This window comes from Humulus lupulus, chromosome 7 (genome assembly GCF_963169125.1).
Source record: "Humulus lupulus chromosome 7, drHumLupu1.1, whole genome shotgun sequence".
In the NCBI taxonomy this organism is placed as follows: Eukaryota; Viridiplantae; Streptophyta; class Magnoliopsida; order Rosales; family Cannabaceae; genus Humulus; species Humulus lupulus.
Window position 1 is genome coordinate 170646181 of NC_084799.1, and position 72089 is coordinate 170718269.

The 72089-nt window shown below is 37.0% G+C and overlaps 2 protein-coding genes and 1 non-coding gene across 3 annotated transcripts; 2 read left to right on the plus strand and 1 right to left on the minus strand.

Annotated features, from left to right (window-relative positions):
* Positions 1-12782: 12782 nt before the first annotated feature.
* LOC133788808 (probable E3 ubiquitin-protein ligase RHC1A) lies at positions 12783-15508 on the plus strand. The gene is made up of 2 exons (XM_062226408.1): positions 12783-12995; positions 13866-15508. The coding sequence occupies exon 2, from the start codon at positions 13928-13930 to the stop codon at positions 15011-15013; it is 1086 nt and encodes a 361-aa protein (XP_062082392.1). The 5' UTR covers positions 12783-12995; positions 13866-13927; the 3' UTR covers positions 15014-15508.
* A 2337-nt stretch (positions 15509-17845) lies between these two features.
* LOC133792361 (uncharacterized) lies at positions 17846-31045 on the plus strand (the record flags this gene model as incomplete). Its single annotated transcript, XM_062230262.1, has 2 exons — positions 17846-17962; positions 30587-31045. Coding segments are annotated over exons 1-2 (576 nt in total), but the record flags the coding sequence as incomplete, so codon positions are not given.
* Positions 31046-40721: 9676 nt separating this feature from the next.
* LOC133793133 (small nucleolar RNA R71) lies at positions 40722-40828 on the minus strand. The gene has a single exon (XR_009874593.1). It is a non-coding gene; the product is annotated as a small nucleolar RNA R71 (small nucleolar RNA).
* Positions 40829-72089: the final 31261 nt, after the last annotated feature.

Below are 72089 nucleotides of genomic sequence, written 5' to 3' on the forward strand. Positions count from 1 at the left end.
TTTTATAGTAATAGTCACCCAGCTTTTCTCAAATATATTTATGTAGAGTAGACACCATGCCAAATTGAAGATTTTGAATCGATTATTCCCTGATATAAAAATTCATTTTCAACTCTGAAGGAGCTGAATTTGTTAAGTACAGTTTCTGGGAAATTGTTTAGGGCCCTTCTAATTTTGGCGTATAAGTAAATCTATGGTATATTCTAGAGAGTACTAGAGAAGAGAAGAGAATTGTGATAGGTGGTCTTTATTCATATATAGATATTGTGGTGAGACTAATGAAAAAAAAAATAGTAGTAACAATTAGTTGTGTGTAATAAACTACTACCTTTGCATTTTATATTATCATTTTTCTAGAAGAGATTTTAGAATAGCATTTTCTCATAATGCTGTAATAACTTAGTTTATCTTTTAAGATCACTTATTATAAATATTTTTTCTTACCAGCCCAAAAAAAAAAGTTGACAATTATATTGAAGAATCAGTTGACAATTGTATTGAAGAATTTGTTGACAATTGTATTGGAGGTATGTTTTTTATAGCTTTAATTTTTTATTGTTGATATTGTAAAAAATTTAGAAGAGTTTGAATATCTTATATATTTATCCATAGTAAAGTATGTTATGAGATTTTTGTGTGATGCGGTGACATAAGGATGAAAACTTGTGTGTTGTATGATTGTTTTAATTGATATTGACAATCGGTTAGCTGGGCTAATAAAATAGAAGAAATGTTGTCCGATTTTCTTTAGATTTGGTTATAATTTTTAAAAGGTTTTGCATGCATAATTATTTTTATGTTGATTTATTTATTATGTGAATATAATGTAGGTTAGATCAAACTCTAAACATGTCTACCCAAGATGTTACCGAATCTAATTTTGTCGATGCTGTTGATTATGTTCATTCAACACATACTCAAGAGGAACAATCTCTTGGTAATACAAGAGATGAAAATGAGAATAGAAGTACAAAAAGAAAGAGAACATCTCCTGCATGGGATCATTTTACATTGCAAAAAATTGATGGTGAGATGAAGGCAGTTTGTAACTATTGTGGGAGGAAATTAAGGGGAGAGAGTAGTAATGAGACTAAACATTTTACTTGATCATGTGAAAAGATGGCCAATAATAAATGAACAACTTGCCACGAATCCTAATCCTATTGCAAGTCTTTCAGTCACAACTTACAATTTTGATCATGAATTAGGGAGAAAAAAGTTAGCTCAAATGATCATTCTACATGAATACCTTTTATTGATGGTTGAGCATAGTGGTTTTATAGACTATTCAAATACTCTTTGCTCTATGTTTAAAATGGTGTCAAGGAATACAATTAGGTCTGACATTCTGAAAATGTACAAGTCTGAGAAGGAAAAATGTAGCCAAATTTTGGAGAAAAATAGAAGTAGAATAGCTATAACAACTGATATGTGCATTGCCAATCATCAAAAGAAGGGATATATGACTGTGACAGCTCATTTGGATTATGAGTTTCAAGTATGTACCATGCCCACATGATGTTGTAACACTTACTGATACATTGAGTTCGTATCTGTCTGAATGGAATATTGAAGAAAAATTAGTATAATGACTGTGGATAATTGTACTATTAACGATGCAATGATTCCACTTTTGAAGGAAAAACTTAATTCTAGTTGTTTCATTTTAAAAGGAAAGCTACTTCACATGTGTTGTTATGCACATATTTTGAATCTTATTGTCAAGGATGGCTTGTCTGTTATTGTTGATAACATTGGCAGGATTCGGGACAGTGCTACTTATTGGTCAGGCACACCAAAGAGGTATGAAAAAATTGAGGACACTGCTCGTTATCTTGAAGTGACATGTACTAAAAAGTTATCACTTGATTGTCAGACAAGGTGGAATTCAACGTACTTGATGCTCAACATAGCTTTATTTTATAGTAGAGTATTTGAATGATTAAAGCTAAGTGATTCAAGGTATGTTATATATGCACCATCAGAAGATGATTGGATTAGAGCTCAAAAATTGTGTGACAAGCCTTTATGTTTCATGAGGTGACCGAGTTGTTTTCTGGAACTAAGTATCCTACAGCTAATCTTTTTTTCCCAAAGATGTGTCAAATTAAGATGAGATTTAAAACATGGATGACATCATATGAGCCCTTTATTAGGGACATGGAAACTCAAATGATGTCTAAGTTTCAAAAGCACTGGGAAGAGATTCATGGGCTTATGACTGTGGTAGTTGTATTGGATATGAGCTACTGGAAGAGTACAGTTCTATGTTTCCTAATCTCAGAGAAGGAAGTTAGTAAATGGATAGTGTATTAGCATCTTCTTCAACACAAATAGATGATCTATCTAACTTTGACACATATGTTAGAGTTTCATATGGTGTAGAGAATGTGAAGTCAGAGTTAGAACTCTATTTGGAAGAGAAATTGATACCTAATGTTGATGCTCATAATCTCATCAAGAGAAAATATGAGGCCGAGGCAAGGCCCTTGGGCCACCGTCGTCTCGGGAAGCCATCGTACCATCACGACACGAGTCTGGGTTCGTTTCTCATGAAGTCGATGCCAGGTGGCCCACATTGGCAAGGCATAGGTGCCAAGGCTCAGTAGCCTCGCGAGGCCCCTCTCGCCCACGCACCTCACCTCAGCCATACGCGAGGCCCATCTCACGAGGCCCTCGTCTCGCGAGGCCTCCATCCGCACCTCACCTCGGCCATTCGCGAGGCCCATCTCGGGAGGCCCTCGTCTCGCGAGGCCTCCATCAGCACCTCACCTCGGCCATACGCGAGGCCCATCTCGGGAGGCCCTCGTCTCGCGAGGCCTCCATCAGCACCTCACCTCGGCCATACGCGAGGCCCATCTCGCGAGGCTCTTGTCTCGCGAGGCCTCCATCCGCGCACACCAACCCATGGGCGGGGCCATCCATCTCGCGAGGCCTTCGTCTCGCGAGGCCACCCATCCGCGCGCATCAGACTAGGGGCGAGGCCACCATCTCGCGAGGCCTTCATCCGCGCGCATCAGACCAGGGGCGAAGCCACCATCTCCCGAGGCCGACACTCGGGCGAGAGGCCATGCGAGGGGTGGGCTCCTCCGAGGACGCGACATATTGAGAGCCTCATATAACAAGGCAGAGCACTATATTGAAAGCATGCTTTGTGAGAGCTTCCGAGGAGGCTTGCGCACACCATCACATGGCCACTCGAGAGGAGGAGGGCCTCCTGAACAGCTAGGGAACCACGCCATCAAGGGGGTCGCAAGGAGGGCGTCTCGTCACGCATCCTTAGAAGTCTGGCAGGGCCACATGCCTATCACCCAAACTCGTGAGTGACCTCGGGAGGCTTCAGGCATCTCATGCCAAGGACCCAAGATCTTCACCTCACACCAAGGGTCCCATTCCTTACACCTTGAGACCCCTATGCTTAGGGGCTCCAGTATGAGTCGAATGGGACATACTTGTACGACCTAGTACTGAGTACGGATACCAGTGCCAGTGAGACTGTTGGGGTAAGAGTCATGGTCTGTACGTCTACGGCCATAGGTCAGAGCCGACACCACTACCTCCTGCGCCACTACGCCTGCCACCACTCATCAGACATGGGTACAGACAAGTAGTGGAGGCATTCTCCTGACACCTACTCCTGTGCTGGATGTACGACCACAACCTCTGAAGCCACTCTCCTGACATAGTACTTATGTACCCTATGGTCTCCTGGACCACGATGTACCTAAGGCCATTAGAGCCTACTATAAAATGAACTCTAAGACCACCTGAAAGGGGGTTGGAAATTTTACTATAGCAGAGGCTTGAGTGTGAATGAAAGACTGAATTCTCCATTACTGTTCTACCATTGTTCTTGAGTTATTGTTCAAGTTTTTACAGCTTTCCGATTAGTGATCTTGATTTGATAATTTTTCCAACTCAACTTAGTTGACGAGTTCTCACCGTCAACACCTAAGATTGATGAGTTCTTTGACATATGCAATTAGAAAGTAACAAGACTTAAATATCCTTTGTTGAATATGATTGCCAAAGATATATTTGTTGTACGTATTAGCACTGTTGCTTCGGAATCTACATTCAGTACTGGTGGTAGACATGTGGGTTCACACCGAGCGAGACTTCATCCTTCTACATTGGAAGCATTGATATGCACTCAAAATTGGTTGGTAAATGACAAAAAATGTAAATATACTTGCCTTTATATATATATATATATATATATTCATATTTAATTTTATTTTATTGATTGGTTCGATATTAATTTTTTTTTCTTTACAAAAGTGACTCCACAAGTCACCATGAATGATGAAGATAATGATGTAGACCCAACTATGGTAATTAGTTAAGTTTTTATAAGTCATCAAATAAATTATTAACTTCCATTATTAATACATATATATTCTTTGTAGGAGTCATACATAGTTGATCTTGATGATTAAGGTAGCAGGTCAATGAAGAAGAAAACAATCATTTGTTCTTTTGAAGCACCGAAAGTGGAGCGCTATGTCGTATATGATAGTTTTATTATATTTTGTTCTCTTGAGAAACTCTTATTATACTTGGCGAATTATTGATTTAAATGATGATATAATGATATGATTTAATCTAAATCTCTCATGCTACTTATATACATACAAAGTACATAAAATTGACATTTTATATGTGGTTTAGAATATCCTTAATTCTAAATAAACTTTAGGTGTAAGATTTATATAATTTTTTATTCCACTACTACTCTATGAAAGAATTGTAAATATTAAAAAATATGTTCTATATAATTCATCCTTATTCTTGTATTTATTTTTGTAAATTTTAAAATAAAAAACAAATTATAATTATAATTTAAAATAAATAATTTAAGCTTAGGGAGAATTCTAAAATTATAATGTAATGTTTCTTTTTTAAAAAATAAAATAAAATGGGGCAAACGGGGTGGGGCAAACTCGCCTCGATTAAGCAGGGGTGGGGCGACCCGATCGACTCCAAGAAACTAATCAAGGCGGGGCAGAGTGTTCGCGGGCAGGGGCTAGGCGGAAGCAGGGCGGGGCAGACCCGCCCCATTTACATGCCTACTTAGTGGAGGTACTTTGTATAAAGTGACTCTACATGAACATGACCTGATATGTTATTAATACTTAATAATATCATTTACTTTATAAGTAATAATTAAACATGTCAATAAGATGATCATATACAAATTGATCTTAATCCTGAAGTTATCATGAACTCCTATTTATGTCATATGAGTTCTTTGATTCACTCATTATGGCTTGTCAAAATGATCAGGCTAAAAATCTTTGTTTTGAGAACTCATTGATGTAAATGGTTGGAGACATAATATACAGATATGAAGGAATTGAATAATGGTTCCTTTAAGGGTTAGCTTTTGAAACTGAAAGGTTATTGAGCTCAAATTCATAAATCAGTTTATGAATTAACATTCACTAGTAAAGTTAATGGTACTTATGGAAATATTATATAATTAAAGAGGTTAAAAGGTAATTAATTCCTACTTTAATTATGAACCATTAATAGATGATTGAATTATATGTAGTGATTAAATTGATTGACACTTTTTATACTTAAAAGTACTCAATTAATAAAGTCTATAATTACACGAGTGCAGTCTCATATTTTTAGTAGAATAATATTGATATTAATAAATTAATATTTTTATATTAAAGAAATTTAATTAATAATCTAAATTTATTGGAGCTTGAAATTATAGATCCATATGTAACGACCCAAAATCACTAATAAGGCTTAAGGGGCTTGATTAGTGTATCGGGAGGGCATAATTGGTTTATGCGTGAATTTATTGATTTAATGCATGATTATATGATAAGTATGCTAATATGGTTATATGAATATACATGTGATTATATGCTTTAATTGTGAGAACCACATTATTATGTGGGTAAATCTGCAGCGTGCGACTTGAGGCGATTCTAGAGAGCTAGTTAGCGGGAAAGTCACAACGGGGCTTAATACTTGACTTTGGGCAAGTCAAGGGGTATTTTAAGTACTGGAAGGTTATTTAGATTAGCGGGTTATGGAAATAAATAATTAGGGATATATTTGAGGTTAGGAAGCTTAGGCGGGAATACTGGGGAATTTTACCATTTTGCCCTTGGGGACGTTTCCGGCACCCCGAGCCTTGGGATTAACTTAATCACCTAAGGATAGACTAAGTAAAATCTCAGAACATAGTAGAACACAAGGAACCGACCCTTCCTCTTTCTCCCTTTCTCTCTCAAGGAAAAACCACATAAAACTTAAGGAATTCAGCTGGGAATTCAGTGGTTTGGGCTGGAGTCTTGAAGGATTAGTCCAGTGTTTAGCTAAGGAGTTCAATCAAGAACTGAGGTAAGATATAAGCTTTGTGCATGGTGATTAATTCTGTGTTTTGGCTGGGTTTTAAAGTGTTTATGTTTTTGAAATTTAAGGACTGAATTGAAGCTAGAAAGCTTGGGTTTTAGCTCAGAAATGTTAAGGGAGTTGGTTCATCAAAGAAGGTAAGCTCTAATTCGTGATTTAGTGTTTGAATTCTGAGTTTTTATGGCTGGTTTTAGTGTTCTTGAGTAAGTGAGTTTTAGAGATTGAAGGGGGGTTTCGGTAAGTTTCTAGGCTAAGTTTCAGCTAGGTTGTGTTGCTGGAATCATGTGAAAAGTTTTGGGATAATTGAGCTGTTGAATTGGGATTGTTTTGGATGGTTTTGAGTGAGGTTTGAGAGTCAAAAATAGTGGTTTGAGAGTGATGTAATATTATATTATATTATAATATAATTTTTTAGATTAAATAAATGTGACAAAGAGTGTCATATATTGTAACATATAATAGAGAGTTACAATATTTAGATATATGAGATATATCCAAATATTGTAACATATTTGGTGTTACAAATTTGTAACTTCCAAATATTACCCTTTATTGTGTAAATTTGGTGTTACACAATATTGAGATGAATTTCATAAAGCCATATGTGAAATGGTTGTTAGAGATATGATTTTAACCCCAATAATGTATTTTGGGAGTTACAAAATCATTTGGAAGGGTTTGGAACCGTTTGGAAAAACAGCACATTTTCAAGTGCTAAAATTGGGCTGTGGCCGCGGCCATTGAATGATGGTGGCCGCGGCCTGGGGGACAGGGAGTAGTGGCGGCCACTAATGTGCCTGGCCGCGGCCACAGGTGCATTTCAGGCTAATTTTTCAGTTTTTTCCAAATGTGTTGAATGGTTCCAAAAACCCAAATAACTCCCAAATCTCAATTTTAATTCTATATTAATCCAATTAAACATTGGTAACAGCCATGGGGGTTGGTGGAATTTGAAATTCAAAGGGTGTCTCTAAACTCTATAAATAGGAGCCTATAGCTCACTTGAAAGACACAACATTTTCTATCTATCAGAGCACTTGGCTAGAAATACCTTGAGGCTTGATAATTCCATAAAGCATTTCGTATAATCTGTGAGAGATCCCTTAGTGCTTGAGTTAGGGAGAAATAAGCTTTTGGACAAAGGTTTCAAACCTTGTTCAAGTTGGTGATCCCCAACACTCTTCACTTTGGTACTGTGAGTGAGAGTTGTTTCTATTTAGTTTGTTTGTTATTTCTTTCCATTCTATTTCTCTTCATCTTCATATTCTTCTCTTGTGTTTATTTGTATTTCTTGTTTTGAGCTGTAATCTTCTTGTCTTGATTTCAAACACTTTTACTTTATTTGTAATATTTTGCTTTGAGTTGTATTTTTCACTATTCTATTCTTCTTCTCTTCTTCTTGTTCTTTAGTTTATTTGTATTTTCAGTTATAGAGTTGTAACCTTATTCAATCAATCAATATTTATTTGTAATATTATTGCATAGAGTTGTATTATCTTACTATTTCCATTGAGGCAAAAACATATTTTCCTAACATATATTTGAGCTGTTGAGTGGTGATGTTGGGGCATGCTTATTAGCAATTCCAGTGCATGTGGATAAAGATCATCTAATTTACTAGATTTAGTCCATAGTGATCTTTGTGAATTAAATGGTGGTTTAACTAGAGGTGGTAAAAGGTATTTTCTTACTTGTATAGATGATTTTAGTAGATATACCTATGTGTTTCTTTTAAAGCATAAAGATGAAACTTTTGATGCTTTTAAATTGTATAAATTAGAAGTTGAAAATCAACTAAATAAAAAGAATAAGGTGCTAAGAAGTGATAGAGGAGGAGAGTACTTCTCTAATGAATTCAATACATTTTGTGAAGAAAATGGTATAATTCATGAGTGCTAGAATCATGTGAAAAGTTTTGGGATAATTGAGCTGTGGAATTGGGATGGTTTTGGATGGTTTCGAGTGAGGTTTGAGAGTAAAAAATGGTGGTTTTTTTGGGTTCGAAGGGGTCGGATCGTGGCCCTCTGAAGCTGAAATGTGCTGAGGAAGGAGGACGGGCCGCGACATAGGGTTTGTAGGGCCGCGACCCGTGTCTAGTTCTGAGCCCAGATGGGCTCTGTTTGGGGGCTATGTTGCGGCATGGGTGGCTTGAGCCGCGGCCCTTAAGGGATTTTGGGATTTTAAGCATGGGAATGTTACCTAGGGTGCTCGGGATTGAATCTACTACCGTGTTTGGTGGAATTCAATGTTCCGGAGACTAGAACTTTATCTAGAAGCCCTTTTACGATCATTAATGGTATCCTTTATCTTGGTTGTGACTAGGTATAAGCTAGGGGCTCGGGAAATGAATCGTGCTCAAGAGGCATCTTGCACAATTAGTACACTTGGAAACTAAAGGTAAGAAAACTGCACCCGGTTGTGGATTTATAATGGGACTAAGGGTTCCCTATTTTGTATTGCTTTGTGAAGGATGGTATTATGCCATGTAAATAGTAAACAAACGGCCTAAGAGTGCCAAAGTTTACACTAGCGCACAGGGCGCGACTCGGCCACTGGTAGCTGAGGACAGCTTATTATGTATTGAGCTCGGTTTAAGCGGGCCGGAGTCAATGGATTAAATAGAGGGTGCGACCTAAGGTGTCAACCCTGATTACCGTGTGACTTGATTGTTTTTATTGATTGGTAGATTGTTATGCTGTATAATTGTGTGTTGATTAGCTAAATCTATGATTGAGTCTTCGTGCTTTGTGACCATTGTGGTGTGCTAAGTATATAAACATGCTTAAAGGGTTATTCAACTGTTATCATTGCTTGTTACATAATGTTATGTTTTCTTGCTGGGCCTTGGCTCATGGGTGCTTCAGCCAGTTCACATTAAATTAGGGATATTTATTTTGCTGAAATTAATTATAAAGTCCTTCTCACTGGCGCCAATTCGAACCCCACCTCCGGCCATTGTCGGTGTCCACCTCCCAAAGTCATCATCGACATTCACAATAAGTTCAGTCAGAGAAAAGGAGGCTCTCATGCAATGATCCCAAAGTGAGGAATAGGAAGAATGTCAAGAAAAATGACATTATTGAGTTTTCAATGACCTAAAAATAATGTATAGATATTTTTTTTAATGAAATGTGCTTCTTAATAAGCAATGAATATTGTATAATATATGTTTGCTTATTTTTTTATTAAAGTTAAATAATTTATTTGATTAATAATGTTAAATATTTTTCAAATTAATTACTTTCATTTATTATTTATATTAAATAAAATTTATATATAATTAAAATTACCTACATAGAAATATTATATTTACTCACAAATAAATAAGTGTAGGTAAAAATAAGTATCCTACAACATGTCACGTGGACCAATCATTTAGTGCCACATAACCGATAAAAAGGGGATAAGTAACACAATCATTCGAATTTCTCGTAGCACGTGGAAAAATTATTGTCTGACACGTGGAGCAACCACAAGATGCCAAGTGTCAGTTTTTATGTATGCCACGTAGGATGCCACGTCATCAGACACATAAACTATGGACACCATGTCAGCAGACATGTAGGATGCCACATCATCAAACATGTCATCTGCTGACTCATCAATTGATTTATATCTTAGTGGGGTCCACTGATTCTTTTACCTACTAGTATTAATAAGTGTAGATAAAGACTATTTCCCCACTAACCTTTACCTACCAATCTCTACCAATTCAATATTGGTAGGTAAACCATATTACCCACCATTAGACTAGTTTTACCTACACTTACAATTGATAGGTAAAGACCCCATTTTCTTGTAGTGGTAAAGGCAAGGGCAAGATTGATCAGCCCTGATTTGGAGAGCTCTGATAGCAGAATGTACATGATTAGCTACTCAGCTGCCACAGTTGAGAGGGAGACAGGAATAGGAGAACCAGAAACGTATGTTTTGCCCTTAGAGTGGCTAATGGTTGTTTGAACTCTGGAAATTTTGTAAACTGGTTTTTGAACGCTGTTCCTTTTTGGGATCCCATGTGTAATAATGTTTAGTTATATGAAATGTACCCTTTTCAGACCAAAACATTTTAACCCTAGTTCTTTAGTGGTTTCTGTATCACGTTTTTCACTAAATGACTTGATTAGCAAGTCCTGCACCTTTATAAGTACACAGTGTAGCTGTCTTGGCTATCCAGGGCGTTACACCATAGGTCCCTAAGATGACTCTATCAATACTACTCAAGGTAAGAGTTGAAATTAAGAAAATCTAGGAAAGTGACATATTTGGAATAAATTTAGTCTTCATGGTCAAATATGTAATTGAGACAAATTAATTAATTAATATATTAATTTTCGAAATTAATAAATTAATTAATATAAATTTCGAAAATTATTATTATTTTTAATAAAATAGGGATTTTCGAAAATGACATTTAAATAATTAAGATAATTAATTAGTTTTATTTATTTAATTAATGTGAAAAGATAAGTTATCAAATTTAGATATTTTTTAATACATAATTAAATAGTAATTAAAACAAAGTTGTTGGAACACATCCCTGAAATCAGGGATGTGTTACACGCCAACTACCATGCATGCACGGTAGTTGACGTGTAACATGGTCCAAGAATGAGTCTTGAATAATTATTTTATTTATTTAATAATTAGTTTATAATTTAAATTTTGAATTTAATTATTTTTTTATAAATCTCTCAGATGGAAGTAGTTTCATAATACACTTAAGATTCTAAAGAATTCTAAGTCTTTCACATAGAGGGAAAAATATATCGTATTATTTTTCTCTATCCTTGAAAACTGTCTCAGACCTAGTATTCCAAGATCTCATGAGTTAAATACATCTTGTGAAATAGAAATTTTTCCACCATTACTCTATGTACCCACACACGTCTTGAGGTGTAGAGATATCTCTTGAAAGATCTTGGTCTAAATATTTAAGAGGGTGCTTTGGATTTGATATTCATTGGAGGTACTAAAAGATTGCGATGATTCTTGATTGTTCTACAACTGGTAAATCCTCATATTTTTCTTTCTCTATTAATTTTTTTTTTTTTGCATATTAATGGATCCATTATTTAAAAATTGTTTAAATATTTTTTTTTAATCTTTGGGGCCACCATCCCATGCTTTCCGATGCACATATGGTAAATCAGTTATCAACAAAATATGGATATTTAATGTAATTTTATAAAAGATTTTGTTTAATTTATTTTAATTAGAATTATTTAATTTTATATTCTTTTTTAATTTTTTAAAAGTTTTAAATTGATTTTAAATATTTTATTAGGTTTAAATTAATTTTTATTCTATTTTTTGTTTTGTTTATTGCCACAAACATATAAATATGCATAAATAAATTAAACCAGGTCAGAAAATTTGATGACATATATCAACATTTGCACCAAAATAGTAATAGAAATTACTTTTATCATTAATTTTTTTTATATATATTTTAGTGTAATATTTAGCACAACTTAAATATTTTCTATGCAAATATTCTTATATTTTATTATACTAAAAAATTGAAATTCCTTTACCTTCTTGGAGAAATAATTTTTTTTTTAATTTTTATAATTCTAAACACATAATAAGAATGAATAAATAAAATAATAATGAAATTAAAACATATATATTTGAAGTTATAATTGTTGGTAAAATCAAATTATTCAACTTTAATATATACAAAATTTAAAGTATAATTTTATTTCTTAAAATTAATAATAAATATATTGAGAAGGGTATGCCAAAATGTGTAAATATATATAATTTTACTGGCTAAAATTTAATGTGGACATTGATGTTATATTACAAATATATTTTAAAATAATTGATTAATAAAAAAGATGCTGGAAGAAAAAACAAAAAGGGTCTTAAGAGAACATACCTTCAATATTAAGGTACTTTTTTTCTTCTATTTTTCGCTATATTCTACAAAAATTGTAATTATAGGATTGACTCCAACTTTAATAGAATATACTCCTCAACGACTCCCCAACTAAAAATAATTTAACATAATAGAATCTATATAAGGAGAACACTGATATTTATGCTAAATTTACTATTGTCGATAAAAACATTTTATGTTATTATTATATCTTATTATTGGACCATCCAATCACTCATTATAAAAACTAAATTTATTTACAATTATTCAATATTTCTATCATACTTAAAAAATAGTCAAAAAAATTTATATCATCAATATTATAATAATAATAATAATAATAACATATTTTATATTTAAAATAGTGGGAACAATATTAGATTCTGACATGTACTAAAATTTAATGTCGTTGATTGATTACCGTTGGATGATAATGATTAAAGATTAACGGTTCAGAAGATAGGAGGGACTGACTCCGTCGTTTAGAACAAAGGGACTACAAAAAGTCCCCCGAGTGGAACGACTAGGATCCAGGAAGAGCCCAAAGTCTCCTCTCTCTCTCTCTCTCTCTCTCTCTCTCTCTCTCACACACACTCAGTCTCGCAAAGCACACACAGACCTAGTCTTGGCTTCTCCCTTTTAAGGATTTCGTTCACCAATTCCAAGAGATAATTCTACCACATCACCATCCCCAACTCCATGACTTGATTTTTTTTTCTTCCTCTTCTTCGCACAAGTACGCTCATCTCTCTCATCAATTATTTCTTATTTTCCATTCAATTTCCCGATGGTTGTTTTTTATTCCCTGGATCGGTTCTGCTGATATCAGTTTTTTTTTATTTTTTTTATTTTCCTTTTTAAGAAAAACTGAATGGGCTGATTGGGGGAACTTTGTTGGTATTTATTTTTCTGTTTGTTATTTTATTTTATTTTTGTCAATTTAATTTTGTGTTCTCGCTGGTGATTTCCATATTGATTATTTGGTTTTGTGCTGATTTTACATTTATGTATTTGTGTAAATGTGGTCAAATTCCATGTTTCTTATTTGGGATCAAATATTATTTGTGTTTTTAGGAGGTTAAGAAAAGCTTATGGAAATTGTTGTGCTTGTTGGCATGGTGGGTTAGATACCAAATAGACCCTGATTTGCATATTCTCTAATTATAGTGCTATCTTCATGCCTATTAAGTGCGTGGGAATATTTAACTGTTTGATATAGCAATTTGCTTATTATTTGAGATATACTTTATGGTTTAATAGTTATTGATGATAATGTTGACTGTTAATTTGATATTGCTTTGGAGAAGAGTTGATTTTGTTTTTCTTCTTCTTTCTTTCTCTCTCTGTCTTGAGGCTAGCTCAAGTGAGTGGGTTAGGTGGGTCAGTCTGTATTTGTGGTCCGGTGTCCAATTCCCTTATATGTATCTTATTATTTTTTTAACAATGTTATATTGTTAGATGGAAGTACTGTTAAAGAATAGGGAATTAAATTGGAATTTCCACTGTATAATGGATTTTTAAATGGTTGATACTGGCAATAACTGTTTCCCTTTTTCTGGCTTTGATTTGTTACCATTTCTTAACGTTATGTTTTGTCACTTGGTAGGTTAAACTGTTAAGGTTGGAGAATTCTGTATTTTATTGTTGGTGTCAATTGTTAGTGAAACGATGTCGAGTGGTGTAGACACGCACTGGTGTTACCAATGCAGTCAGACTTTCTGGCTTCGAGGGGGAGATGTTGTCTGCCCTTACTGCCATGGAGGCTTTGTTCAAGAGATTGATGAGATTCATGGTTTGGGGTCGCAAAATGTATTTACCCCTGATTCAGGAGAAGTAGCTCCTCATCAAAGTCAAATGCCTGATATTTTTGATCTTATGTATGCTTTGATGGGGCGAAATGGTCCTGACCGAAGAATTCTAGATACTATCAGGCATAGAATGGCTGGAAGAAATCCTAACTTTGATGTTAGAGGACGATCTGTTTCTGAACAGAATTGGGGGAACCACAACCCCAATTCTACACCTTTTTTAGTATTTCATGGTCAAATTCCAGGATTAGCGTTCTCTAATGGCAGCTCAGGAAGTGGACACAGGCGTGGTGATTTTGGTGACTACTTTGTTGGCCCGGGACTGGAAGAACTTATTGAACAGCTGACTGTGAATGATCGGCGCGGCCCTCCTCCAGCAGCTCGTTCTTCCATTGATGCAATGCCCACTATCAGGATCACACAATTGCATCTTCGTACTGACTTGCATTGTCCAGTCTGTAAAGAAAAGTTTGAGTTGGGGTCTGAAGCAAGAGAGATGCCTTGTAACCACATTTATCACTCTGATTGTATCGTTCCTTGGCTGGTTCAACATAATTCATGCCCTGTTTGCCGTGTTGAGCTGCCAGCTCAAGGCCGGACTAGTAGTACTGGCAGCAGTCGAAGTTGGGTTGGAGGGAATGGTAACAGCAGCAGCGGCAACGTAGATGGTAGTAGCTCCAGTAGTAGGGAGACTGGTCGTCAGACCTATGGAAGGAGAAGCGCACTGTCATATTTGTGGCCTTTCCGTTCGTCAAACTCAAGCTCATCTAATCATAACTCGTCAATTTCAAACTCTTCGATTTCAAACTCATCAATTTCAAACTCATCAATTTCAAACACATCAAATCCAAACACTCGCTACAATTCTGAAACTGGAGGAAATAGCTCATCAACCACTCATGAACATAATGAGATGAGTTACTCTGGTTGGCCTTTTGATTACTAGTTCTTCACTTGGTTTTCTTGTCCAGTGGCATTTGACATAACCAAATAAAGCTAGGTAAGTAAGGTTGGTGTGGAAATGCTTTGAAAATGGTATGTTCTGCTGCAATATATAATGGTCTGCTGCAATATATAAGGTTGGTATGGTATGCTTTGAAAATGGTATGTTCATCAACCACTCATGAACATAATGAGATGAGTTACTCTGGTTGGCCGTTTGATTACTAGTTCTTCACTTGGTTTTCTTGTCCAGTGGCATTTGACATAACCAAATAAAGCTAGGTAAGTAAGGTTGGTGTGGAAATGCTTTGAAAATGGTATGTTCTGCTGCAATATATAATACTATTGTAATGTAGCTTAAGGTCAGTAGAAGCTCGATGGACTTCATGTAAATGTTGAGCTGGCTTTAAAGGGGCTGCAGTTTGTTTTGATAAATAGTTTACTTTTTTTTCTTTCTTCAGTGGGATGAATGAATGTTTCTTATAGTCTTGTTTTGGTTTTCCTGGCTTTCTTTATGTTGCTCTACCATCCCATTCATTAGTTTTCCTTTTAACAAGCATATTACCAAGATTGCGATAGTAATTTGGTCTTTATATTAAAAAGGAATTATTAAGTTACTGTGGTTTTGTGCTTGTATGATTATTTGAAAGTGAGTTGAATCATCTTAGTCAATTTAATATCTTCCTTTTACACGAATGAGTATTGACTCAAATTAATTAATTATGGATTTTATTTATAGTGTTTTAATTTTGGGTAATTACTAAGCATCTCTGTGGAGTGCTTTGGAGATGCCAAAAAGGTATTGTGTTATTATATTTAGCACATTTTAACAAAAGTATCACTCTAATGGTGTTCTAAAAAGTGTACCAAATTTGACATTAAAAGTTGTGCCAAATTTGGCACAAAATATAACATGAATTTTTGTATATTATCAATAGATATTAAGTGAAATATTTTTTTTTTTTGTTAATTTGCTTCTTGTGCACTGGAGTACAATTGTAAATATTGAGCAAAATATAACATTGATTTATTTTTTGTGTCAAATTTGGCACAAAATACATCTTGCATTGAAGATGGTAATTTGTGCAAAATGAGGGTTTTGTTGGGCAAGGTGTCTTGGTGTCCAAGTTTTACACCTCTATAAATGATTACTAATGTGTGCCAGTGTATGAGTTTTTTGGGAAGAGAAGTGAGTGTGAGCTTTTGAAGAGAGTGTGAGTGAGTTTGTGGAGTGGTGAGAGTAAGTTTGAAGAGTGAGAAACAAATGTATTGGATTTTGGGTAGAGAGATTGAGAGAGTTTAAGTGTGTAAGTTTCAAGTGAAATAGATCTCTTTGTGGGTCTGGTGATTTTACCACCTAACCTAGTACATTTCTTTGCATTTGTCCTTTTTTTTTTCAACAAGTTAAATAAAATCAACAATTTATCGGCCAAAACAGTCCCTAAAGAGAGTGCCTGCAACATTCTTCTTTTTCTTTCTTGCAATCTCATGTATGAACTTGAATGTTAAAGACATTTTAGCGGAGTTTACATATCAACAAGAGTGTAAAAAGTGATAGTGCTCGTATCTAAATTATCCTTGGCACCAAATTAGTATAAGTTTTTTTTTTCTTTTACTTTCTCTATTAAGTCCTTGCTGGGGCCTAGGCACCTCTTTATCTTTTCTCTAATCTCTTCGTTTTCATTGGGCATCTTCAGTCTTTTTTTCTGTTCTTTTTCTATCTATCCTCTTTAAGGTGCCTAACGCATCTTTACCACCCTCTTTTTGGGTTGTTTCCTTGGCTCACTCAGTGCACTCTTTCTTTTTCATTCGTGTTCTATCCAGTAAGTACATCACTCTTTCTTTTATCTTGATTTTGATATAAATAAGAGACCTATCTCATTTATTGGAAGAAAAGAAAAAGGTTCTTTTGTAATGAATTTTATTTCTGTAAAAGAATTTTAACTTTTTTACTCTATGTGTAGCTTTTAAGGAAGTTGCTGTAACCTTGGGCTTATTATAATTAGAACAGTATGTGATGGAAAATGATGGTTCAATCCCATTCGACCACAGTCGAGTCCAAATTACAAATGACTGCTTGTCTAGTTTTGGCTGGACCGGAGTTAAAACACAATATTGAAAAGTGTTTTTTTCCCTCTAATTTTGTGCTAAACTATATATGTATATGGTCTTCGAGTAAGTGTATTATAATGATTTTATATTATAGATTTGATAATTAAAGTTTTTCTGCCATTCAAAGTTGAAATTCATTTGAAAAATACTTGGAATGAAATGAAGAAAGTATTTTTGGATAAATGCATGTTGACATCTAAGGTGGCAAACATTAGGTTGGAAATTTGTGTATCACGCATATTAATAGTCATTATATGAGCACTGGGAGCGATTCAAAACTTTGTGTGGAATCTGTACCAAATATCAAATTAGTGAGCAATTTCTTATTTAGTATTATTTTAGGATATCTATAAAAATTAGTTCTTTTTTTTTAAAAAATATTCCATTTATATTTGGCCCCACAAAAATAATACAGTGGCAAGTAACATTTACAAAAAGTTGTTTTTGTAAACAACTCATTCGTAAACAGGAAATACAATTTTGTAACAAAAAAAAATATATTTATGTAACTAACATTTAAACAACTAATTGGTGTAATTAGTTAATCAGTTCTGTAAATAACATTAACCAAATGTTACAAAAAGAAATACAGTCCATTTTTTTTAAAATAGTACAGAATTCAGTGAAAGAAAGAGAAGAAGAGAGAGATCTTGGGTGCTTGAGTTTGATGAGCTGAGTTCGATAGTGCAAAATCTCCGTGTTTCAACATTGGAGTTGTACAGAAATGAAGCTTGAAGGTGGCGGTACAATGAACTTCAAATGGCCACCCACGAATACTAGCGGCAAGTGGGGTGATGGTCACTCGCCAGCGAACAATTCTAGGCAACATGTGTTGGTGCTTGTGAGTGAAATAAATAAAGTACTGAATAAAGAAGGAATTGGAAAATGGTTGTCTATTCCATAAAGAGAACTGGTACAAAAGGCTCTATATATATCAATAGCATAGATAATTCTAGAACAGTAAAGGACACGTCTCCTATACAAATAAAGGTACATAGGAAAAATATGCAACCATATACTATATATTAACACCCCCTGCAAACTCATGGGACGTGGAGGGAGTGTGAGTTTGGTTCGAAGGTCTTGGAATCTTGAAGTCACCAAAGGTTTAGTGAGGCAGTCGGCCAACTGATTCATGGAGGGAAGATAAGAGAGACTTAGAGCCTTACGAGCTACTCATCGTTCTCTAAAAAAATGAAGATCCAACTCAACATGTTTAGTACGAGCGTGGAGAACTGGGTTGGAAGAAAAATTTAGAGTGTTGATGTTGTCACAAAACAGCTGTGGTGGTGAGGTGAGAGGAACACTCAATTTAGTTAATAAAGAGGACAACCACGCTATTTCAGTAGCTCCATTGGCGAGAGCGCGATATTCAGACTAGATGCTAGATCGAGACACAACCTTCTGCCTGGTAGAACACCATGAGATCAGATTATGGCCAAGAAAAATACAATATGCACTCGTGCTACGGCAGTCGTCGGGACACGATGCCCAATCAACATCTATGTAAGTATACAAATTATGATCCATGGATGGTTGCAGAAACAAACCAAGATGGGCTGTCCCTTTCAGATAACGGAGGACCCGTTTAACTACCTGCTTATGAAATGTGGTAGGAGCGTGCATAAATTGACACAGTCTATTGACTACAAATGTCATATCAGGTCGAGTAAGAGTGCTATATTGTCAGGTGCCAAGTATACTTCAGTATTCAGTCAGATCAGATAGAAGAGCTTCATCATTAATGGATAAAGAACCCAAGGCCAAAGGGGTGGCCAATGGCTTAGAATTGAGCATGCTAGTTTTACTGAGTAAGTCACGCACATATTTGGTCTGAATGAGGTGAAGCCTAGATGAAGAACGATGTACTTCAATACCTAGAAAATAATGGAGAGGGCCTAAATCCTTGACCGCAAAATGAGTGTGTAAATAATCCAATAAGCGAGAGATAGTTGAAGAGCAAGAACCAGTAATGATAATATCATCAACATAAACGAGAAAAATGATAACCACATCGCCTTGCTGAAACCGAAATAGAGAAGGATCAACTGTAGAGGAGAGAAAACCCCATTGTAATAAAGCAATACTTAATTTGGTGAACCATGCATGGGGTGATTACTTCAAACCATAAATAGATTTTGTGAGCCGGCATACATGGTTGGGATGTGTAGAATCAATAAATCTGGGGGGATGACTCATGTAAACTACCTTAGATAAGTCACCATGTAAAAAGGCGTTCTGAACGTCCAACTACCGTAAATGCCAATTAAAAGAGACAGCCAAGCTCGACACTAAATGGATGGTGGTGGGCTTGATAACTGGACTAAAAGTTTCAGAAAAATCAATGCCGCCAGTCTAATGGTAGCCTTTGGCGACGAGGCGTGTCTTATATCGCTCAACAGACCCATCAGCTTTTAATTTGATACGATACACCAACTTATAGCCAATGATCTTCGAGTGAGGAGGCTTAGGAACTAACTGCCATGTTTTCTTAGAAGTAAGAGCATTGAATTCTACAGCCATGGCATCACACCATTCAGAACTTTTCGAAGCTTCTTTAAACGATGATGACTCAATATGTATAGTCGGTTTAACTGTACAAAACATCTTTGGTTTGATTATACCCGCTTTGGAGCGCGTAATCATGGGGTGAGTGTTTTCAGTAGATGGTGGGGGTGGGACTGGAGGAGGATGAGGAGAGGAAGAAGTGCCATGGGGAGATATGGGTCTTGGGCTGGGTAGGGAAACAGGGGTCGGGGTGTCATGGCTAGTATGTATAGGCGGCAGAGAAGTAATATACATGGGAGAGACAGAAGCAGGGGGTGTTGGTGAAGAAACTAAGGACTAAAAATGACATGACGAGTCACATACAATCGACCGATGCCATGATCAAGGCAAAGATAGCCTTTGTGGTGATTACTATAGCCCAGGAAAAGACAAGATTTGGAGTGGAATTCCAATTTGTGGGCATTATAGGGGCGTAAAAATGGGTAACACTCACACCCAAAAATTTGTAAATGACCATAAGATGGTTGTTTGTTATACAACACAAAGTAAGGGCTAGCCTACTTCAAGATACGGGTGGGCATCCAATTAATGAGGAACACGGATGTGGTGAAGGAATAGGGCTAAAAATGCAAAGGCATATAGGCTTGAGCTATCAAAGAAGAAGAATGAAGAAGAATAGAAGAGAATGTTAAGGCTTAGAAAATGACTTATGTTGTAGAGAGAGTCTAAAAATCTAGAGAATCAAAACAAGATGTTCTGATCATCTAAAACAATCTAAAAATATGATTTCAACTCTCACTTAACATTCTTTTTATAGGCTCAATTATGTCATTTATTTTAATTAAAAAAATCAATAAAATAATAGATAATATCACCCATTAGGTCGAAATTATCATGAGTTTTAGGCTCGTGAAATTTCCCATTTAATTATAAGCTCGTTGGACTTAAAATCAATGCTCGTATTATTTTCTATTGATTAATTAATTAAATAATTATTTAATTCATTTATCAAATTAATTATTTATAATTTGAACCTTGATTTAAAATTATTTATTAATTTAGACACAAAATTTTCGTAATTAATAAATCTACCCTAAAATCTCTTTTTTTCTCTAAATTGTATAACTCTGTGAAACTATCCAAAATTGACCTGGTCAACTTTGATAATTCTAATTGATAATTAAATCAATTAATTGAGATTATCTAGATGATTTTATCCAAGGTATGGGCCTATGAAATCAAGCTCCAACAAGTTATCATAAATTTACTAACTTATTAATTTCTCGTGACTCCACTAAAGACTCAGAATTGCACTCTTGAATTCATAGAATGCTCTATAACCAATATAGTGTTGGGGTTTTATGTCCTAATTAAAACCAATTTTCTTTGTAATCTCATTTTATTATCAATAAAAGAATAGAAATCATTTTTTGACTTGGTCAATCACTTTGCTCACATGTTTTATTTTCATGATTATTTGTTTGATATAAACTTCTATTAAATCCCGAGCATATAGCTAATCATATTTATAGTGACATAATCACAATGGAATATAAATATGATTATATGTTCAAAATAAGTTAGTCCTAAGATTAGTCAGTGCACAGGATTTACACTAACTTGCCAATCTACGATATGATCTACTTACACGTCGTAGTGTTATGTTCTTTCCAGAACATTAGCAAAGTAGATAGGATCAAATGTATTTGTTACATCGGACTGGACCGATATTGACAGTAGATAGGATAAGTAAACATACCGTTATTATCTATTTTAGTCATATCATATAGTTGACCATAGGTCAATTCAATCTTAATTCTGAGTGGTTAGTATTCTAACTAATTGTATTATTTGAGTTCTTTGACTTGTTTGTAACCAGCTTACCCTACGGACTAGCCTGTACTTTCTTGGGAACTCGGTAGTATAATTGAGTGAGAGTCTAATCATAGATATGAACATCTATAGCTTCTGATGAAGAAGTGAAACAATGGTTTCCTTTTAGTTTGTTTCAATGTGCTAAATGATAGAGATCTCATTTCTGTAATTAATATTAGTTTACTAAAATATCATTTATAAGGAACTAAGTGTTTTAAGGATAAAATACAATGAGGGTAAAACAATATTTTAGTTCCATCTCATTGTAGACCATCTATAGAGGATTGAGTGACAATTATGGTTGTAACAATGGATAATTAATAACGTATCTATATTTGTTATAGAGTGTTCTATGAATTCAAGAGTACAATTTTGAGTCTTTAGCGGAGTCACGAGGAATTAATAAGTTAGTAAATTTATTTGTTAAATTTATGATAACTTATTGGAGCTTGATTCCATAGGCCCATAGTCCCCACTGTACCTTGGATAAAATCATCTAGATAGTCTCAATTAATTGATTTAATTATCAATTAGAATTATCAAAGTTGACCAGGTCAATTTTGGATAGTTTCACAGAGTTGTACAATTTAGAGAAGAAAAGAGAAATTAGGGCAGATTTATTAATTAAGATAAATTGGTATCTAAATTAATAAATAAGTTTAAATCAAGGTTCAAATTATAAATAATTAATTTGATAAAGGATTTAAATAATTATTTAATCAATAGAAAATAATACAGGCCTTGATTTTAAGTCCAATAGGCTTATAATTAAATGAGAAATTTCACGGGCCTAAAGCCCATGAGAATTTCGACCTAGGGATGATAATTGGTGTAATGCCCCGAAATCCTTAATGTAGTTTAATGGCTGGATTAGTAGGCCGGGAGGGCCATAACTATTTAATTATGCCATTAATTGATAATATGCTTGTCTATGTGAATTATATTATAATATGATGTTAAATGCATGCATGTGGGTCCACATTTCATAACAGGGGTGTTTTGGTAATTTGGCCCGTTGAGGGCATAATTGTATATTTGTATGCATGTCGGTGATATATTGTTGAGACTACATTATAATGTGGGTTTGTTCGAGCTATTCGGCACGAGACGATCTTGGAATATTGATTAGCGGTCTAGTCATAACAGGTTTAAGTTCGGGGCTCGGGATGAGTCTCGGGGTGATTGTAATGATTAGAATGTTGCCGGGAATTAAAGGGTAACAGGATGTGAATTATTGGTGTTTGAGATTATCAAGAATAGCGAGAATTGGAGAGTGTTAATTATGATTAACGAGATAGATGGGAAATACCAATTTTGCCCTTGGGAGCCTTTAGAAACCCTTAATTGACCAAGGGGTATAATGGTCTTTTCACCCCTAGGATTGGTATAAACTATCTTAGGCTGTGAAAAAGAGGAAAAACAGAGTAAGTTCTTGAAGTTTTCCCGTACCTCTTTCTCCTTCATTTTCTTTGTGATTTTTGAGCCATTGTTGAGGATTCAAGCTTGGGAAGTAAGTTTTGGGAGTTTGAGAGAGTGTTCTACCATTGAAGAGCATCACAATCTGAGTTTGAGGTAAGTTTCTAGCCACTAGTTCCCTGGTTTGCTCTGTTTTAGTTTTAGTTTTCAGCTTATGGTTTTGATGTGGGAAGTTGGAATTAATGGAAGTTTTGGTTGGTGTTTAACTTGGGTTTTGATGAGGGGGTGATGTAGATCAAGTTTATGGGTTGTATTGGGTGTTTGGGTGGTGTTTTGGTTTGGTTTGAAAGATTAGTTTCAAGGAAATCGCAAGGGAGGAAAAACCAAAGTTTTGGTTGAAGTGTAGGTTGGGCCGCGGCTCATGCTGGGTGCTGAAGGAGGCCGTCTCTGTTTGAGGGGCGGGCCGTGGCATGGCTAGGGAGGGCCGCGGCCCTTAGTGTCATTTTGGCCAGAAATGAGTTTTTGGCTCGAGGATTCTAGCCTTAGGCCTCGGGATTGATCCTACTACCCGGTTTAGTAGGATTCGATGTCTCGGAGGCTAGGTTTTGGTTTGGGAACCTTTGTTATTAATTTTATTGATGGAATCCCATAATTGGTTATGACCAAGTAACTGCTAAGGGACAAAAAGACAGGTCGTTCTCAAGGGTCGTTCTTATATTAATTCTCGCTCGAACCAGAGGTAAGAGAACTGCACCCCGTATGTGACATGCATGGTTGTTCATGAGGAATGTTGATTATGTAAATGTGGTCATGAATTGATTATTGAATGCTTAGCAAATCTTGCTTACTTGTGCATGGTACTGACTCATTAGTCAGATTTGGCAAAGGTGTCAGTATCAACTGTGAAGTTGGGACTTATTTGTAACGACCCAAAAATCACTAACATGGCTCAAGGGCCTTGATTAGTGTGCCGGGAGGGCATATTTGGTCCATGTGTGGATTAATTGATTAAATACATGATTATATGTCAAGAATGCATGTTTGATTATATGAATGTTAAATTGTGATTAAATGTTAGAATTGTGAGAACCACATTATTATGTGGACAAATTAGTAGCGTGCGACCTGAGGCGATCCTAGGGAGCTAGATAGCGGGAAAAGTCACAACGAGGCTTAATAGTTGACTTTGGATAAATCAGGGGTATTTTGGGTATCGGGTAGTTATTTAGACTATCGGGTTATGAAAATAAATATATGGAGATATATTTGAGGTTAGGAAGTCTAGGCGGGGATATTGGGGAAATTTTACCGGTTTGCCTCGGGGACGGTTCCGGCACCCCGAGCCTCGGGTTTGACCTAAATGATAAGGTTAGATTTGCAAAAAAAATATAAAACCGTAGAAAGAAATAAACCGACCCTTTTTCCTTCTCAGCACTTTTCTTTCTCTCAAGGAAACTAAGAAGAAAACACAAGGAACACTGAGAATTTTGGAGAAATTGCTGGAATTTGAGCTGGGATTTCAGAAGAATTCAGAGGGGAAATTAGAGGCTAGCTCAAGGATTATCCAGGGAAAATTTAATCAAGGCTAAGGTAAGAATTAAACTGTGTTTTGAAGTTAGAAACTTTGAGCTTTTGGCTGAGTAATGAGATGATTGCGATATTGATGTTTAAGGTTGAATTGGAGCTGGAAAACTTGGGAATTAACAGGGATTCTGCTTAGAAAATGAGTTCAGCTGAAGAGGTAAGTTATAATTCATGATTTAGAGGCTTGAATTCGAGTTTTGCATGGTTGGTTTTAGTGTTTGAAGTTCTTAAGTTTCAGAAATTGAAGATGGGATTTCCATGAGTTCTAGGTTGAGTTTTCAGTTGAATTATGATGTTTAAATCATTCTAAAAGTGTTGGGATTAATTGGTTTTAAATTAGGAAACTTTGGGATGATTTTGGGTAAGGTTTAGGTGTTGAAAATGGTGGAATTTCTAGGCACGAGGGGTAGGGTCGCGGCTCTATTCTAGAGCGCTGCGGCCCTAGGATGCGAAGGAGCCAAGGAGGCTCGGCCAGGGATGAGCGCCACGGCGCCCAAAGCAAGGGTCGCGGCGCGTGTCTTCTTCCAGGGAGGCCCTAGGTTCTGTTTTAGGGTAGGGCCGCAGCCCCTAGGTGTGTACTTGAACGTTTAGGGTTTTAGAGCACGAGAATCTAGCCTAGAGTGCTCGGGATTGATTTCACCACCGTACTTGGTGGAATTTGGTTTCCCAGAAGTTAGTTCTGTATCTAGAAACCCTTATCTGAATATTAATGGAAACCTATATCTTGGTTGTGACTAGGTGTTGAGGCTAGGGCTTGGGTACGGATCGTGCTCGAGAAGCGTTGCTCGTAAACAGTAATCGCAAAGATCAAAGGTAAGAAAACTGCACCTGGTTGTATATCTGTGATGGGACTAAGGGTTCCCTATTGCGTATGCTTGAAAGGATGGTATTATTCCATGCAAACTAATCAGTGAACCAACGACCTAAGAGTGCCAAGGGTTACACTAGCGCACAGGGCGCAGCTTGGCCACTGGCAGCCGAGGACAGCTTAATATGCGCTGAGCTCGGTTTAAGCGGGCCGGAGTCAGTAGGGGCAAACAGAGGGTGCGGCCTAAGTTGTCGGCCTTGATTATTGTGTGATTTGGATGCTATGAGACTTGAATGTTATAAGTGATTAATTGCATCCTTGATTCTGAACATATATGTTGAATGGTTAACGTGGATTATTTGTTAAAAGATCATGCTTAGTGAATTTACTATTTGTTATTATTGTTTGTGTTGCACATTATGTTTTCTTGCTGGGCCTTGGCTAATGGGTGCTACGTGGTGCAGGTAAAGACAAGGGAAAACTTGATCAGCCCTAATTTGGAGAGCTTTGCGAGCGGAATGTACATGACCAGTTGCTCAGCCGCCACGGTTGAGGTTTTAGGCAGGGACGCGAGACCCAGAAATGTTCATTTTGCCTTAGTATGGCTGACAATTGTCCGTATTTTGGAGAGACTGTAATCCAACTTTTAAACTCTGTTTTTTACGGGATCCCATGTATATAACTGTTTAATTATATAAAATGTAACTTTTGAGACCAAAACCTTTTTAACCCTAGCTCATACATGTTTAGTGACACGTTTTTAAATTAATGACTTGGTTAGCAAGTCTTGCACCTTTATAAGTACACAGTGTAGCGATCTTGGCTATCCAGGACGTTACAACTTGGTATCAGAGCATCCTAGGTTTAAAGGCTCCTGAAGACCGACTGGACATGTACATTCGCTGCTAGAGACAAGCTCGATTCAGGGATTTGGTAATGTGTATATGTGCTTATATACTTATATGCCTGGAATGAACTATGATTGTTGTTATCTGTTGGATAAATAGGGAGCATGAGATACTGATAGGGCCTGTCCCTTGACTGTTGTGTGAGAATATTGAGGCATTCTTATTAGCAGCCGGTGCATGTGGATAAATGCCTATATGTTGATTGGTTGTGTGTGGTTATGTTCCATTGGTGGATTTTGGGGAAGCTTTTACTATGTCATCATGGTCTGACTGCTGAGTCATTGATTAGAGATTAACTTGGATAGCTATGCATCCAAGAAAATCTACGTGACTAGCTGCCACTAGGTCCGGGACCGGGGGTGATGACCAGGGCCAAATTCCTCCGCCAGTCCCTGAAAACTGGCACCAGTTAATGGCAGATATGCAGGCTCGATTACAGAGCCAGGATGAACATATTCGCCTATTGCGATAGCAGGCTCCATCAGGGAGCGCTGCCCCCATTGTACCACCTGCAGCAGTACCAGTTGTTCAGTCTGGGGAGGTTGGGAACAGGTGGGAGCCGTTATATGAGTGTTTCAGGAAGCAGCAACCTCCAATCTTTGAAGGGGGACCAGATCCATTGAAAGCCGAGCAATGGCTAACCATGATTACTACAATTCTGGATTTCATGAGGATAGAGGGGCATTATAGAGTGGCCTGTGTCACTTATATGTTGAGAGAGGATGCCCGCATCTGGTGGGAAGTGGCACCGTAGACCAGGGATGTTACTGCTTGGAGTTGGGAAGGTTTCAGGGATTTGTTCAGTCAGAAATATTACAATGTTGCCATCAGGGCAGCAAAAGTCAATGAGTTTGTGAGTCTGGTGCAAGGCAATATGACTGTTACTGAATATGCCCTAAAATTTGACAGACTTGCGAAGTTTGCACCAGATCTTGTGCCTACTGATGCTGCTAGGCAAGATCGATTTATCAGGGGGCTTAATGCTATGATAGCCCGGGATGTCAGGATTACAGCAATACCTGGAGGAACAACTTATGCCCAGGCCGTTGAGAAGGCTCTTACTGCTGAAGAAGCGGAGAATAAGATTTGGAAAGAAAGTGCAGTGAGACGTGAGGGCCGCAGAGTGGTGCCTCCTTATTCAGGGACAGGTAGGGGTGGAGGCCCCAGTGACGTCAAGAGAAAGGCTCCTAACACTTTGACTGCTGCTGGTCCTGATAGGAGGGGTCAGGGTGGTCAGGGTGGCGGCGTGGCATGGCGGACCTATCCAGAGTGCCCGAGGTGTAGAAGACGCCATCCGGGTGAGTGTCGGGCCAAGGCTTGCTTTGTATGCGGAACAGTAGGGCATCTCAGGAAAGACTGCCCAACAGTGAAGAAAGGTGAAGCAGGGAAGGTGGATAGCTTGAATCCAACTCGAGTATTCACCTTGACTCAGGAAGAGGCCGAGGCTAGTCCCTCGGTAATGACAGGTCAGCTTTCTAGCGTTGGCTCTCCTTTTACAGTATTGATTGATTCTGGTGCTACACATTCTTTTGTTTCTAGTAGAGTGATTGATAGATTGTGTAGACCTAGTGAGTATCAAACTGCAGGGTTTGGGACTTTATTGGCTACAGGAGAACTGGTAGTTTCTAGGAGATGGATTAGGGCACTACTAGTGATGGTTGATGGTAGAGAACTTGCGGTGGATCTGATTGAGTTAGATATGGAGGATTTTGATATGATCTTAGGGATGGATTGGTTGGTCAGGTATGGAGCTATTATTGACTGCAGGAAAAAGATGGTGACTTTTGAGCCTGAGGGCGAGGTTCCTTTTGTCTTTGTGGGTGCGGTGCCTGGACTCCGCGTACCCATGATTTCGGCATTGAGGGCCAGAGACTTGTTACAGGGTGGATGTATAGGTTTTCTGGCTAGTGTGGTAGATACTACCAGGGTTATGCTGGCAGGGCTGGGAGAGACCAGATTGGTGTGTGAGTTCTTAGACGTATTTCCTGAGGACCTACCAGGGTTGCCGCCACGCAGGGAGATTCAGTTTGAGATTGAGTTGGCACCGGGGACAGAACCAGTATCACGGGCACCATATAGGATGGCTCCAGCAAAGTTGAAGGAATTGAAGATACAGTTGCAAGAACTTCTGGATTTGGGATTCATCAGGCCTAGTTATTCTCCATGGGGCGCTCCAGTGTTGTTTGTTAAGAAGTAGGACCAGACTTTGAGGATGTGTATAGACTATAGAGAATTGAACAAGTTGACTATCAAGAATAAGTACCCTCTACCAAGGATTGATGACTTGTTTGATCAACTGCAGGGAAAGACGGTGTTCTCAAAGATTGATCTTCGATCTGGTTATCACCAGCTGAGGATCAAAGATGAGGATATACCGAAGACAGCCTTTCGGACACGGTATGGGCATTATGAGTTCTTGGTCATGTCTTTTGGTCTGACCAATGCCCCGACAGCTTTTATGGATCTGATGAACAGGGTGTTCAGGGAATTCTTGGATCAGTTCATCATTTTCTTCATTGACGACATCTTGGTTTACTCCAGTTCAGAGGCAGAGCATGAGCAGCATCTTTGACAGGTTTTACAGAGGTTAAGGGAGCATCGGTTGTATGCCAAGTTTAAGAAGTGTGAGTTTTGGTTGCTAGAGGTGACTTTTCTTGGGCATATAGTTGGAGCAGAAGGGATTAAGGTGGATCCGTCCAAGGTAGAAGCAGTAAGAGATTGGCCGAGGCCAAGGAACGCCTCAGAGGTGCGGAGTTTCCTTAGGTTGGCAGGTTATTACAGACGGTTCGTAGAAGGGTTCTCAAAGATTTCTTCACCGATGACAGAATTGACAAGAAAGAATCAAAAGTTTGTTTGGTCAGAGAAGTGTGAGAACAACTTCCAAGAATTGAAGCGACGACTTATTTCTGCACCTGTGCTGAGTCTTCTTTCGGAGGAAGGAAAGTTTGTGGTTTACTGTGATGCATCAAGGATGGGTTTAGGCTGTGTGTTGATGCAGAATGAGAAAGTTATAGCCTATGTATCTCGGCAGCTGAAGGAGTATGAGCAGCGGTATCCTACTCATGACTTGGAACTAGCAGCAGTGGTATTCGCACTAAAGGTTTGGTGGCATTATCTGTATGGGGAGAAGTGCGAGATATACACTGACCACAAGAGTTTGAAATATTTCTTCACTCAGAAGGATCTGAACATGAGGCAGAGGCGTTGGTTGGAGCTGGTTAAGGATTATGACTGTGATATCCTTTACCACCCAGGGAAAGCCAATGTAGTGGCGAATGCATTGAGCCGGAGGGGCCCATGGCAGTTGTATAGCTCCACCCAGATTTCGAGGGAGTTAGCTGATGAAATGTCCAGAGCAAGGATAGAATTGGTGGTGGGCCAGTTAGCTAATATTACCTTGCAGTCGACCCTGCTGGAGAGGATTAAGGAGGGACAATTGGTGGATGCGCAGTTGCAGGAAGTCAGGCATCATGTTCTAGCGGGGACAGCTAAGGATTATTCCATCTCTGAGACTGGTATGCTTCGATATTAGGGGCGGATCTATGTTCCAGCAGATGAGGGGATCAGACGAGAGATACTGGATGAGTCTCACACTACGCCATACTCACTTCATTCGGGTACCAAAAAGATGTATCAAGATCTACAGACATTATATTGGTGGCCAAGGATGAAGAAGGATGTGGTAGAGTATGTGTCTAGATGTTTGACATGTCAGCAGGTAAAGGCTGCGCATTAGCGACCTGCAGGATTGCTTCAGCCTTTGGGTATCCCAGAGTGGAAGTGGGAGGACATCACCATAGATTTTGTAGGAGGGTTACCCAGAACAATGGGACTTTGTGACTCGGTGTGGGTGATAGTGGACAGATACACCAACTCAACTCATTTTCTGCCAGTGAAGTCGATGTACTCAGTGGAACAGTATGCAGAGTTGTATGTGAGGGAGATAGTTCGTCTCCATGGGGTTCCAAAGTCTATTGTATCTGATCGAGACCCTATCTTTACCTCCAAGTTTTGGGGAGCTCTGCAGAGAGTCATGGGGACTCAGTTGAAGTTTAGCACAACTTTTCATCCTCAGACTAACGGACAGTCTGAAAGGACTATTCAGGTTTTGGAGGACATGCTTAGGGCGTGTGTGATTGACTTCGAGGGATCTTGGAGTAAGTATCTTCCGTTGATCGAATTTTCATATAACAACAGTTACCAGTCCACGATTGGAGTGGCTCCTTATGAGATGTTATATGGAAGGAAGTGTAGATCACCCATTCATTGGGATGAGATGGGTGAGAGGAGATATTTAGGGCCAGACATGGTCCAGAGGACTAACGAGGCTATTGAGAAGATTCGAGCCAGAATGCTTGCTTCGCAGAGTAGACAGAAAAGCTACGCTGATCCTAAGCGTAGGAATGTGGAGTTCCAGGTTGGGGACCATGTGTTTTTACGAGTCTCACCATTGAGAGGGGTGAGGAAATTTGGGGTAAAGGGCAAGCTGAGCCCTCGGTTTGTTGGACCTTTTGAGATTTTGGAAAGGATTGGACAGGTGGCTTATAGGTTGGCCTTGCCACCATCGCTGTCAGGAGTTCATGACGTGTTTCATGTCTCCATGTTGCGGAAGTATGTTTCAGATACGACACATGTGCTGAAGTATGAGGACTTAGAGTTACAGAAAGACTTGTCCTATGAAGAGCGACCAGTTCAGATTTTGGATCGGAAGGACAAAGTTTTACGGAATAAGATAATTCCGTTTGTGAAAGTGTTGTGGAGAAATAGTAAGGTTGAGGAAGCGACCTGGGAGTTAGAGACAGCGATGCGGGATCAGTATCCCGAGTTATTCAGGTAAATTTCAAGGATGAAATTCTCAGTAGGAGGGGATAGTTGTAACGACCCAAAAATCACTAACATGGCTTAAGGGCCTTGATTAGTGTGTCGGGAGGGCATATTTGGTCCATGTGTGGATTAATTGATTAAATACATGATTATATGTCAAGAATGCATGTTTGATTATATGAATGTTAAATTGTGATTAAATGTTATAATTGTGAGAACCGCATTATTATGTGGACAAATTAGTAGCGTGCGACCTGAGGCGATCCTAGGGAGCTAGATAGCGGGAAAAGTCACAATGGGGCTTAATAGTTGACTTTGGATAAGTCAGGGGTATTTTGGGTATCGGGTAGTTATTTAGACTATCAGGTTATGAAAATAAATATATGGAGATATATTTGAGGTTAGGAAGTCTAGGCGGGAATATTGGGGAAATTTTACCGTTTTGCCTCGGGGACGATTCCGGTACCCCGAGCCTCGGGTCTGACCTAAATGATAAGGTTAGATTTGCAAACAAAAAATAGAAAACAGTAGAAAGAAATAAACCGACCCTTTTTCCTTCTCAGCTCTTTTCTTTCTCTCAAGGAAACTAAGAAGAAAACACAAGGAACACTGAGAATTTCGGAGAAATTGCTAGAATTTGAGTTGGGATTTCAGAAGAATTCAGAGGGGAAATTAGAGGCTAGCTCAAGGATTATCCAGGGAACATTTAATCAAGGCTAAGGTAAGAATTAAACTGTGTTTTGAAGTTAGAAACTTTGAGCTTTTGGCTGAGTAATGAGATGATTGCGATATTGATGTTTAAGGTTGAATTGGAGCTGGAAAACTTGGGAATTAACAGGGATTCTGCTTAGAAAAGGAGTTCAGCTGAAGAGGTAAGTTATAATTCATGATTTAGAGGCTTGAATTCGAGTTTTGCATGGCTGGTTTTAGTGTTTGAAGTTCTTGAGTTTCAGAAATTGAAGATGGGATTTCCATGAGTTCTAGGTTGAGTTTTCAGTTGAATTATGTTGTTTAAATCATTCTAAACGTGTTGGGATTAATTGGTTTTAAATTAGGAAACTTTGGGATGATTTTGGGTAAGGTTTAGGTGTTGAAAATGGTGTAATTTCTGGGCACGAGGGGTAGGGCCGCGACTCTGTTCTAGAGCGCTGCGGCCCTAGGATGTGAAGGAGCCAAGGAGGCTCAGCCAGGGGTGAGCGCCGCAGCGCCCAAAGCAAGGGCCGCGGCGCATGTCTTCTTCCAGGGAGGCCCTAGGTTCTGTTTTAGGGCAGGTTCGTTGCTTGGCTTCAAGGGCCGCAACCCCTAGGTGTGTACTTGAATGTTTAGGGTTTTAGAGCACGGGAATCTAGCCTAGAGTGCTCAGGATCGATTTTACCACCGTGCTTGGTGGAATTTGGTTTCCCGGAAGTTAGTTCTGTATTCGGAAACCCTTATCTGAATATTAATGGAACCCTATGTCTTGGTTGTGACTAGGTGTTGAGGCTAGGGCTCGGGAACGGATTGTGCTCGAGAAGCGTTGCTTGTAAACAGTAACCACGAAGATCAAAGGTAAGAAAACTGCACCTGGTTGTATATTTGTGATGGGATTAAGGGTTCCCGAATGCGTATGCTTGAAATGATGGTATTATGCCATGCAAACTAATCATTGAACCAACGGCCTAAGAGTGCCAAGGGTTACACTAGCACACAGGGTGCGGCTTGGCCACTGGTAGCCGAGGACAGCTTAATATGCGCTGAGCTTGGTTTAAGCGGGCCAGAGTCAGTAGGGGCAAACAGAGGGTGCGGCCTAAGTTGTCGGCCCTGATTATTGTGTGATTTGGATGCTCTGAGACTTGAATGTTAGAAGTGATTAATTTCATCCTTGATTATGAATATATATGCTGAATGGTTAACGTGGATTATTTGTTAAAAGATCATGCTTAGTGAATTTACTATTTGTTATTATTGTTTGTGTTGCACATTATGTTTTCTTGCTGGGCCTTGGCTCACGGGTGCTACGTGGTGCAGGTGAAGGCAAGGGCAAACTTGATCAGTCCTGATTTGGAGAGCTCTGCGAGCAGAATGTACATGACCAGTTGCTCAACTGCCACGATTGAGGTTTTAGGCAGGGACGCGAGACCCAAAAATGTTCATTTTGCCTTAGTATGGCTGACAATTGTCCGTATTTTGGAGAGACTGTAATCCAACTTTTAAACTCTGTTTCTTACGGGATCCCATGTATATAACTGTTTAATTATATAATATGTAACTTTTGAGACCAAAACCTTTTTAACCCTAGCTCATACATGTTTAGTGACATGTTTTTAAATTAATGACTTGGTTAGCAAGGCTTGCACCTTTATAAGTACACAGTGTAGCGGTCTTGGCTATCCAGGACGTTACATTATTAGTCAAGTTTGGCAATGGTACTGGGCACTGGTCACACAGTGCTGACTCATAAGTCAGAAACGACCTTAGCGCGATTAACGCAACCCAATAAAGATTAGATCTAATCGATATCTGCATTGGATGACTCAAAGAGCATTAATGCCCGACCGACCTCAAGTTCGATGAAAACTAAAAAGTGCTTGTGTGACTTACCCATTAGTCACTCATCTGTTAAGTTAGAGACTTACCCATCAGTCTCTCATCTGATTAAGCTAGTGACTTACCCAACAGTCACTCATCTGTTAAGGCTAGTGACTTATCTAGCAGTCACATATCTTCTTAAATTAGTGACTCGTTTATCAGTCACTCAGTATCGTTTACCAGAACCTCAAGTGTTGAATCACTCATCTGTTTAAGAGCTATAAGCTCTGTGTGATTATAATGATAATCAGTTGATAATGTTTGTATGCAATACTGTGTTTTCTTGCTGGGCCTTGGCTCATGGGTGCTATGTGGTGCAGGTAAAGGGAAAGAAAAGCTCACCCAGCCTTGAGTGGAGAGCTTAGGTGGTGATGTGTACATATGTGGCTGCTTGACCGCCTCGACCAAGGAGTTCTCAGAGGAACTAGGGGTTTACCCTATTTTTGCCGCTTAGGTCGGCGGGTTTGTAAATTTGAAACAATAATGACCATTTTGAGTTGTAAATAACTTGTAAATGTTTTTATGGGCCCATGAACATTTTTATGTAATAAAATATTTCCTTTCCTTTTTATTGATTTTCCACCTTAGTTTGTTAATAACACTTAGATGCACGTTTTTAACCAAAGGACTCGGGTAGCGGGTCAAATTTCCGGTTCACCATAACTGTTATGGGGTATCCAGGACGTTACAATTGGATATTATTTTATTGAGTATTAGTTAAATAAATGACCTAATGGATCCTATAAAAGGAATGCTAAGTTAGAGTTGAAATTAAAATTTTGTCAGATGCTTTTTGAGAAGATATGAAGATCTAGTCTTGATGCTCTAGGTTTTAGATTCTCTCTTCAGCATAAGTCCTTTTCTAAACCTCAATATTCCTTTCTCTTCTTCTCTTTGTATATATGTCATGTGTTGAGAATTGTCCACTCTAGTTTAGGTGATTCTAAGGATACTTTGGAAGGCTATGAAGAAAATTGAAGAACAGTTCAGTTTCTTGGTGATACCCTGCGACAGAAAGGATACAAGGGTTAGAGAATTTGAAGGAATGACTCAATCATTCTACTGCACAATAATGTAAGTGTTTTTATCATTATCTATGTATGAATTAAATTTTAGAAACATGTTCTAGGTTGTCTCATATTAATTTGTTTAATATAAGATTTACATGAAAATAACCAAGAACCTGTATAAGATTTCCCAACAACTGGCCTCAGAGCCTTTGGTAATCTTTATTTTCATGCATGAACATGGTAAAATTGAAATTTGATGTGTTCAGTAATTAAATGGATTTCATGTTTTTTATGAAGCATATTGAATTTTATGTGATTATTGGCATATTTGGATTATTTTGTTGTGTTTTATTTGCAAATAATTTTTATATAAATGCTCTATTTGATGTAAAACATGATAAAAATTATTTAGAAAACGTTTTTGGGTTGAAAAATTACACAAAATTTTATTAATTTTTTTTCGGGCTCTGGTTGCGACTTTTTCACATGTCATGACCTGCGATTAATTTTTCTTAAAATTTTGGGTTCAGACCGCGGTCATTTTTTCACAAATCGCGGCCTGCGAAGATTTTTTCTTAAATTTTCAGGCTCTAGTTGCGTCCATTTTTTTTCTGGCTGCGACCAGCGATGAATTTTTTCTTAAAATTCGAATTTTGAATGTATTTTTTAATGGGTTAATACAAAAATATTACATCTTTCTATTATTTAATTTTTTTTAAATACGATATTTTGTTGTTTGATCTTTTAAAAATAGATAATTTCTACAAAGATTCAAATTAAAATTTAAAAATAGGTTAACTAATTAATTTTAACTATATTAATATATTAAAATATTAGAATTAAGTTATTAGCTATTTAAGATATTTTTTAATACTTGATATTTTTTTAAAATATGATATTTTAAGATATTAATATTAGATTATTCTATGGATTTTAATATTTAATTTATTTGAAATTTGAAAATTTGTTGAATAGATATTTTTATAGATATTTGAATTTGGTTAACTGTTTAAGATTTTTTTTTCAAAAACAGTAGATGATATTTGTTTTAAAAATTTATAACTTTTTAGATTTTAAAAATATCATTTTTTTTCAAATCAATTAATAAAATACTTTATAATAAATGGGATTTAAATTAACTTTGGTTAATTTTTGATAAATCCTATTTAAATTAAATTAATATTATTTTCAAAATGACCCAAAACTAAGTTGATTGTTGATAAATAAAATATAAATTAACTTTGGTTAATTGTTGATAAATTTCATTTAAATTGACTTATTTATTTTTTGCAAAATTTAATTAATTTGAATTTTGGATAAATTATGGAAAATTAATTGTGGTATTTTTGCAAATGAAATAAATTGTTGTGTTTTTACATAAATTCAGACTTGCTCATATAGTAACATGATTAGGCCTATCCAATTATAATATGTCTGTTTGAATTATATGTGGTATTTTTGCAATTGGGCTTAGATGCATATTGTGGCCCATATGTTTGCTTAATATATGGATTTTGCCAAATAAAATATTCATAAAATGATAGGTTTTATTTGGGCCCATTAGAAAATGTAAAGTTTAAATTCCTCTCTTGTATGTGATTCCACTTGTGAAGGCCCATTTGCTTTACACAACTATAATGAGCCTAATCAATTAATAACAATTACTAAAACGAAGGTTTAAATTCCTGTCTTTTGGACCTTGTGTGGAAGTTAGGGGACCTTAGTAGTGGGAACAACATACTGGACCCAACCCTCCTTCATGCAAGCCTAATTGTTAAGACCCATTTGCCTAAGTTGGACTTAATTGTATAGGTTCATTATAATAGTTAAACCTAAATATTGACTAGCAACAAATTAATTCTAAATTAATTGAATTTGTTTCAATGTGACACTTTAGAATCAATAGAAGATTATAGGACTTTGGTTTTAAAAAAAAATTTAAAATTTTTTGGAGAACCATTGTCATTAATTTTCGAAAAATAATAATAAAAATACTATTTTTATAATGAGCTTATTTTAAGAATTATATTCGATCTCCACCGTTGGTTTAACAAGGTCAATAGCTTAATGGAGCCTTGAGACGCTTTGATTCGTCCCCCTACAGAAGGTGTTCATTAGTTATTTTGACAAGGTTAAATTTCAAAAGATAGATAATTATAGGTCAAATTCTACTAGAATCACCCCTACGGTGACTACTAGGACTAAATCTATTGATTATTGAAACCGTGGTTCTAGCTCATAAAATAGGAGATTTTGTTTTCTTATTTTGATCGAATAGTAGGTTGTTAATGATGGTGTCCATTATTAAATGAGTTTACAACTCTATTTAACTAATGATACTTTTTGACTCTCACTAACTGTGACAACGATATCATAGAATAGATAAAAACCTAGAGAAATAGAGATATGATTATTTGGTATTTTTTTTTTTCATATCTTACATATTTTTGGTATATGGCGAGCTATTTCTTGAAATTAGAGTGAATAGAAGTTTTATTGAGCACAAGAGATTGATTTCTATTTTATTGATAATTGGTAGTTTTAAGTATGACCGTGTCTACTCCCATCCTTTCTCAACTTTCTATGAAGAAACTCACTGGAGAAAACTTCCATAAGTGGAAGCAGAACATCAACATTGTGTTGATTGGTGACAATGCCGAGTTCGTCATGACTGAGGAATCCCTAGAAGTTCCAATTAAAAGAGCTCCAAAGTCCGTAAGAGATAAATATGAGCGTTGTCAGGCGGCTAACAACAAGGCACGGTACTACATGTTGACTAGTATGGTCGACACTCTCAAGACAAAGATGGAGAATGTCGAGATGACCTACTAAATCATGGATCAACTCCAAGACATGTTTGGTGCCAAGTCAGCGCAGACTCATTTTGAGGCCACCAAGAAATTTTCCAATGCTCGGATGGCACCATCTCCACACGTTTGTGATCAACTCAACTATGGTTTGATGTAGCTCATGAATGAGCTTCAGACTTTTGAGTCTATCATGGGTGGACAAAGTAAGGGAGGAGAAAAGAAGACTACTGCTACTACCGCTGATCTAGCTAAGCCTGAAGCTAACCAAGCTTCGTCTTTGAAAGCCGGAAACAAGATGAAAGATGGACAAAACAACAATGCCAAGCCTGCAAAGACGAGTGCACAACCAAGTGCACAGACGCCTAAGGGGAAGAACAAGAAAAACAAGAAATGTAAAGGTAAGTGTTTCCACTGCAAAGAGAAAGGGCATTGGAAACAAGATTTCCCCCAGTTTTTAGCAGTGAAAAACAAAGCTTCTTGAATCGTGGGAGGAAGTGGATGAAGGCGGCTTAATGCTTAGTGTTAGGAATGGAGCATTCGTTGTGGTCCAAGCTAGAGGAAGAGTTCGTCTGAAGTCCGGAAATAAATTTTTAATTTTGAATAATTTATTTTTTATTCCAGATTTTAGTAGATATTTAATTTTAGTTTCCACGTTGCTATTAGAACAATTTGTTATGACTTTCACAAGTTTTAATATATCTATTTCTTTCAATGGATCACAATTGTGTATTGCATTTTTGGAAAATAAGCTTTATATTTTGAGTACATGTACTCCATTTCCTGTTTCATGGCTTTGAACCATAGTTCCTTTTCAGGGCTAGCCATTGCCTTTTTTAAAGACAACGGATCATTGCAACAAGTGTCACCAACAACTGTAGCGAATTGGGTTTCACCAAACCATAGTGAATTGGGTTCCTAGAAACCCTCCCACTACGACGAGGCTCTATGACTGTTTTCTGAGAAACATTGCTACTTTCTTCATTTAAATCAACTTATGTTAGTTGGACATGAAGAGTGGGAATTTCATCATCAACTTGTGTTGATGACGATGAAACATTAGTTAGAGTCAATTCTTCAACCATCTCCTCTAAAACTACTTTGCTACGCGGTTTGAAGTTTTGGACATAGTCATTTTCAAGAAATGTAGCATTCTGATAACTCTTGAATAAAGAGATATTTCATGCGCTTTTGAACTTATAATTGTGGAAAAATCGATAGTGATGTTGGTTTATTATTAGCTTTTGTAACTAACTTTTGTGTTTTTATGATCTTAGTTAAGTTTAGTTGTTTTTGTATTTTTTGATAGATAATGGGTTGAAGACAATAGTTTCATGGATAGATATTTGTACAAAGAATGAAACTAAAGTTGTGAAACTATCTAAGTTAAATTTTGATTGCTGAAATAGCAAGTTTGCGGTAGCAAAGCAGATTTTGCTGAAGCATTTTGATCAGGTTGCTTTTGGACATCTATGCGTGCTTGGAAATTCAGAGGGTGAGATGGAATAATGGCTGAGGTGGCAAGTACACAAAGCATAAGTCAATATTAGAAGCAAATGTCAAAGGAAAGAACAAAAAAGACCCACGTATATACGAAAAGGAGGGGCAATTTTGTACTTGGATGGCCAAATTGGGAAACCTAGAGGTACTTAGAGAAGGGTCAGCCGCATATGGAGGGAGTTTGCCATTTTTTGGGAAAGAAAAGCAAGAAAGAGAGGAAGAAAAACTAGAAATCAAGGAAGAAGAGGAGGAGAATGCATATACAAGCTCAATCATCAATTGGATTTGTTCTTTCTCTTGTTTCTAACTTCATTTTATATTCTCTAGTTTGATTTCTACTCTGAATACTTATGGCCTGTATTGAATTTGGATTAATGCTCTTTAACTCAGCCATGAACTAATTTTTGTGTGGCTTGAATTGTTGATGAACCCTATGTTATAGTGTAGTAAATTCTTGCATCTTATTTTAGTGAAATCACTCTTGTTTCATTCAAGTGTATTTATTGTTAATCTCTTGTTGTTGTTTGGCCAGCAATGGCAAGATTGTTTAATTATGTTTAATGATGGAAGGATTAAATATAATGGAAAGAACTTGGATGACACAGGTCATAATCTATGTTAGGTTATGTTAGTGAGTAACATAGGAATGTGTTATTTGCCTTGTGTAACTTTTGAGAATTGAACCTTGAATTTGTACTCTTAAATATGGTTTGACATAGGAATATGTTTAATTAGGTAAACGAATTAATATCATAAATTTTTTGAAAGTTTTATGAGTTTTTATTGAATTCTTGTTAACCTGAGAGTTTTGCTAAAATATTGCTGCCTCAATCTGTTTAGTATAATTAACATAGGGGGAATTAATAATTCAAGTCCATTTTACATTCCTCGTGTTTCTTCCGAATTATTTTGTTTAATTCAGTTTAGTTTTATTTTCAGTATTTTTATCTTTCTAATATTTCATTTAGCTTACAAACAACCCATTTAATTGTCAATATCTTTAAGTTGTTTAGTAATTGTTTTGCCTATTTTTCTATTTTGCAATCCCTGTGGAGACAATTTACTTATCACTGTATTCCTTGTGTGACTGCGTATACTTGCGTATTTAAATCAATGAATTGTTCACAACAAGTTTTTGGTGCCGTTGCCGGGGATTGGAATTAGAAATTTGTGTAATATCAATTACTTGCAATTTATTTTTCTTTGTTGTTCTGGCCTTGTTTGATTGTTCCTGTGTTTTCTCAGGTGTTCTATTGTATGAATGAGCAAGAAGACATTGAACTAGCTTCTATTGACCCTGAGATTGAACGAACAATTAGAAGAAGACTAAGGGAACAATGGGCTCAAAATTGCCTTAATATGGCTGAAGAGGTTGAAGGAGTTGAGGGTGCTAATAATATCGCTAACGTGATTGCTATGGCTGATGATAGAGAGAGCCATAAAGGAGTATGTTGCCCCCATGTTCAGTGAGCTCAATCCGGGCATTGTTAGGCATGAAATTCAAGCACCCCAATTCAAGTTAAAGCCCGCGATGTTCCAAATGTTGCAGACAGTGGATCAATTTAGTGGGTTGCCTACTGAGGATCCTCATCTTCGTTCATTTTTGGAGGTGAGCGATTCTTTCAAGCTACAAGAAGTGAGTGATGAGGTGCTAAGGTTGAAATTGTTCCCTTTCTCTTTGAGGGGTCGAGCTAGAGCTTGGCTCAACACCCTTCCTCCCAATTCAGTAACTACATGGAATGAGTTGGCTGAAAAATTCTTGATGAAGTACTTTCCTCCTACCAAAAATGCCAAGTTTCGCAATGAAATCATGTCTTTTCAGCAGCTGGAAGATGAATCCTTTTGTGAAGCTTGGGAGAGATTCAAAGATTTATTGAGGAAGTTCCCACACCATGGGATTCCACATTGTATACAAATGGAAACATTCTATAACAGGCTCAATTCTTCCACTCGCATGGTGTTGGATGCTTCAGCTAATGGGGATATTCTCTCTATGTCCTACAATGAAGCCTATGAGGTTTTGGAAAGGATTGCTAGCAGCAATTACCAATGGTCCAATGCTAGAGCCTCAACAAGTCAAAAAGTAGTTGGTATACTTGAAGTGGATGCATTGACAACTTTGACCGCTTAAGTTTCTTCAATGACTAACCTTCTCAAGAGCATGAGTTTGGAAGGAATGGTACAAACAGCTGCTATAGGACAAGTTGCTGATGTGTCTCGTGTTTATTGTGGAGATGGGCACACATTTGAGAGTTGTCTTACGAATCCCGCTTTGGTTTGTTATGTGGGGAATGAAAATGGCAACCGCAATAACCCATATTAAAACTCTTATAATTCGGGGTGGAGGCAGCATCCAAATTTCTCATGGGGGGTCAAGGAGCTAGTTCAAGCGGAGCACCAATGCAAAACAAGCCTACATATCCACCGTAATTTTCTCAATAACCACCAAGAGCTCAACCACCTCCTCCTCCTCAAGTGTCTCAATTAAGCTCGTTGGAGAGTTTAATGAAATAATATATGGCAAAGAATGATGCTATGATTCAAAGCCAAGCGACATCCTTGAGGAACCTAGAGATTCAAATGGGGCAGCTAGCTAATGAGCTAAGGAATAGACCACAAGGCACCTTGCCTAATGATACCAAAAATCCAAGGAGAGATGGTAAGGAGCATTGCAAGGCAGTTACCTTGAGGAGTGGTAAAATTCTTGAGTTGAATGAGGATAATTCTAAGAGCAAAAGAGAGCCCACTTCAATCCAAAGTAGTGTGGAAAAGGAAGAAAGAGTTGTGAGATCGAAAATGTCAAATGATGATCCTGAAGCAAATGCTGCAACAATTCCTCAGCAAAATGCAACAAAGAAGCCTATGAGCAAGTCACCTCCACCATTTCCTCAGCGATTTCAAAAGCAGCAACAGGATGGCCAATTTTGAAGATTTTTAGATGTTTTAAAATAGCTTCACATCAATATACCGTTCGTGGAAGCTTTGGAACAAATGCCCAACTATGTGAAGTTTTTGAAGGATATTTTAACCAAGAAGAGGAGAATTGGAGAATTTGAAACGGTGGCTTTAATTGAAGGTTGTAGTGCTATATTGAAGAATAAAATTCCTCCTAAACTGAAAGATCCGGGCAGCTTTACAATTCCTTGTTCTATTGGTGGTAGAGATGTTGGTAGAGCACTTTGTGACTTGGGGGCTAGTATCAATTTGATGCCCATGTCAATTTTCAAGAAGTTGGGAATTGGAGAAGCAAGGCCAACCATAGTCACTTTGCAATTAGCAGATCAATCTATGGCACATCCGCAAGGCAAGATTGAAGATGAACTTGTGCAAGTTGATAAATTCATTTTTCCGGCTGATTTCATTATTCTTGATTATGAAGCAGATAAATATGTTCCAATAATTTTGGGACGATCATTTCTTGCCATCTAAAGGACTTTGATTGATGTTCAAAAAGGAGAGCTTACTATGAGAGTGAATGACCAACAAGTGATCTTTAATGTGTTCAACTCTATGAAGTTTCTGAATGAGATGGAGGAATGCTCTTGTTTGAGTGTGATTGATACTATAGTGGCTAAAAAATTGCTAAAAGAAACTTGTGAAGATGGATTAGGAGTGATTTCATTTGATGAGCTTGAAGAAATGAGTGAAGAGGAAGAGACCCAAGTTACATGGGTGGAATCCAATGTAACGACCTAACTATTCTAGACTTTGGACCATTAATGACTACTATACATAGGCACTAATCTTTAAGAAAACTCACAAGTGAAATAATCATAACTTCATTAAAACTAGTAAAACAAATGTTAAACTACATAAAATTTAAAGTAGGATATGAGATCCCATTGTTTTTAAAATAAAAACATACCATAACTTTAAATAAATGGGATACAAAATAAAGTACGGAAAATACAAATAAAGCATAATTTTTAAAAGACTAGGAAGCGACTTCATCCTCGAATCGAACGCTCAATCCACCGATTCCACCTGGCCTCAATACACAACCCCCAAGCTGCCAAGAACCTTTCCGCAACCATAGCTATTTTCCTGCACATATAAACATAAAGGAATGAGCCTAATGCCCAGCAAGGAAAATCTAACAACATAAATCATATACATAAAATTCATATCTTATGCTAAAAACATACCATAGACATATACCATAAGCGTATCATAAACATGTGTCATATATACTATAATGCTACAATGGCCATCATACTACTTAGGGCTTGTTAACTAATCAAGTCATATGCCCATTAGATTTATGGGGCCTGCTAGCTAAGCAAGTCAAATGCCCATAAATTTATTGGGGCTTGTTAGCTATACAAGTCATATGCTCAAGTCTACCAACATACATACTATAACATTTCATAACACATAAGATAACATATAACATATAAAATACTATCCTATTTTCCTTACCAATATACCGGGATAAGAGAACAGAATCGGGACTTGGAACACTCCTAAAAACCATCAAAGAAAGGTGAGTATACTAAAGAAAAAAGGATGAAAAGAATGAAAGAACTATACCATCGAAAAGATACTTACCAAGAATTTTACGTTCAAGATCTTAGATTGCCTAACCAAAATAGAGAATATGAGTTAGGATTTTGAGTAGAAAAACCATAAGAATAACATAGAGAGGAACTAGAAGAAGGAATACCTCGAATGCTTCTATAATCGAACTACACCTCAAAACGAAATATACTATGAACCTTACTTCCCGAGTGTTTAGTAAGCTTATAAGGAGAAAGCTTATAACCCCAACCCAAGTGTTTATCACTCTAAAATAACCTAGTAGCTTGCAGACTCTGAACTTAGCTTGATGAATGAATAAATGGCTGGGTACTAGGTCCTATTTATAGAGTTCAAGAATGAAAAGATATTCATTTAACTTGAATAAAATAATGGCTTTTTAATTGAAAAATATTTGAATTATCGTTCAGCAGAGGCTGAAGACTCGGTCAGAAAGATGCTGGACTTATCAAGAGGTTAAAGAATAAATTAAGCTCGGTTTCAAAAACATTTAAAAATCTGGTGCATGAGCCGATATATCGCCCCTAGTAGGCGATATATCGCCTAGACAAATATGCCTGAGGCTCGTCGAGGTGGCCGTGCGAAGTTACGTGTTTTTCGTATCCCCGTATGGCGATATATCGCCCTTTAGTGCAGCGATATATCGGCATATGCTGAAATATTATACACGTAATTGCACATTTTCAGCCTAATTTGAATTGAGTAAACAACATTGACTAAGTCCTCTAACGATTTCAAAGCTGCTGGCAGACCCTAGGATATTCAAATATTGATCTTAATAAACTTATTCCTCAAAAATACTTAATTATCATTAAACATACACAAGACAAGTGTTACTATCTTATTGGGTCTATCTAAACCTTATAATATAATAAATATCACCATCAATATCAGTCATATTAATCAAACCTTAGGTTAAAATTAATATTCTTAAACTATAGGTTAAACTTATAAAATCTACAAGTGTTATTACGAGTGTGTAACTAAATCCCGGTCTGAACCAAAATCCACAGTCATAAAAATACCACAACTATTACTATTGCTACTACTATCTAACTAGCTAAGTAAAGTTCTTGGACTCTACAATTCTCCCCTACTAAAAAAAATTTCGTCCTCAAAATTTACTTATCAAATAACTCCGGATACCGGCCTTGCATGTCCTCCTCCAACTCCCACGTTGCCTCTCGTTCAGAACTATTACTCCATAGGACTTTGACAATAGGAATGCTCTTGGACCGTAACTGCTTCACCCCTTATCCAGGATGCTAACCGGTCATTTCTCGTAAATCAAGTCTTTCTGGAGTGCTATCGTATTGTACTTGAGGACGTGAGATGGGTCTGACACATACTTGCGTAGCATCGAGATGTGGAACACGTTGTGGCTATCTGCTAGGGCTGGCGGTAGGGCTAGTCTATACGCAACTGCTCCCACTTTGTCCAATATCTCAAAAGGATTTATAAATCGGGGACTAAGCTTGCCTTTCTTCCCAAACCGCTTTACACCTTTCATAGGAGATATCTTCAGGAAGACTTGATCTCCGACCTTGAATTCCACATCACGTCGCTTGGCATTCGCATAGCTTTTCTGACGGCTTTGAGCAGCAAGCATACACTGTCTAATAAGCGCTACTGCTTCTTGAGCTTGTCTAACAGCTTCCGGAACTAGAAGCTGGCTTTCTCCTACCTCGTCCCAATGCAATGGTGATTGACACCTTCTTCCATATAGAAACTCATAAGGTGCCATCCCGATCATTTACTGGTAGCTATTGTTGTCGGAGATCAGTGGTAAGTACTTATTCCATGATCCTCCAAAATCAAGTACACAAGCGCGCAACATATCTTCTAAAATCTGAATCTTATGCTCGGACTGCCCGTCTGTCTGAGGATGAAAAGCTGTACTAAGACTTAACTTAGTACCCATAGCTTGCTGTAAAATTCCCCAAAATCTTGATGGAAACACTGATCCTCTATCCGACACTATTGTCTTGGGGATTCCATGCAACCGTACAATCTCTTGGACATAGATGTCTGTATATTGATCTGCCGTGTATGAAGCCTTAACAGGCAGGAAATGAGCCGACTTGGTTAGTCTATCTATTACTATCCAAGCGGAATCATGCTACTTATTCGTTCGTGACAAACCTATCACGAAGTCCATAGCTATATCGTCCCACTTCCATTCTGGTACGCTAAGCAGTTGTAATAAGCCTAGAGGCCGCTAATGTTCTGCTTTCACTTACTGGCATACTAGACACTTGGACACAAACTCTGCTATGTCCTTCTTCATCCTTGGCCACCAATAGATAGCCTTAACGTCATGAGTCATCTTGGTTGACCCTGGGTGAACTGAGTACGGGGTACTGTGCGCTTCTTCTAGAATCATCTTCTTAATCCTTTGATCATTTGGTACGCATACCCGATCCTTATATCTCAATAAACCTTGACTAGATATTGAGAAATCTGTAGTCTTGCCTTCTCTGACTGCATCCATATGTGCTTCCAGTGTGTTGTCATGTCCCTGCCCAATCCGTATATCTTCTAGCAGATTTGACTGGATAGACAAGTTAGCCAGCTTGCCGAAAACTACTTCTATTGTCGTCTCTAGAACGTCGGCATACGTAGTATTCCCCGGGTTTGCTAGCTTAACCCCCATCTCGATCTTCGGTCGAAGTTCTCTAATGAACTTAGACACCCTCAGATAGTCAGTAGGAACCATTTCTGGAGCGAACTTAGCTAGGTGGTCAAACTGACGAGCATACTCTGCCATTGATAAACTACCTTGCTTCAAGTTGGCAAACTCCTCAACTCTTGAAGCGAGTACAACCGAATTGTAATACTTCTTGTGGAACAGCTCCACAAATCGAGTCCATGTAATGATGGCAACATCATGCGATTGCTGGAACAAGTCCCACCATATTCTGGCATCCTTCTTTAGGAAAGACGAGACACAGGATATATGGTCCGCGTTACTGAGATTCATGTGCGTCAGAATTGGCTCCACATTCCTTAGCCACTCTTCCGCTTCAAAGGGGTCTGTAGTCCCTTCAAGTTTGGAGCGTTCTGCTTGCGGAACCTCTCATAAACTAGCTCCATGTGCTGTACTGGATACAACGCGTAATTCGCCACTGGCCATCCCCCATATGAACCAACTTGTTGGGGTGCTGTGGCCATTTGCTGTGGCTACGACTGCGGTGGAGGCTGAGTTTGAGGCTGAGCCTGTTGTCGTTGTTGCTGCAAAAGTTCCTCGACTTGTTGTCGCAGTCTGGAAATCTCCACAGTGTTGTCAGCTGGCGGTGTCGGCGCGTTGCGGCTTGACTAAGTAAACAGCCTTGACTAAGCCCTCTAACGATTTCAAAGTTGCTGGCAAACCCTAGGATATTCAAATATTGATCTTAATAAACTTATTCCTCAAAAATACTTAATTATCATTAAACATACACAAGACAAGTGTTACTATCTTATTGGGTCTATCTAAACCTTGTAATATAATAAATATCACCATCAATATCAGTCATATTAATCAAACCTTAGGTTAAAATTAATATTCTTAAACTATAGGTTAAACTTATAAAATCTACAAGTGTTACTACGAGTGTGTAACTAAATCCCGGTCTGAACCAAAATCCACAGTCATAAAAATACCACAACTATTACTATTGCTACTACTATCTAACTAGCTAAGTAAAGTTCTTGGACTCTACAATTCTCCCCTACTAAAAAAAATTTCGTCCTCAAAATTTACTTATCAAATAACTCCGGATACCGGCCTTGCATGTCCTCCTCCAACTCCCACGTTGCCTCTCGTTCAGAACTATTATTCCATAGGACTTTGACTATAGCAATGCTCTTGGACCGTAACTGCGTCACCCCCTATCCAGGATGCTAACCGGTCGTTCCTCGTAACTCAAGTCTTTCTGGAGTGTTATCGTATCGCACTTGAGGACGTGAGATGGGTCTGACACATACTTGCCTAGCATCGAGATGTGGAACACGTTGTGGCTATTTTCTAGGGCTGGCGGTAGGGCTAGTCTATACGCAACTGCTCCCACTTTGTCCAATATCTCAAAAGGACCTATAAATCGGGGACTAAGCTTGCCTTTCTTCCCAAACCGCTTTACACCTTTCATAGGAGATATCTTCAGGAAGACTTGATCTCCGACCTTGAATTCCACATCGCGTCGCTTGGCATCCGCATAGCTTTTCTGACGGCTTTGAGCAGCAAGCATACACTGTCTAATAAGCGCTACTGCTTCTTGAGCTTGTCTAACAGCTTCAGGACCTAGAACCTGCCTTTCTCCTACCTCATCCCAATGCAACGGTGATCGACACGTTCTTCCATATAGAAACTCATAAGGTGCCATCCCAATCATTGAATGGTAGCTATTGTTGTGGGAGAACTCTATCAGCGAAAAGTACTTATTCCACGATCCTCCGAAATCAAGTACACAAGCGCGCAACATATCTTCTAAAATCTAAATCGTACGCTCGGACTGCCCGTCTGTCTGAGGATGAAAAGATGTACTAAGACTTAACTTAGTACCCATAGCTTGCTATAAACTTCCCCAAAATCTTGATGTAAACATTGATCCTATATTCGACACTATTGTCTTGGGGATTCCATGCAACCGTCCAATCTCTTTGACATAGATGTCTGCATATTGGTCTGCCGTGTATGAAGTCTTAACAGGCAGGAAATGAGCCGACTTGGTTAGTCTATCTATTACTATCCAAGCGGAATCATGCTGCTTATTCGTTCGTGGCAAACCTGTCACGAAGTCCATAGCTATATCATCCCACTTCCATTCTGATACGCTAAGCGGTTGCAATAAGCGTGCAAGCCGCTGATGTTCTGCTTTCACTTACTGGCATACTAGACACTTGGACACAAACTCTGCTATGTCCTTCTTCATCCCTGGCCACCAATAGATTGCCTTAATGTCACGAGTCATCTTGGTCGACCCTGGGTGAACTGAGTACGGGGTACTGTGCGCTTCTTCTAGAATCGTCTTCTTAATCCTTTGATCATTTCGCATGCATACCCAATTCTTATATCTCAATAAACCTTGACTAGATATTGAGAAATCTGTAGTCTTGCCTTCTCTGACTACATCCATATGTGCTACAAATGTGTTGTCATGTCCCTGCCCAATCCGTATATCTTCTAGCAGATTTGACTGGATAGACAAGTTAGCCAGCTTGCTGACAACTACTTCTACTGTTGTCTCTAGAACGTCAGCATACGTAGTATTCCCTGAGTTTGCTAGCTTAACCCCTATCTTGATCTTCGGTCAAAGTTCTCTAACGAACTTAGACACCCTCAGATAGTCAGTAGGAACCATTTCTGGAGAAAACTTAGCTAGGCGGTCGAACTGACGAGCGTACTCTGCCACTGATAAACTACCTTGCTTCAAGTTGGTGAACTCCTCAACTCTTGAAGTGACTACAGCCGAATTGTAATACTTCTTGTGGAACAGCTCCAAAAATCGAGTCCATGTCATGGTGGCAACATCATGCGATTGCTGGACCAAGTCCCACCATATTCTGGCATCCTTCTTTAGCAAAGACGAGACGCAGGATATACGGTCCGCGTTATTGAGATTCATGTGCATCAGAATTGGCTCCACATTCCTTAGCCACTCTTCCGCCTCAAAGGGGTCTATAGACCCTTCGAAGTTTGGAGCGTGCTGCTTGCGGAACCTCTCATAAACTAGCTCCATGGTTGTACTGGATACAGCGCGTAATTCGCCACTGGCCATCCCCCATATGAACCAACTTGTTGGGGGTGCTGTGGCCATTTGATGTGGCTATGCCTGCGGTGGAGGCTGAGTCTGGGGCTGAGCCTGTTGTCATTGTTGCTGCAAAAGTTCCTCGACTTGTTGTCGCAGTCTGGCAATCTCCGCAGTGTTGTCAGCTGGTGGTGTCGGTGCGTTGCGGCTGGCAGTAGCACGCACTCCCCTTCTGCGAACTGGAGGGGCTTCATTGTTCAGTGGAGCAGTGTTGGAGGCGTTTCCGTTGGTGCGTGTAGATCTTCGGAGTGACATCGCAGTAGAGTTCTAACAGTTGAAAGAAACATGTTAGAACTTTACCTAATAGGCTCTAAGGCAAAACTTATTCTAAAACAAACATATCTCGGACCTATTGATTATGACTTCTTATGAAAATTATATAAGTCTTCTTTATTATTAGAGTGGGTTTCTATACTTGGAAAAACAAGCCATCTTTATTTTCTAAGTTTGTTTCTATTCATCCTATATGACTTAATTCTCAAGCTCGAAACTCATCTTTGTTCCAAAGTTAACCATATTGAGGGAGGGTTGGGATCAGTAAAATCGTTCCCACTACTATGGCCCCCTAACTCTCAATATAGAAACTTGGTTCATTGATTTGTATCCACCCTCACCGAACTTAGTCATTATTTATTTTTATTATGATTGCGAAATAAAAATCAAACTCATACATGATAACAAAATAACATGATATTTATTTGGAAAAGAGTTTTTCACTAATTACAACCATAAAACAAACAATAAATAAAACAAACAATGAAACTAACTATTCTAAAAATCAGGATCTTCTACATCCGATCCTTCATCTAGCATATCATCATCTAACTCTTCATAGTCTTCATTATCATGTGCCTCAAAATTTCCTCGAGGAAGGTTCGTAAAAATCCTATGCTTTTGCTCATTTGTAAACTGAAATTCTGATTTTGAAGTGAACCTAATTAAGAGAAAGTAATATCGCGTTGCTACTGGCAGTTCATCTTCATCATCCATTGTTTCCCATATTTCCTCTAAGACTGCAATTACGGGATGAAAATCTCTAAATAGTCTAATTACTAAAACGTATTGTTCCGTTGCTCTCATCATGATCTGCTTAGACTTTTGAAGGTGACCTATTTCCCTGTGGAACAAAAGCAGTCTCCGAGTGATTCTTTATAGTGTTCCTACGGTGTTTCTCGGTTATCTAATTCTCTTTAAAGCCTTAATGGCTCGGATATCCTCATAGGTTAATGCTCCGTTCATTCTTAACTGAAAACATAAATGCTAAAATCGTTAGCTATACATATAAGCATAATAACTATAACTTAAATCCTTACTTGGCGGTCAGATTCGGAGCTTTGAGTGTGTGTATCGAGGAGAACTTCATGCGAATGAACCGTTGCTCTGATACCAACTGTAACAACCCAACTATTCTAGACTTTGGACCATTAATGACTACTATACATAGGCACTAATCTTTAAGAAAACTCACAAGTGAAATAATCATAACTTCATTAAAACTTGTAAAACAAATGTTAAACTACATAAAATTTAAAGTAGGATATGGGATCCCATTGTTTTTAAAATAAAAACATAACATAACTTTAAATAAATGGGTTACAAAATAAAGTGCGGAAAATACATATAAAGTATAATTTTCAAAAGACTAGGAAGCGACTTCATCCTCGAATCGAACGCTCAATCCATCGATTCCATCCTGCCTCAATACACAACCCCCAAGCTGTCAAGAACCTTTCCACCACCATAGTTATTTTCTTGCACATATAAACATAAAGGAATGAGCCTAATGTCCAGCAAGGAAAATCTAACAACATAAATCATATACATAAAATTCATATCTTATGCTAAAAACATACCATAAACATATACCATAAGCGTATCATAAACATATGTCATATATACTATAATGCTACAATGGCCATCATACTACTTGGGGCTTGTTAACTAATCAAGTCATATGCCCATTAGATTTGTGGGGCTTGCTAGCTAAGCAAGTCATATGCCCATAAATTTATTGGGGCTTGTTAGCTATACAAGTCATATGCCCAAGTCTACCAACATACATACTATAACATTTCATAACACATAAGATAACATATAACATATAAAATACTATCCTATTTTCCTTACCAATATACCGGGATATGAGAACAGAATCGGGACTTTGGAACACTCCTAAAAACCATCAAAGAAAGGTGAGTATACTAAAGAAAAAGGGATGAAAAGAATGAAAGAACTATACCATCGAAAAGATACTTACCAAGAATTTTACATTCAAGATCTTAGATTGCCTAACCAAAATAGAGAATATGAGTTAGGATTTTGAGTAGAAAAACTATAAGAATAACACAGAAAGGAACTAGAAGAAGGAATACCTCGAATGCTTCTATAATCGAACTACACCTCGAACCGAAATATACTATGAACCTTACTTCCCGAGTGTTTATTAAGCTTATAAGAATAAAGCTTATAACCCCAACCCAAGTGTTTATCACTCTAAAATAACCTAGTAGCTTGCAGACTCTGAACTTAGCTTGATGAATGGATAAATGGCTAGGTACTAGGTCCTATTTATAGAGTTCAAGAATGAAAAGATCTTCATTTAACTTGAATAAAATAATGGCTTTTTAATTGAAAAATATTTGAATTATCGTTCAGCAGAGGCTGAAGACTCGGTCAGAAAGATGTTGGACTTATCAAGAGGTTAAAGAATAAATTAAGCTCGGTTTCAAAAACATTTAAAAATCTGGTACATGAGTCGATATATCGCCCCTAGTAGGCGATATATTGCCTAGACCAATATGCCTGAGGCTCATCGATGTGGCCATGCGAAGTTACGTGTTTTTCGTATCCCCGCATGGCGATATATCGCCCCCTAGTGCTGCGATATATCGGCATACGCTGAAATATTATACACGTAATTGCACATTTTCAGCCTAATTTGAATTGAGTAAACAGCCTTGACTAAGTCCTCTAATGATTTCAAAGCTGCTGGCAGACCCTAGGATATTCAAATATTGATCTTAATAAACTTATTCCTCAAAAATACTTAATTATCATTAAACATACACAAGACAAGTGTTACTATCTTATTGGGTCTATCTAAACCTTATAATATAATAAATATCACCATCATTATCCGTCATATTAATCTAACCTTAGGTTAAAATTAATATTCTTAAACTATAGGTTAAACTTATAAAATCTACAAGTGTTACTACGAGTGTCCAACTAAATCCCGGTCTGAACCAAAATCCACAGTCTTAAAAATACTACAACTATTACTATTGCTTCTACTATCTAACTAGCTAAGTAAAGTTCTTGGACTCTACATCCAAGCAGCCTTTTACTAAAGTGTGAAGGAATTTTGAGTCCTTAGAGTTATCGGAAAAAAATTTCAAGTCTTCCAAACCATCTATTCAAGATCCACCAAAGTTGGAATTGAAGCCTTTGCCTAGTCATTTGAAGTATGCTTATTTGGGGTGTGAAGAGACTTTTCCGGTGATTATTTCTGCATTGTTGGGGGTTGATAAAGAGATTATGCTGCTGGATGTGTTGAAGAAATACAAGAAGGCTATTGGTTGGACTATCGCTGATATAAAGGGTATAAGTCCTTCACTTTGTATGCATAAGATTTTGCTGGAAGATTCCTGTAGCAATTCTATTGAACAACAACGAAGGCTTAATCCCATTATGAAGGAAGTGGTAAAAAAAGGAAGTGATTAAGTGGCTTGATGCTGGTATTATATACCCAATCTCAGATAGTTCATGGGTCAGCCCGGTTCAATGTGTTCCCAAGAAAGGGCAAGTAACGGTGGTAGCTAATGATAACAATGAGTTGATTCCCACAAGGATGGTGACAGTTGGCGTGTTTGTATGGATTATCGGAAGCTAAATAAAGCAACAAGAAAAGATCATTTACCGTTGCCTTTTATTGATCAAATGCTTGACAGACTAGCAGGAAAGGAGTATTATTGCTTTTTGGATGGGTATTCAGGCTACAATCAAATTTCTATTGCCCCTGAAGATCAAGGAAAAACTACGTTTACCTGCCCATATGGGACATTTGATTTCACAAGGATGTCCTTTGGGTTCTGCAATGCACCCGCTACATTTCAATGTTGTATGACAACTATTTTTTCAGATATGGTGGAGAAAACTCTTGAGGTGTTCATGGATGATTTTTCGGTGTTTGGTGAATCTTTTGATGCTTGTTTGGCTAATCTTGAGAAAGTGTTAGAGAGGTGTGAAGAAACAAACTTGGTGCTTAATTGGGAAAAGTGCCATTTTATGGTGAAAGAAGGCATTGTATTGGGTCATCAGATTTCTAACAAGGGCATTGAGGTAGATAGAGCTAAGATTAAAGTTATTGAGAAGTTGCTACCACCTACTTTAGTCAAGGGAATTAGAAGCTTTTTGGGGCATGCAGGTTTCTATAGGTGGTTTATAAAAGAATTTTCAAAGATCTCCAAGCCCTTTGTTCCTTACTTGAGCAAAATCGAGCATTTGAGTTCACTAAGGAGTGTCAAGAAGCATTTGTGACTTTGAAGAAAGCTCTTATCACCGCACCCATCATTGTAGCTCCGGATTGATCTTTTCCTTATGAATTGATGTGCGATGCTAGTGACTTTGTTGTTGGTGTCGTGCTTGGGCAGCGAAAAGAGAAGGTGTTTCATTCCATTTATTATGAAAACAAGACATTAGCCGATGCTCAATTGAACTATACCGCCACCCAGAAAGAACTTTTGGTGGTGGTGTTTGCTTTTGACAAGTTTAGAGCTTATCTTGTGGGGACTAAAGTGGTGGTTTACACAGATCATTTAGCAATTCAGTACCTAATTGCCAAGAAGGATGCTAAGCCAAGACTTATTCGATGGGTGCTTCTTCTTCAAGAATTTGACTTGGAAATTCGGGATTGAAAAGGAATGGAGAACCAAGTGGCTGACCATTTATCTAGACTTGAGGCTGCTAGTGAAAAGCAAAGTGAAGGGCCTATTAAAGAGACATTCCCCGATGAGCAATTGTTGGTTGTGAACCAAGTCGCTACACCATGGTACGCTGATTTTGTCAATTATTTTGTGAGTGGGTTACAACCACCTGATTTGAATAGGCGGCAGCTCAAGAAATTCTCTCATGATGTGAGATTTTATTATCGGGATGAGCCTTATTTGTACAAACAATGTCCATATAGAATCATGAGGCGTTGTGTGCCTGAGGATGAAGTTTCAAGTATACTAGAGCATTGTCATTCAGCTCCTTATGGTGGATACTTTGATGGGCAGCTAAGATTTTTCAATCGGGGTACTATTGGCCTTCTATTTTCAAGGATGCTCATGAATTTGCTAAAAGATGTGATCGATGCCAACGTGTTGGAAATATATCAGCAAGGAATGGAATGCCTTTGAATTGCATCCTTAAACTGGAATTGTTCGATGTTTGGGGAATCAATTTCATGGGGCCATTTCCACCGTCATTCAGAAATTTGTATACCTTTTGGCGGTTGACTATGTCTCTAAGTGGGTTGAAGTAGTGGCAAGTCCTACCAATGATTCCAAAGTGGTTATGAAGTTCTTACATAAGCATGTTTTCACCCGCTTTGGCACTCTAAGGGCGCTCATAAGTGATGAAGGCACCCACTTTGTGAACAATATTTTGGCGCTTTGTTAGCCAAATATAGTGTGAAGCACAAGATTACTACAACCTACCACCCTCAAAAAAATGGTCAAGCATAAATATCCAATAGAGAGATCAAATGAATTCTAGAGAAAGTGGTGCATCCTAGTAGAAAAGATTGGTCTCAAAGATTGGATGATGCTCTTTGGGCCAATAGAACGACTTTCAAAACCCCTTTGGGAATGTCACCATATCATTTGGTTTTTAGGAAAGCTTGCCATTTTCTCGTTGACTTGGAGCATAAGGCATATTGGGCCACTAAGAAGTTGAATATTGATCTCCAAGCTGCTGGAGAAGCTCGAAAATTACAATTAAATGAGTTGAGGTTTTTCTCCTATGAAAATACTAAGTTGTATAAGGAGAAAACTAAGAGGTGGCATGACCAGAAAATTCAAGCTCGAATCTTTGAGAAGGGGCAGCAAGTGTTACTCTTTAACTTGCGCTTGAAACTATTTCTTGGCAAATTGAAATCCCATTAGTCAGGCCCATTCACCGTGGTGAAAGTTTATCCCTTTGGAGCAGTTGAAGTTCGAGAAGATCAATCCGGAAGGGAGTTTAAAGTGAATGGGCAGCGCTTGAAGCATTATTGGAGAGGTGAGATCGACCACGAGAAGACCTCTATCACTTTGGAGGATCCTTAAAGTAGTTGTTGTTTTGGGTTGTCAAGTGATTCAAGCACTAACTATAAGACAACCCAAAAAGGCAGAAGTGTAAAATAATATGTATAAAAATATATATATATATATACAAAATATATAGTATACATATACAAATATATATATGTAGTTGTTTTTTTTTCTAAGTTCTTTTAGTTCTTTAGTTTTGTTAGTTTAATTTCACGTGATTGTGTTATTTTTGGAAGTGGTGTTACGTTTGTTCTTGTATTTCAGGGGTTAAAAGGTGAAACAATGGTATTCTGGAAGTAAGTTCTGGATCTAATGGTTTTGCTCACTTTTTGCTTCAGCAAGCAGAGAGCAAAAATTTATGAAAAAAAGAGGGGTTCCGTCAAAAATTTTGCTGAGGAAATTTTTTGGCAATTTGGAGCAGGCACAAGTCTAGGGCGTGGTTTTGTTCAGAGAGGAAAAAGGAAAAAATATATAATACTATATATATATATATATACAAATAACTCCCATATTTAAGGAGACCTAACCCGATTGCCTTAAGTTCTTTCGTGCCTCTGTCATTTTCCATAGCCACCATCACCACAAATTCCACCCTCACCACCATCATCCCCTCCTTTCACCACTATACCCGAACCTCACAAACCACCAGTGTCGAACCATTTCGAGCGCCCTGCGCGTGCACCGTGCAAGCCCTCTCTCGCGCACTCAAGGCACCACAAATCCAAAACACCCAAGCGCGATTAACATTCACGTGCCACTCCTAGGCACAATTCCGCCTGTGCCATCTAGCCCATCAACCCTTGTACTCCGAGCGCCTAGGCGCCAAGCTTGGCCACACGCGACCCACCCCCTCGGAACCCAGGTGCAACTCAATTCGCGCGCCACGTAGAGGCGCCACCAATCCCGTAGCCCTGCCTCGCTCCTAGCCCCATCCACCAGCATTTTTGCCCAAACAAATCTGATCCCAGGCGCCTCCAAGCCAGCACCGAGCAAGAATCAGACCGAGCCAAGCGCACCTTAGCTAGCTCCGAGTGTCAGCAAGACCCATGCTCTCTCGGTCTAGCCTTCCTATTTGGGTACTCATTTCCTTGCTCCTGTTTATTGTTGTGAATATTGTTGGGTGTTGGGATCTTTGCTAGCGAGCTTTTGATTTTGGGGGCAGCCATTGGAAATTTTTTTGAGAGTGTTGTTCAGGTTATTGTTGTATTGCTCTGTTGCCACTCTCCTCATTAATAAGCAGTGTATTTGGTGTTTGGGTGCTTGGTTTGCTGTGTTGCAGATTTGTGATCTAGCTAGTCCCTTTTTGACCAATATGTCCACCAAAACAATAGCTCAGAAAAGGAAATCCAAACCACCCTTTACCCCACCACCAACCAAAAAGACTTCTACTGCCCTAAAAATTACCCCACCACCAACCAAAAAGAGTACCATTGCCCCAACCACTACCACATCACGATCAACCTCACCAACCACTGTCAATGACTCTACCACCATCACTAGCAAACCATCAACCAAAACACCAACCATCCCTAAATCCAAAAAGCCAGCCAAACCCGCATCAGCCGCACCTCCACCCAAGCCACAAAAGACTACCACTACCACAAAGGCTTTGCCTAAGCCGAAACCTACTGTTGCACCGACCCCAAAGACCAAGAAAAATCCAATTCCTTCAGTACCCTCTCAGAAATTTGCTTCTACTCAAGCCAAGGAGAAATATGAATCCATTAAGAAAAAGAAGTTGCTCCCTGAAAAAGGTTTTTTGCCTACTACTGTTGTGGTGCCAGCCTTCCTCATTGAAGTCATTGAGAAGCACAATTAGGAAACCTTCTATAAAAAACCAGAGCCTGCTATCATTCCATTAGTGCGTGATTTTTACGCCAACATGGTGTCCTATGAGAATTCTGAAGTGGTCGTTAGAGGTAAGGTTGTTTCCTTTTTTGGTGATGCTATTAACTCTGTGTTTGGGCTAGACAGCTTGGAGTGTGCTATTTATAATGATATGGTAGTGGCCCCTGCACCATAAAATTTTAACAAGGAACTGCAGCTTGTTGCATCTCCAGGCGCTCAATGGTGTGTTTCTTCCAGCGGTGTGCGTACATTATTGCACACCTCTGTGTGACCTGAAGCTGGAGTGTGGTTGCATTTCCTTAAATTTCGTTTTTTTCCAACCACACATGACACTACGGTGTCCAAAGAGCGGGTGTTGCTGCTGTATTGTATGTTGGTCGGCTTTAGTATCGATGTGGGCAAGTTGATCACAAGACAAATTGTTAGTTGTTCCAAAAAGAAGAAGGACAAGTTATTCTTTCCATCGCTCATCACTCAGTTGTGCCTTAGAGCTAGGGTTCCTTATGATTCCAGTGAGGATGTACTCTTCGAGCGCCGTGACATTGATTTCCTCACTCCTGTTCAAAGCCGAGAGCCTGTCTCTGAACATGGCCCATCCACCGAGCCTCCGCCAGCACCTCCACTTGCTCCCCCACTCGCAGACATCCTTGCTCAGCAGCGGGAAATTCTTGGGCAGCTGGTGTCTCTTGAAACTCAGCAGCAAGCATACTGGAAATATGCCAAACAACGTGATGCAACATTAATCAAGTCCCTTTAGTGAAATTTTACCTGGCCTACTGCTGCCTTCCCTGCATTCCTCAGCTCCATTTTAGAGAAGTGGGCAGCTCCGGTTGTTCAAGATGACCTTATTCCTTAGGATGCCAATTCCGAGGAATAGGCGCGGGGAGTATCTTTAACCCAGTTTTTGTTCTTTACTTATTTTCTGTTTTGGCTTGTCCTATTTTCTTCTTTCAGTAGTCTATTGTTTAGTTTTTATTTAGTTTTGTCTTACTGTGTATAGTGTCCTTGTCTTGTTGTTTGGTTGCTCTTTTGAGGATAATATTTATTTTGTGTTAGTGTTTAACTAGGGGGCTTGATGACGATCTTGAAAAGCTACAAAAATATAATAAATCTATGTTGAAGTTGAATATCTTTCTTACTTAAGTTTTAAACTAAATTCGTTGGGTCTGAATGTTGCTAGCAATTGATTGATGAGAGTGTTTTTCCTTTTAGTGTGTGCATAGCTTGATTAAACATTTTTGAGACCCTAGAAAGAGCTAGTTTCTTGTGAGAGCTAAAGTTTCTAGAATTACTTAGTGATTTTCCTTGAGGCGAAATCCTAGACAACACCACACCAATGATATGATTTAGGCCATCCTTGGACCATTTGAGCCTTTGAAGCCTACCTTTTATGCATTTTTCCCTAGTCACCCCATTGAGCTTAAGTGTCATTTTCTTGTTTAGCCGTTTATTAACCTAGCTTTATATATATATATATAATCACCTATTTTCACCACGCCCTTTAGCACCTTGATATTTATAGGATTTATTTGTTGTTGTATTTTAGGGGAGTTGAGTGGCATAGAGAATGCGAGAGGCATTGGGTGAGCATTTTTCATTTTCTTCTTTTGCTTGTTTTCAACATTGGGGACAATGTTGATTTTAAGTTTGGGGCGAGAGTGTATTCTCATTTTATTTGTTCTCTTGCCACTAGTTGTTTATTTTCATTCTAAAAAAGGAAATTAAAGAGTGCACTCCCTTGCATCAAAGCAAAGTGTAAAAAAAAATCAGAAAAGAAAAAGGATACCAAAAGTAATTATGTGTGTAAATAAGTTTGGGGTTGTAACTCTTCAAATAAAAGAAAATTTTGTTTTAGTTTTTTGTCTTTGTATGTTAGTAATATAGGCTAGTGGCAAGATTTATATTTTGTTGTGGGGTGTTCTTTGGGGAAATTAGTGTGTGAATTGATTTAGGTCATAGAAAGATTGAGGTGCTTAGGATGATTCAAGCCAAAATTAATATCTCTTATCCTACCTTCACCCTAGCCTATCATTACAAGCTTGATAAAGTCCTATTGATCTTTGGTGTGGTGTTTGTCTACATTAGTGGAGAGGGAATCACTAAGTAACTTATGGAGGCATTATTTAAGTTTGGGACCAAGGTCTAACTTGATTTTTGGTGATTGAAAATGTTTGGGAAAAGCTATGCGTGCACTAAAGGGTGAAACACTTGACTCATATTTTGATAGCAACATTAATGCTTGAAGAATTTGGTTTAAAGCATGTGTAAGACTTAAATTCAGCTTCTCTTATTCAAAATAAAATTCCCGAGAGCCTTCCCATTTTTACCATTGGCAAAGAAAAGGTTATCCTCATTTGTTGTGTCTTGTTCTTGTTCTTGTTGTTTAGTTTATCTCTTTTGTGTCTTTTTGTTATCTTTTAGATTCATCACTCGAGGACGAGTAATGTCGTAAGTTTGGGGGTGTGATAACTCTTAAATAAAGAGTTATTTCATGCACTTTTGAACTTATAAATGTGGAAAAATTGATAGTGATGTTAGTTTATTATTAGCTTTTGTAACTAACTTTTGAGTTTTTATGATCTTAGTTAAGTTTAGTTGTTTTTGTAGTTTTTGATAGCTAATGGGTTGAAGACAATAGTTTCATGGATAGATATTTGTACAAAGACTGAAACTAAAGTTGTGAAACTATCTGAGTTTAATTTTGATTGCTGAAATAGCAGGTTTGCGGTAGTAAAGCAGATTTTGCTGAAGCATTTTGATCAGGTTGCTTTTGGACATATATGCGTGCTTGGAAATTCAGAGGGTGAGATGAAATAGTGGCTGAGGTGAAAATACAGAAAGCATGAGTCAATATTAGAAGTAAATGTCAAAGGAAAGAACAAAAGAGACCCACGTATATACAAAAAGGATGGGCAATTTTGTACTTGGATGGCCAAATTGGGAAACCTAGAGGTACTTAGAGAAGGGTCAGCCGCATATGGAGGGAGTTTTCCATGTTTTGGGAAAGAAAAGCAAGAAAGAGAGGAAGAAAAACCAGAAATCAAGGAAGAAGAGGAGGAGAATGCATATACAAGCTCAATCATCAATTGGATTTGTTCTTTCTCTTGTTTCTAACTTCATTTTATATTCTCTAGTTTGATTTCTACTCTGAATACTTATGGGCTGTATTGAATTTGGATTAATGCTCTTTAACTCAGCCATGAACTAATTTTTGTGTGGCTTGAATTGTTGATGAACCCTATGTTATAGTGTAGTAAATTCTTGCATCTTATTTTAGTGAAATCACTCTTGTTTCATTCAAGTGTATTTATTGTTAATCTCTTGTTGTTGTTTGGCCAGCAATGGCAAGATTGTTTAATTATGTTTAATGCTGGAAGGATTAAATATAATGGAAAGAACTTGGATGACACAGGTCATAATCTATGTTAGGTTATGTTAGTAAGTAACATAGGGATGTGTTATTTGCCTTTTGTAACTTTTGAAAATTGAACCTTGAATTTGTATTCTTAAAATTTGGTTTGACATAGGAATATGTTTAATTAGGTAAAATAATTAATATCATAAATTTTTTGAAAGTTTTATGAGTTTTTATTGAATTCTTGTTAACTTGGGAGTTTTGCTAAAATGTTGCTGCCCAATCCGTTCAATATAATTAACATAGGGGGAATTAATAATTCAAGTCCATTTTACAATTCTCGTGTTTCTTCCAAATTACTTTTTTTAGTTCAGTTTTATTTTTAGTATTTTTATTTTTTTAATATTTCGTTTAGCTTACGAACAACCCATTTAATTGTCAATATCTTTAAGTTGTTTAGTAATTGTTTTGCCTATTTTTCTATTTTGCAATCTCTGTGGAGACGATTTACTTATCACTATATTACTTGTGTGACTACGTATACTTGCGTATTTAAATCAATGAATTGTTCACAACACATTCATAGAAGTAAACACTTTCTTTTTTGAATGACTATAGTAAAGTCCACCCCGAGTGCCTTTAGGATATCCAACAAACATGCAAACTTCGGTTCGCGGTTCTAGTTTTCCTTCTTTTTCCTCAGGACAGACTTTGCACCGAACATGTCTTGAAGCTGATCCATGATTTGGTAGGCCGTCTCGACATTCTCCATATTTGTCTTGAGAGTGTCGACCATACTAGTCAACATGTAGTATTGTGCCTTGTTATTAGTGGCCTGTCAATGCTCATATTTGTCTCTTACAGACTTGGGAGCTCCTTCAGCTGGAACTTCTGGGGATTCCTCAGTCATGACGAACTTTGCGTTGTCACCAATCAACACTATGTTGATATTCTGCTTCCACTGAAGGAAGTTTTCTCCAGTGAGTTTCTCCATAGAAAGTTCAGAAAGGATGGGAGTAGACACAGTCATACTTAAAACTACCAATTATCAATAAAATAGAAATCAATCACTTTTGCTCAGTAAGACTTCTATTCACTCTAATTTCAAGAAATAACACAACATATACAATAATAAATATGTAAGATATGGAAAAAAAATACCAAAATAATCATATCTCTATTTCTCTAGGTTTTTAACTATTCTATGATATTGTTGTCCCGGTTGGCGAGAGTAAAAAAATATCATTACTTAAATAGAGTTGTAAACTCATTTAATAATGGACACCATTATTAAAACCTTACTATTCGATCAAAATAAGAAAACAAAATCTCTTATTTTATGAGCCAGACCCATGGTTTCGATAATCAATAGATTTAGTCATAGTAGTCACCATAGGGATGAGTCTAGTAAAATTTGACCTATAATTATCTATCTTTCGAAATCTAACCTTGTCAAAATAACTAATGAACACCTTTCGTAGGGGGACGAATCAAAGCGTCTCGAGGCCCCACTAAGTTAATGACCTTGTTAAAAAAAATGGTAGAGATCGAATATAAATTATTAAAATAAGCTCATTATAAAGATAGTATTTTTATTATTAATTTTCAAAAATTAATGAATATGGTTCCCCAAAAAATTGTAAAATTAAATTTTTAAAACCAAAGTCATATAATTTTCTATTAATTCTAAAGTGTCACATTGAAACAAATTAAATTAAACTATAATTAATTTATTGCTAATCAATATTTAGGTTTAACTATTATTATGAACATATACAATTAAATCCAACTCAGGCAAATGAGCCTTAACAATTGGACTTGTATGGATGAGGGTTAGGTCCAGTATGTCGTTCCCACTACTAATGCCCCTATACTTCCATACAAGGTCCAAAAGACAGGAATTTAAACCTTCGTTTTATTGATTATTATTAATTGATTAGACCCACTATAATCATGCAAAGCAAATGGACCTTCACAAGTGGAACCACCCACAAAAGAGGTATTTAAACTTTACATTTTCTAATGGGCCCAAATAAAACTTATCATTTTTTGAATGTTTTATTTAGCAAAATCCATATATTTAGCAAACATATGGGCCACTATAAGTTGGAAAAGCTTATACAGGATCTTGATTTATTTTCACGTAGATTTATTATAAAACAAATTAATATGAGATAACCTAGAAGATGTTTCTAAAATTGAATTCAAAGAGAAAAAAATACAAGAATACTTACAGTATAAGCAGCGGAATGAAAGAGTCCTTCCTTCAGTTTCTCTAACTCTTGTATCCTCTCTGTCGTAGAGTATTATTAAGAAACTGAACCGATCTTCTATTTTCTTCACAACCTTCCAATGTATCCTTAGAATCACCTAGACTAGTGTGGGCAATTCTCAACACATGAGATAGATATAGAGAGAAGAAGACAAAATAACAAAGAGGCTTAGAAAAGGACTTACGTTTAGAGAGAATCTAAAACTATCAGAAAACCAGTGATTAAACTTATCTGTCGTCTCAGAATTCTGAACTTCTGACTTCTCTCTAAGCACTCCTTTTATAGACTCAATTTGTCCATTTAATTTAATTAAAAATCAATAAAATAATAGCCAATTTGAAGCCCTAGGTCGAAATTATCATGGGCTTTAGGCCCATGAAATTTCTCATTTGATTATAACCCCATTGGACTTAAAAACAAGACTTGTATTATTTTCTATTGATTTAATTAATTAAATAATCATTTAAACCCTTTATAAAATTAATTATTTATAATTTGAACCTTGATTTAAACTTATTTATTAATTCAGATACCAATTTATCTTAATTAATAAATCTGCCATAATTTCTCTTTTCTTCTCTAAATTACATAACTCCGTGAAACTATCCAAAATTGGCCTGGTCAACTTTGATAATTCTAATTGATAGTTAAATCAATTAATTGAGACAATCTAGATGATTTTATCCAAGGTACAATGGGGACCATGGGCCTATGAAATAAAGCTCCAAAAAGTTATCATAAATCTAACAAATAAATTTACTAACTTATTAATTCCTCGTGACTCCACTATAGACTCGGAATTGCACTCTTGAATTCATAGAATGCTCTATAAAAAATATAGATACACTAATAATTATCCATTGTTACAACCATACTTTTTACTCAATCCTCTATAGATGGTCTATAATGAGATATGACTAAAATACCGTTTTACCCCTCATTGTATTTTATCCTTAAAACACTTAGTTCCTTGTAAATGATATTTCAGTAAACTAATTTAATAACTTAAATGAGATCTCTATCATTTAACACCTTGAACCAAACTAAAAGGAAACTATCATTTCACTTCTTCATCAGAAGTTGTAGATGTTCATATCTACGATTAACACTCCCACTCAATTATACTATCGAGTTCCCAAGATGTAAGTATGGGCTAGTCCGTAGGGTAAGCTAGTAATGAACAAGTCAAAGAACTCAAATAATACAATCAGTTAGAATACTAACCACTCATAATTGAGGTTGAATTGACCTATGGTCAACTATATGATATGACTAGAATAGATAACAATGGTATGTTTACTTATCTTATCAACTGTCAATATCGATCCAGTCTGATGTAACAAATACATCCGATCTTTTCTACTTTGCTAATGTTCTGGAAAGAACATAACACTGTAATGTGTAAGTAGATCATATCGTAGATTGGCAAGTCAGTGTAAATCCTGTGCACTGACTAATCTTAGGACTAACTTATTTTGAACATATAATCATATTTATATTCCACTTTGATTACGTCACTATAAATAAGATTAGCTATATGCTCGGGATTTAATATAAGTTTATATTAAATAAATAATCATGAAAATAAAACATGTGAGCAAAGTGATTGACCAAGTCAAAAAATGATTTCTATTCTTTTATTGATAATAAATGAGATTACAAAGAATTTGGGTTTTAATTAGGGCATAAAGCCCCAACGAACTCCCACTTGCACTAATTGAAACTAATGCCTTAATTCTACTATTTCCTTGATATGCTTATGAAATGTAGCTTCTGGTAGTGTCTTTGTAAATGGATCTGGAAGATTGTCTTCAGATGCAGTCTTCATAACCTTCACATCTCCCCTGGCCACATATTCTCGAATAATGTGATACTTCTTTTCTATATGCTTACTCCTCTTGTGACTTAGAGGTTCTTTCGAGTTGGCTATCGCTCCTGTATTGTCACAAAACAACACAAGCGGTTTATCTATTTTTGGAATAACACCAAGATCCGAATAGAACTTCTTTAGCCTGACTATTTCCTTAGCTGCTTCAAACGTGGCTATGTACTCAACCTCCATGGTGGAATCTGAGATTGCAGACTGCTTTACGCTTCTCCATATCACAGCTCCACCCCAAGAGTAAACACCATTCCAAATGTAGACTCCCTGTCATCGACATCAGTCTGAAAATTTGAATTGGTGTAGCCTACAGGGTTCAGAACACCACCCATGTAGACTAACATATAATCCCTAGTCCGTCTAAAATACTTCAGGATATGCTTAACTGCTATCCAATGTTCCGGTCCTGGGTTTGACTGATACCTGCTCACTACTCCCACTGCATAGCAGATATCTGGTCTAGTACACAACATGGCATACATCAGACTTCCAACTGCAGATGCGTAAGGAACTTTTCTCATTGCATCTTCCTCTTTAGGAGTCTGGGGAAACTGCTTCTTTGAAAGATGAATTCCATGGTGAGATGGTAGACACCCTTTCTTGGAATTTATCATTGAGAAGCGTTCAAGCACTTTGTCTATGTAAGCTGCTTGAGATACAGCTAAGAGTCTGTTCTTTCTATCCCTAATGATCTGGATACCTAGAACATAACTTGCTTCACCCAAATCCTTCATCTGGAATTGAGTGCTCAGCCAATTCTTCACATCCGATAATTTCTTAACATTGTTTCCAATGAGTAAGATATCATCTACATAAAGAACCAGAAATACCACTAATTGATTTGCCTTCAATTGGTAAACATAGGGCTCATCAATATTTTGTTCAAAGCCATAGGTCTTAATTATTTCATCAAACCTAAGATTCCAGGAACGAGAAGCTTGCTTAAGTCCATAGATGGACCTATTCAACTTGCACCTTCTTGTCCAGCTACTTTAAATCCTTCTGGCCGATCCATATAAATGACTTCGTCAAGCTTTCCATTAAGAAAAGTTATCTTGACGTCCATTTTCCAGATCTCATAGTTGAGAGCGGCTGCTATGGATAAGAGGATGCGAATGGATTTGAGCATGGCTACTGGACTAAAAGTTTCCTCATAGTCCACGCCTTCTCTTTGGGTATAACCCTTTGCCACTAATCGAGCTTCATAAGTCTCGATATTTCCATCAACACCTCGTTTCTTCTTGTAGATCCACTTGCACCCAATGGCCCTAAAGTCACTAGGTGCTTCCACAAGATCCCAGACAGAATTTGAGTGCATGGACTCCATTTCCTATTTCATGGCTTCGAGCCATAGTTCCTTTTCAGGGCTAGCCATTGCCTATTTGAAAGATAACGGATCATCATCACTAGTGTCACCAACAACCATATTAGTTTCACCATCCAAACCATAGCGAACTGGGTTCCTAGAAACCCTCCCACTACGACGAGGCTCCGTGACTGTTTGCTCAGGAACAGTGGTACTTTCTTCATTTAAATCGACTTGCGCCGGTTGGACATGAAGAGTGGGAATTTCATCATCAACTCGCGTTGATGACGATGGAACATTGGTTGGAGTCAATACTTTAACCATCTCCTCTAAAACTACTTTGTTGTGAGGCTTAAAGTTCTGGACATAGTCATTTTCCAGAAAAAGTAGCATTTGTAGAAGTAAACACTTTCTTTTCTGAATGATTATAGAAAATTCCACCCCGAGCACCTTTAGGATAGCCAACAAACTTGAAAACTTCAGTTTGTGGTTCTAGCTTTCCCTCCTTTTTCCTTAAGACGTGGGCGGGACACCCCCAGATTCTATAATGGCATAAACTAGGTTCACGACCATTCTAGCATTCTAAAGATGTTTTGGGGATTGATTTAGACGACACGACATTGAGAATGTCATTCGCAGTTTCAATTGCATGTCCCTAGAACGAAGTTGGTAGAGTTGAGTAACTAAGCATGCATCTAACCATTTCCAATAAAGTTCTGTTCCGGCGTTTTGCTACACCATTTTGTTGCAGAGTACTTGGGGCAGTAAGTTGTGATAAAATCCCAAGTTCAGTTAAATGATCTTGGAATTGCATATCCAAATATTCTCCTCCCTATCAGATCGCAAGATCTTTAACGTTTTACCTAATTGGTTTTGAGCCATTGCTAGGAATTCCTGAAACTTTGAAAATGTTTTTTATTTCCTATGCATTAGGTAAAGACACGAGTATCTAGAGTAATCACCAATGAAAGTGAAGAAATACTCAAAACCACCCCTGGCTTGTACATTCAAAGGTCCACAAACATCTGAATGCGCAAGACCAAGTGGTTCTTTGGCCCTATCATCCTTTGCAGAGAATGGCCGCTTGGTTAATTTGCCTTCTAGACAAGATTCACAGACAGGTAATTCACCTAAGGTGACTTCCCTCAAAGGTCCGTCCTTTGTAAGTCTTTGAATCCTATCATAGCCAATGTGACCTAGTCTCAAGTGCCATAAATACGTCATATTATTGTTATCGGTCTTTTGATGTTTATTGGTCCTAGGTTTAGCTACTTTGAATAAATCATTATTAAGAGCGAGGGGTTCGTTAGGTCGCAGAATATAAAGCCTGTTTTCCAAACATGCAATACACAATTGTGATCCATTGAAAGAAATAGATATATTAGAACTTGTGAAAGTCATAAAAATTTGTTCTAATTGCAACATGGAAACTGAAATTAGTTTTCTACTAAAATCTGGAATAAAAAATGTTGGAGATGTGCCCTGAAAGCATATGTAGTAGACATTGTTTTTATGAAATAAATAAATAAATTGAATTTGTTATGCATATATTTTATGGACTATATTATTCTATGATAATATTATGTAAATATCAGGAAAATTCCTAAGTTCATGAATGTAATCTCAAACACGTATTAGTATGAGAGGATTGTGTTTGAGATAAATGAACTTGAATAGTTCGCAGTAAAATAAAGTTATGGAATCTTTAGATTAATTACTGCAAGTACGGTCCACTAGTATTATGAATACATGTGATCTAGATCCGGATCACTAGTGTGGTAGGACACTTTAGTGGAGGTGCTTTATATATTAGAGAATATATAGAACTGGACCAGATATGTTATTAATACTTAGTTCAATACCGTTTCGAAGTATTAATTAAATATATCAACTGATGATCATATACAAATAGATCTTAATCCTGAGGTTACTATGAACTCCTGTTTATGTTATATGAGTTCTTTGATTCACTTGTTAGGGTCTGTCAGAATGATCAGGCTAAAAACTTTTGTTTTGGGAACTCATTAATATAGATGGCTGGGGACATAGTATACATATATGGAATCTATACCTTCTCGCAAGAGATTGAATGATGGTTCTCTTAAGGGTTGACTTTTGGGACTGAAAGGTTATTGAGCTCAAATTCATAATTTAGTTATGAATTAACCTTCACTAGTAGAGTCAATGGTACTTAAGGAAACAAGAGATAATTAAAAGGGTAAAACGGTAATTTTATTCCCGATTAATTATGAACCATTATTAGAGGGTCAAGTTGTATGCAATGATTAAATCAATGAACGCTTTATGATTATAAAGTACTCAGTAAATGAAATGTCTATAATTACAAGAGTTCAATCTCATATTTATAGTGGAATAATCATGAGATTAATAAATTAAGATTATTTAATTAAAGAGTTTAATTAATAATCTCAAATTTATTGGAGCTTGGAATTATAGGTCCATAGGGCCCCATAGCGGCTCTATCAACACTGTTCAAGGTAAGAGTTGATATGAAGGGAAAATAGTTTAAAGACATATTTAGGAAGAAATTTGTTCTTCAGGCCAAATATGCAATTATATGATAATGGTGATTAATTAATTAATTACAAATTAGTTGTAGTTAACCAAATTAAGTAATATTTAATTATTATATAATTTTCGAAATTATATTAAATAATTAAATTAATTTTCGAAATTTAATTAAATAATTAATTAATTATAATTTTTTGAAATTATAATAAATTAAATATTTAATTTTGAAAATTTGGGTTTAATTAATTAGTAGTTAAATATCTTTATTTGAGTGGGAGAAAATAATCTGATAAGTTCAAATTGGATTTGAATTTAAAAGATTAATATTTATTCAAATAATTAATTATATTTGATAATTAATTAAAAAGATAATTAATTTGAATTCAAATTTGAATTAGCTATCAGGTTGTTGGAACTTATCTGACAAAGTAATTTGAATAAATAATTAAATAAAATATGAAAAAATAATATCCCTAGAAATTAGGAAGCTACACGTTCACACACAGTCCAGGACTGTGTGTGGGGTGTAGGACAGTATTTTTCAGGGATGAGATTTTCAATTTTATTTATTTAATTAATGGATAATTCAAAAAATTGGTTTTTGGATTTTTTCATTAATGGAATAATTAATTGATTAATAAGTAAATTGTAAAATGGTTACAGATTTATTTTTAAATTTTGAATATTTTTTGTTAAGTAAGACTGATCAGATTATTATTCAAAATAAGAGAAGTGAGTGTAAGACAACTCAGAACATTCGCTCTGTGAAAAATAGAACGATAGTTTTCTCTCTCCCTGAAAATAAAGAACCAATTCTCAGGCATATTCTCTTGATCTCATGAGTTGAGTACATCAAGAAGAATCACAAATAAACTATCCTTCATTCTCTAAGTGCCCACACATTTCTTGAGGTGTAGAGATTTGGAAGATCTTGGTGTGAGTACGTGGGAGCGACTTGGATAGGAAGATCGTTCTAAATACGAGAAGATATCAAGGACACTTGATAGGCTTCAAGAGGTATGATTTCTATCACTATCTTGATTATGATTAATGTATGTATATTAATGGATCCGCATATTTAAAGGTAGTTTAAATATGTTACAAAAATTTTGTTGTACACTGGGCCAACCACACCACCTTTCCGCTGCGTATTAGGAAACTTGTTCCTAACAAAAAATACATCTTTTGAAATTAAGTATTTATTTCCGAACTTCAGACGAGCTCTTCCTCTAGCTTGGACCGCGATGAACACTCTGTTCCCAACTCTAAGCTTTAAGCCGCCTTCGTCCACTTCCTCCCTCGATTCAATAAGCTGTAAAGAGTTGCAAACATGGTTAGTAGATCCAGAATCAATAATCCAAACAGATTTATCATTCTCTAAAATACATGTTTCCAAGATAAATGAACTATAATCATTACCTTTGTTTTTAGCTGCTAGAAACTTGGGGCAATCTCGTTTCCAATGCCCCTTCTCTTTGCAGTGAAAACACTTATCTATACCTTTCTTGTTTTTCTTGTTCTTCCCCTTAGGCGTCTGTGCACTTGGTTGTGCACTCGTCTTTGTAGCCTTTGCAGGCTTGGGGTTTTTGTTTTGTCCACCTTTCCTCTTGTTTCCAGCTTTCGAAGATGAAGCTTGGTTAGCTTCAGCCTTAGCTGGATCATCAGCAGCAGCATCAGTTTTATTTTCTCCTCCTTTACTAGGTCCACCCATGATAGACTCGAAAGTCTGAAGCTCGTTCATGAGCTACATCAGACCATAGTTGAGTTTATCATGAACATGCAGACACAGTGCCATTCGAGCATTCATGGTGTCATCACGTATGTGCGGAGACGGTGCTATCCAAGCATTTACGGTGCCATTACGAGCATTGACGGTGCCATCATGAATGCTCGTTTTGGGATTCCTCAATCATGACGAACTCGGAGTTGTCACCAATCAACTCTATGTTGATATTCTGCTTCCAATTAAGGAAGTTTTCTCCAGTGAGTTTCTCCATCGAAAGTTGAGAAATGATGGGAATAGACACAAACACTACTTAACTTAAAACTACAAATTACCAATAAAATAGAAATCAATCACATTTGCTCAATAAAACTTCTATCCACACAAATTTCAAGAAATAGCACAACATATACCATAAAATATGTAAGATAAGAGAAAAAATACCAAAAACAATCATATCTATATTTCTTTAGGTTTTTAACTAATCTATGATATCCTTGTCCCGGTTGGCGAGAGTAAAAAAATGTCACTAGTTAAATAGAGTTGTTAACTCATTTAATAATGGACACCACTATTAACAACCTACTATTCGATCAAAATAAGAAAACAAAATCTCTTATATTATGAGTTAGACCCACGGTTTCGGTAATCATAGATTTAGTCCTAGTAGTCACCGTAAGGGTGAGTCTAGTAGAATTTGACCTATAATTATCTATCTTTCGAGATCTAACCTTGTAAAAATAACTAATGAACACCTTCCGTAGGGGGACGAATCAAAGCGCCTCGAGGCCCCATTAAGCTATTGAATATGTTAAACCAACGGTGGAGATCGAATAAAAATATTAAATTAAGCTCATTATTAAATTAAAAATAGTATTTTTATTATTTATTTTTAGAAAATTAGTGACTATGGTTTTCCAAAAAATTAAACAGATTAATATTTTTTTAAAACCAAAGTCCTATAATTTCCTATTAATTGTAATGTGTCATATTGAAACAAATTCAATTAATTTAGAATTAATTTGTTGTTAATCAATATTTAGGTTTAACTAATATAATGAACCTATACAATTACATCTAACTCATGTAAATGGGCCTTAACAATTAAGTTTGTATGGAGGAGGGATGGGTCCAGTATGTCGTTCCCACTACAAAGGTCCCCTATCTTCCATGCAAGGTCAAAAAGACAGGAATTTAAACATTCGTTTTATTAATTGTTATTAATTGATTAGGCCCACTATAGTCATGCAAAGCAAATGCGCCTTCACAAGTGGAATCACCCACAAGAGAGGAATTTAAACTTTACATTTTCCAATGGGCCCAAATAAAACCTATCATTTTATGAATATGTTATTTGGAAAAATTCATATATCTAACAAGCATATGGGCCACTATATGCATCTAAGCCCAATTGCAAAAATATCATATATAGTGCAAACAGACATGTTATAATTGGATGGGCCTAATCATGTTACTATATGAGCAATTCTATGAATTTATGCAAAAATACCACAATTTATTTTATTTGCAAAAAAACCACAATTAATTATCTTGAATTTATCAAAAAATTAAAATTAATAAAATTTTTACAAAAATAAGTCAATTTAAATGAAATTCATCAAC

Coding starts and splice junctions, on each gene's coding strand:
- LOC133788808 (XM_062226408.1), top strand. CDS start 13,928: ATGTCGAGTGGTGTAGACACGCACTGGTGTTACCAATGCAGTCAGACT.